Source organism: Magnolia sinica, chromosome 3, assembly GCF_029962835.1.
Source record: "Magnolia sinica isolate HGM2019 chromosome 3, MsV1, whole genome shotgun sequence".
Lineage (NCBI taxonomy): Eukaryota > Viridiplantae > Streptophyta > Magnoliopsida > Magnoliales > Magnoliaceae > Magnolia > Magnolia sinica.
In genome coordinates, this window is record NC_080575.1 from 7,025,240 (window position 1) to 7,097,328 (window position 72,089).

Genomic DNA, 72,089 nt, shown 5'->3' on the forward strand with positions numbered 1-72,089 from the left:
AAGAGAAAAATATGTGGAGCCTGTGAATATCCTAGAGGATTTGGAACCAGTATCGCAGGAGTTCAAGGGGGTTGTGCTCGATGAACTCCCTAATAAATTACCTCTCATAAGAGATATGCAAAATCACGTTGATCCCGTCGCAGGGGCAAGTCCGCCTAATTGCCCACATTATCAGAAAAAATATGAAATCTTGAAGACAGATGTGAAGGAATTAATCGATATTAGTCAAGTCAAGGAAAGCATGAGTATATATATCGTATCGGCTCAAAAGCTTAATGCCAAGTACAAAAAAAAAGTCTAATGAACATCGGCGTCAGAAGTTATCTCAGACTCATGTGCCAAGTCTCTTGCGTAACTCGAGGACGAGTTTTTTTCAAGTGGAGGGGTCTGATGTAGAACCTGTCACAAACACGTTCCTAGCATGGTTGAGCCAAAAGAAGATGGACCGTGAATTGACTATAACTTTTGATCCGGGTATCGTTACGGGACACACAACCTATCAATCTTTACTGAAATGGGCCATCCGAGGTGAATCGACCCACAAAGTGGGTCGCATCTGTCCGTTTCGTCAGAAAATGCGCGCTTTCAGCTCAAAAACAAATTTTTAGAAAAATTTTACTATTTTTAGTAATTCTAATTTTTTAAATATTTTTAGAGTTTTAGATTTTCTTTCCTTTTAGAAATAACTTTTAGTTATACTAGGACTCTTCTAGAGAAAGTTTATTTACAATTTTTATTTTTAGAAATTAGGCCTTAGAAGAGTTTTATTAGAATTAGGATTTTTATTAGCGTTAGAATTTTGCTATTTTTGGTAATTACGAATTTTAGTTTTTTTTTTTCCTATATTAATGGTGTAAGGAGACACATTAGGGAATTATCAATTATTCATCAATCAATTTCGAATTTATTAGAATTTATTTCTATTTTCTTCTTTCTTTCCTCGTGGATTCGAGAAGTCTCTGTGAGGAGTCCAGAGAAGTTCCGTGGATTCGGAATAGTTATCCTCTTGAGGAAGACGGTGACTGACGCAAGGGAGGACGTGAGGTCGAGCACCGTCTTCCTCAAGAGGATAACTATTCCGAATCCACGGAACTTCTCTGGACTCCTCACAGAGACTTCTCGAATCCACGAGGAAAGAAAGAAGAAAATAGAAATAAATTCAAAATTGATTGATGAATAATTGATAATTCTCTAATGTGTCTCCTTACACCATTAATATAGAAAAAAATAAAGTAAAATTCGTAATTATCAAAAATAGCAAAATTCTAACTCTAATAAAAATCCTAATTCTAATAAAACTCTTCTAAGGCCTAATTTCTAAAAATAAAAATTGCAAGTAAACTTTCTCTAGAAGAGTCCTAGTATAACTAAAAGCTATTTTTAAAAGGAAAGAAAATCTAAAACTCTAAAAATATTTAAAAAATCGGAATTACTAAAAATAGTAAGATTTTCCTAAAAATTCGTTTTTGAGCTGAAAGCGCGCATTTTCTGACGAAACGGACAGATGCGACCCACTTTGTGGGTCGATTCACCTCAGATGGCCCATTTCAGTAAAGATTGATAGGTTGTGCGTCTCGTAACGATACCCGGATCAAAAGTTATAGTCAATTCACGGTCCATCTTCTTTTGGCTCAACCATGCTAGGAACGTGTTTGTGACAGGTTCTACATCAGTAACCCAATTGATCGATGCACTCACAGAGCGAGTAGATCAACTCACACATTTGGTAGGCAATATCAATATGCAAGTGAAAGAGCTTGTGTGGGGGGAATCCAAAGACTGAAGTTGGAACAAGTGGAATCACAGGCGAAGGTCTCCACCAAGGTCCTAACTAAAAAATGAATGGCCTCGGCTTGTAAAGATACTTATGATCGAATCCTTTAATTGTTGGAATGTGACAAAGAGCTCAAATTTAAGGAAGAAATTTTAGAATTCCATGGTAGTTTCCCTATTGATGACTTCATCAATTGCCTAAGCAAGGTGGAAGAGGTGCTCAGGTATAACCGTACAAAGAAATCATGGACAAGTGGAAGGTTAAGTTAGTAGCTATAAAGTTTTTTCAGTCATGCAATAACATGTTTGGAATACTCTGCAAGCCAAACAAATCCATTGAGATATGGAGAAAGTAGTGGAACAGTCGTAAAGCCAAACAAATCCATCAAGGTAAGGAGAGTATATTTTTGAGAAAAGATGAAAAAGAAGCTAAAAAGAAAGTTCCTACCAATGATTTATGCATGTGACCTCTATGAGGTCACAGTCTTTATGAAGAGAATAAATCAGTAAATGAATATACTGAGGAGTTCCACACATTTACATTACGAGTTTCCTTAAGTATGAAGACCAAAAGATTTCAAGATATTTTAATGGTCTTAACCTTTATGCTAGAAATGAATTATCTTTTAAAGTTGTATCTAAAATATTCGATGCATACATTCTTGCATTAAAAGTTGAGGAGATAATTAATTAATGACTTGGGAGACGATTTGGTGCCCCATGAAGACCATCATTAATGATGGGGCGGCATGCTAACTTCCCAAGTAAGACAACCACGAGACTTCCCATAGGTCAAGAGTTGATGGGCCAAATCCAACAATGGAGTCAAGCCCCCAGCCTAGAGGAGGTGGTTATAGACAAGGCATTGGTGTGCCGAAGACCGGGCAAAATAACACTCCTTTCACTATCATGAACTTGAGTTCACAATTAAAGTGAATTTGGCCAAGGAAGGGGAATGCGGTGAAGATGCTCCTGACAACATGCAAATGAAAGTTGAAGACGACACAGAATATGAAAAACATGTGTTAATATATATGAGGATGGGCGAATGTTGAGAAAGATGCAGAAAATGTCTATGGTGATATGGGCAACTCGTTGGTTATCCAAAGGACCATGCTATGAACACCTCTGGTGATTAATGAAACGTGATGGTTGTGACATAATATCTTCCTCATCACTTACACTTCTAGTGGGAAGATATATACAATTTTGGTAGATGGGGAGAGCAATGAGAACTACCTCACAAGAAATAGTGAATAAATTTAAAACTCAGAGAACATTTTCAACTTTGTATTCTCTGATCGGTGAGAACGTTGTCAACTTTGTTCTTTTTTCCTGAAAGAATATAAGCATCCACGTCCAATACTAGATTTGTTGGTTCAAGAATAGGGGACAAGTTTCTGTTAACTCTAGGTGCTTATTTTAACTCCCCAGTGGATCTAAGTACACATATGACGTGTGGTATGACATGGTCCTCATGGATGCATGCAACATTTTGTTAAGGGACCATGGTTATGGGTCAAAGATATGGTGCATTCGACTCGGGCTAACACTTATTCATTCCTTAAGAATGGTGTTAATATCACATTGCACCAAATGAAACATCTTTTCAACATGTTTAAAAATTGTTCTGAGTGGAAAAGTTTGAAGATGAATGCAAAGAGACTAACATTATTTATTTATTTGATTGCTAAAAAAGACACAAAACCATGGTATGCCGTAAAGGCCGTTATAACGCCGTAAAGGTCATACCTTTACAGTGGCAATCGTTTAAGGGGTACTAATGGTCACAACAACCGCTATGGAAAAAAAAAAAAACCTATAACTATTGTTAACGGCCTATTATGCCCCCTATAAAGACTATAACAGCCCCGTAATGGTCTGTCATGAGGCAAATACATGTTTTTTTTTTTTTTCAATGTTAAGGGGCAGATACAGGTTTTTAGGTTTTTTTCAATAAAAAAAGAAATCGTTACATAATACCTTGCACAAAACGTTCAGATATTTTGCCTCCTATAAAAGAGCTCGTTCATGAATACAAGGACTTGGTGCTCAAAGGACTCCTAGTTGAACTTCCTCCTATGAGGAACATTCGACACCATATTTAGTGTTGGATTCGAGTCTATTGAATCTTGCGTACTACATGCCGAGCTCCACTGACATGTTGTTAAGAGCTTAATTCAGGAAAATATGTCACCATATTTTTTTTTACATAATTATCTTCTAAGAAGAATCTTTAAGGATGTGTGTGAATAGTCGTTTGATCAACCGAATTACTAAAGTAGTACCAGTATCCTATTCCCCGCTTGGAGGATATGTAGGACATGTTGCATGGAGCAAAGGTCTTTTTAAAGATTGACCTGAGGAGCGGATATCATTAGAGATTCATATCGGGCCCAAGGACGAGTAGAAGTGAATTCTATTTTTTTTTTTAATATAATAGTTTATGCAAGTATATTGCATCTCACTTCTAAGGGAAAAAAGGACTTTTAGTCATTTATCATCACCTAAAATTACAACATGGAAAATGGCTGGAAGAACATAAAGTTACTCTATTGTTGGCTAAATAACACATGGGATTATTATTTATGAGCCACAATACAGCTGCAAAGCCAATATGTTATGAACAATTTGCAGGTTTACCTCTAAAATCTAGTAAATGCCACAAAATAGACACGTGAAAATGCGAAAGCATGTGAGGTATGATACCGAGAGGTACACCACAAATGTAAAGCTATTAAAAAGAAATTTTAACATACATGAAGTTGGAATCGATAAATGGTAACAGAAAAATATATGAGAGCATTATAAGTAATTTCATGAAGAAATCATAACAGATCACCACACTGGAGTTGAAAACATCATGAAACAAATATGCAATTACATGCACATTATGTCTTGGTTAGACTCCATGATGGCTCTCAAATCCAACACTATAAACAATGTGCAGATGTCGTGATGAAACATCAGCCACAAGCATAACGCGTTCAAAAGATGCGATAACGACCAAAGCTAGCAACTAGATAATGCAGGGGCATTTTCACACTGGGCTCAAGTGAGGTCACTTGTGGGATGCAGGGGCACAGTTGGGGTAAGCAAGGCCCACGGGGGAGGTCTTGTGTTCAAGACTCCTCAACGGAGGTGATTAATGCGCATTTCACACTAGGCTCAAGTAGGGTATCCTGTGGGATGCGAGGACACAATCGGGGTGGACAGCCCGTGTGAGGCAGTACCCATGTGATTTGGCTACGCGGGTAACATAATAACTTTCATATGGACGACACCAAACTCACTGCAACTGATAAGCTTGTCATCTTCAGCTGGGCTAACTATCATGACCATCATTTGAAATGGTATAATCTCCTACTTCCAACGATTGTTATGTTAATTTGGTCATATTCGATGTTAACAGCATAATTAACATACCATAATTATTCCAAATTAACATAACATAATTAACATAGCGTCATTTTTTGAATAATTAACATAGCATAATTATTCCAAATTAACATAACATAATTAAAATAGCATCATTTTTTAAATAATTAACATAACATGATTATTCCAAAAATTATTAACATACTTAACACAGCATAATTAACATAACATAATTAACATAACAACATTTTTTGAATAATTAACATAGCATAATTAACATAAAATAATTGACATAGAATATTTAACATAACATAATTAACATATCATCATTAATTAACATAGAATAATTAATATAGAATAATTAACATAGCATCATTAATTAACATAGAATAATTAATATAGAATAATTAACATAGCATAATTAATTAACATAGCATGATTAACATAACATCATTAACATAGAATAATTAACATTGCATAATTAACATGACACGATTAACATAGCATAATTAATATAACATTATTAACATAGCATAATTAATAGAAGAATAATTAACATATCAAAATTAGTATATCATCATTTTTTGAATAATAAACATAGCAACTAAATTAAAAATAGCATGAATACATATGATGCCTAATATAATTTATGGTAGATTAGTTATATCTCAATCTCAAGTGGACCACATTACAGGAAACGCATGTTTAATGAATGCCGACCATTAAAAACTTTTTAGGCCATAAAAGTTTTGATGCAAGATTATCTTTGTTTTTTTCACTTCATCTGGGTCTATATGACATAATCAACATATTGGATCTCAAATAACAGTACAGTGGGTCTTAGGACTATTTTAATGGTGCATATCCAATCACTATTATTTCCCAGTGATGTGGTTAACCTGAGATCTATATCCCTCTAATTTTGGGGATCAAGTCAAAAAATGATGTTTAAAAATGGATGAATATTGCGGATGAAACACATAAATCATGATGGGACCCACATAGCACCGATCAACCATCAGGCTACGTCACAGAGTACAAATCTGTTTACACCTCACTATATTAACTCATTCTTTCACTTCACTATATAAGCTCATCCATTCACCTCAACATGCATTCCTTCTTCTTCTTTTTTTCAAAGTTCTAGAGCTGCTACCCGAATCCCTTTCTTTTCCAAAATCTCATTCTTTCTTCTTTTTTTTTACTAGAATCTCTCTCTCTCTCTCTCTCTCTCTCTCTCTCTCTCTCTCTCTCTGTAATGGATAATGTTGATATTAATATTGGAGAAGAACTGCTGCCGGTAGTTCATGTCGTACTTGCCGCAAATGGTAATGTTATTTTATTTGTATTACAGCTTTGTAGAATCGTCATTTTTGCTAATATAATAATTTTTTTTAAATGCAGTTTTGAAGTTTAGTATGGATCTTGTATGGAAGAGTGCTTTAGTATTTAGCTACGCGGGTAGCATAATAACTATCATATGTAATTTTTTTTAAATGCAGTTTTGAAGTTTCGTATGGATCTTGTATGGAAGAGTGCTTTAGTATTTAGCTACGCGGGTAGCATAATAACTATCATATGGACAACACTAGACTCACTCCAACTGACAGGCTTGTCATCTTTAGCTAGGCTAACCAATGTTGTCAAATAGCATATGCGATCCTATGCGATTGCATATGTGTGTGCGCATATGCGATCGCACAATCGCATATGTGGTCGCATATTTTTTTATTTTTTTATTTCGCATTTTTTTAAAAAAATTTTAAAAAAATCAAAAAAATCAAAAAAAAATTTAAAAAAAATCAAAAAAATCAAAAGAAATTATTATATGTCATTGGGACATGAAATACATTTAATTTAAGTAAAAATAATAATAATAATAAAGCCAACCAATTACATACATATGAATGTATGATAAATTGATAATGAATCAATGATACATCATACATTTACAATTTAGTGAATTTACAAATTACAATATAGTTAACTTCTTAAATCTTAACAATTAACATTTTAGTTACATTTAACAAATAACAATAACAAATATCAAATATCCATATTCAACATTCAACATTACATGTACATGATACAAATCCAAATCATACAATACATAATATATCAAGTTATCAACAATCAACAACATCAACACACTTAAACTTATTAGACAAGCATTAAACAAAATTAAGAAGTTATGTATTTATTATTTATCTAATCAATAATCATTAATCATGTACATTAATCAAGCATCCATTGTGGCACATCACCACCAGGTCCACCACCATCATCATTCGAGTCATCTCCTTCTTCCACATACACTTCTTCTTCTTTCGTTTCTTCATCATCTGTACGTATTAATACTTCAGCAACATCCAATGGTGGATGATCTTCAATTTGATCATCATTATCACTTTCTCCTTCTTCAATCTCCTCAATCTCATCAACGGGTTGACGGCTACTACTCGCCCCCCGGCTCCCCCCCGTCCTTCGCCTTCGAGTGGTACTACTACCTTCACCAGGTGTCAATTCATATGTTGCACCTTCAACTTGTGCCTATATCAGATCCTCTCCAGCAAATACTGGGTCCTCTGTCTTTACGAGCCACTCACTATCTGCATCCAACTCATCTAAGCAGATACGGTCAAAGAAGCCGGGCTTTTCTTTCCTACTTTAGAATCTTTCTTGTAATTTTTGATTGTATTGAACGAAAACTAAGCCGTTGAGCTTTTTTTGCTCAAGGTGATTCATTTTCTTAGTATGAATCTGCAAGAAAGAAAGATCATTTGGCATTAGCTATTTAGGTAATTAAGTTAGCTTGGAACACTAAAAAATTAGAGTTTACAAAAAAAAACAAAACAATTACTAAACAGTCTAACTTACCACCTCAAACGTGCTCCAATTACGCTCGCAACCACTGGCAGAACACGTGAGTCCAAGAATCTTCATAGCCAGCTTCTTTAGAGCTGGATCCTTCCTGTTCGGGTCCACTCCATAGGCAGCCCACTAGTCAGCTGAGAAAAACAGTTTAAGTATAGGTTAGACCGTTAGAGTCTTAGTCTCTTAAAGACACTTTGTAGAAAAACTATTTGTAAGAGTTCAGTACACAGTTGATAGTACACTTAGAAGTACTTACTGGGTAATTTCATTGTCCGATGTCTTATTACGATATCCCTTGAGAATATCCCTTCACTTTTTGTGTAGAAGTCCAGCAAAGTTGAGATCTTGTCATGTTCTCCTCTATCTGGAATCATTATTTCCAAGACATCAATAAATCCAACCATATGCATAGTTAGTGCTTCTGCTGGATTGACAGAAGCGAATAAACAAGCTGGGTTAAGGATGTAAGCAGCCGAATAAAATGGGAATGACATTTGGCTGCCCCATCTTCTATTTATAATATCTAAAATTGGCTTGTAATCACAGTCTCTATAGTTAAAATGGTCTATGATCTTATTTTTCACCATCTCCATCGCATCATATATGTAGCCCATTGTGGGCTTCTCATCCCTGTCCACCAATCGCAACACAGTGACTAAGGGCTCGGATGATTTTAGCGTCTTTACTACTTGAGTCCAAAAACTTTGAGAAAGAATTGTTTGTTAAACCTGTTTCCCTTCAACCTTCTTTGACCAAGGCCCACTTGCAAAATCGGCCGACACTACAAAGCTTCCAAGTTCTGATTTCTTTGCATGTAGCCTTTGTGGTGTTAAAAAGGCTGTAGCGAAACGAGTGACTGCTGGACGTAGCAAGTTACCCCCAATGTGTTTTCTCATTCGATTGAGAAGAAGGGCGTGTTTGTACATAAAGACCGTGATTCTTCTAGCCCTTGCAATCACATTTATAAATAATCTACCTATATCTTCTAACATAAGATCAATACAATGGGCTGCACAAGGGGGCCAAAATAAACGTCGCCTCTTCTCCATAAGAAGACGACCGGCCATTACATAAGAGGCTGCGTTATATGTAATTACTTGTATAACGTAGTCCTCACCTATTTCTTCAACTACACTATTTAGTAAGTTAAACAAATACTCCTGTGTGTGAATGGCCCGACGCATTCACTGACTTCAAGAACATTATCCCAGCTGAACAATTTACCAAAAAGTTAATGAGAGACCGACCTGATTTATCGGTCCATCCATCGGCCATTAGTGAACAACCATATATTTTTCATGATTTCCTATATTCGAGTGCATCCATTCTCCATGGGATTAGCTGGTGGCGAGGAAGGAATAGATACTAAATAAATCATTACAAGAAAAAAAAAAAAAAAAAACTTTGTAAAGTATTATTATTGTTTTACACTAGCTTGAGTTGCTGACCGAGCTGAGACAAGCTAGCCAGTCAAGCTTGAGGACCGAACCGAGCCAAGCTGTGCCAAGCTTGACTCAATTCGATTCGTGTACAGCTCTAAAAATCTCTATTGGCCCTAGGGGGCCAGCCATAATGTTTGTGTTTCATCCACACTGTCAGTCCGTTTTCCAAGCCTCTTTAAGGGCTTGGCTTGAGCTAAAAAACGAGTTCAATCCAAAGCTCAGGTGGACCACACCATAGGAAATGGAGGAGATTGAATGCATGGGGGTTAGGGAAGTTTTTCATTTTGATATTTGTGCCCTCCCTTCATCTAAGCTTACGTGACCTCCTCATCAGGTTCAATGGCAGCCAAACATCATGGTGGCCCCTAGGAAGGTTTCAACAGTGATGCCTACTGTTTCCTTGAGGTGGTCCACTTGAATTTTGAATTACCTCATTTTTAAGCTCATAGCCTAAAATGACTGGAAAACAAATGGACTATGTGGATAAAACATTTAATCCAGCGGGCACTCCATGTTAGCCACCCCTGCTAGGGACCGATACCAAAGACCTCAAGTGTTGAAACGAGGTATCTCCACGCAGTCTGCCAGTTGAGCTATGGATTTGGGTGTACTTCTCCTCGTGAGTTGCCTCTTTTCAACACTTGAGGTATTGGTATCGTTGAAACAGTACACACTACATAATGATAGGCCATATCGAGGTAGCCCCACATGATGGATGCTCTACATCAAAGATCCGAGCCTAATGATGAATCACCCACATCCAAGGCAAGCTCCGCGTGATGGGCATCCCACATTGAAGGTGGAGCCCACGCGATGGACAATAACATTGATAGTGGGCCCCACATGATGCTGATGGATGACTAATATCAAAACTGGGCCTTATGTAATGCATCAGTCCCTGGCGATGAATGACACACAAACAAGGCGAACCATGCATGATGGATGGCCCACATCAAAGGTGCGGTCCACACAATGAATAATCCACATCAAAGGTTGGCCCCACATGATGGATAGTGAATATAAGAGGCACTAGATGGAGATCTGCGATAATTATTTATAATGTTGGAAACTAAATATGTTTTTTTACTTTTTGAACCAGAAGTATGTTATTTATCAAGCATACTTATTTACTAATTAAGTAGAACCAAGTTAAGCTTACTTATGGCGTAAATAACTTATCTAAAGTAAGTTACTATAAAAACGCCCCCCTTACATTTCTTCTGCACGGGCATGACCAACTGGGAAACACATGATGATTAGAACCGCCTGATCTTTTAGACAGGGAATGTTCATGACGGGTTTCACATGATGAACTGCTTGGATCTCAAACAAATGATATCTAGGCAAGTTTGCTGCTGAAGGGTCTCCCATGATTTGGTTGGCAATTGGCCTCCAAACGCTTAAAACTAACAGCCTTAGCCGGACAGTCCAGACATACCACATCAGGCTCAAGTCCGACCAGAAAAGAAAATTGATTAAATCACTACTTCCCACTTTAATGTTACTATTCTATCCGTTGATCACGTGGGCCATGCGTGCACAAAGAAATAGACTAGGAATGGCATCTACAAGTAAGTTTGAGCATTCAGACATCAGGCTTTCAACATTCGGGCCCATTCTGATTGGGATGGACCTGGAATCGGGTCTCAATTCATGGGCTGGACTTGACATGCTACGACTCGGAGCCACTCGATGGACAGGTTGAATGTGATGCATACACCATGTGGGCCCCACATTTGCCCAGTACCACTGGAGCTCACCTCTTTGTATAGAAAACATTCTAGCCGTGAAAAACGTTGGTCACAAGACTCACAACATAAAATCTCCTGATGTCAAATTAGGGAGGTTCAAGCAAGACACACCGTTGGATATACTGAACAACCGATTGTATGAATCAATGTAGGTGTCTGGCCCACCTAATGAATGTATTGTACTGAAAAACCAACGGCTCAGATGGATGCTATTTTAAACCATGACCTCAACGGTTGGTGGTTTACCATTTATGTAGCAGAACAAACTTCAAGCATGAAGATGCTCTAGTGCTCATAGTTGCATTGGGACCCTTAGACAATCCAATCCTTTGATCTAGACCACTCATTAGGCGTAAGGATCATTTCACGGGCTATCATGCAACAATAGTACCAATCCAACAATATTAACCATCTGATCAATAGAATTTAATATTGACGACCAAGATCAATTACATAAAAATAGGTCCAATCATCAATTTGATCTATCTACTATTGGGTTTATCATGGATTGCTTATGATTATAGAGGATCACTTCTGCTAGGCAATCTTAACCATCCCATCCATGGCTTATAAAATGAATGGCTCAAAAAAAGGCCAAATCAACGAATGGATTGGATTGTCCAATCAGTGCGATGATAACATCATACCCTAGAATGTGTTCCGGACTTAATGGACGGTTTGGATTGATCAAGTGGACTGTCCAATTGACCCAATGCAATTGGGAGCACTATAACTTACACCAGCAATCAGCCTACCTAGTGTATGGTTTCTCACTGCGACATAAGAGGTGGAAAACGCGGAAGATTCACTGAGTTAAGTGCCGAGTTATATAGAAGCCCAGTATGTTTTGTTGTCGGTCGGAGTAAGACTCGGCCGGTTACCAAGTTAACTAGCTGAGATTTCAAACAATGGGAGGAATTATATAATGAGTTGCTCAGGTAATCTTTGCTTTTTCTTTCGGGCAACTGACTTCCATAACAAGTAGCGCCGGACCGGAATCGTCTACAACACCTGTATTACGCAGCTTCTAAACACGCCTAAGCTATGTAGGCCCCACCATGTTTATATGTAAATCCATTCCATCATTCAGGTTAGAACTATTGTTGTAACCGTACATATGAAATATCAGAACATTAAAAACTCTAATGGGTCACATTAATGGAACAATGTAGACTCTTAACATTTTGTAAGTTCATACGGTGCGGCCATATAACATTTGGATCAGTCTATTTTTGGTATTTTTTTTTTTTACTTCATTCTAGTGAGTTACACATGACCGAACGGGTTTGATGAAAGATATAAACCATCGTGGGCCCACACACAAACCTATGGTTGTTATACCATCTCTATCACTCCCTGTGGTTTGACCCAACTGAGCAGTATATCTTACATGGGTTTTTTCACTGTAACCGGATAGTACCTGATGGACGGAGTGGATTTTACATATACAACATGGTGGGCCTCAGAAGGCGCCTGCTTTAAAAATGTGTTGAAGAGTAGGATCCGGTCCAACAGCACCCATGGCTGGTAATTAGACCGATGGTTGGCTGCACCAAGACCCAGGAACCTTCCAAGATTAAAAAAAATCCAACCGGTCAAGCTGGGACCTTTTTCCATTGAACGTGGACGGGAACTTTCGAAATCCCGTGTATCAATAAAGCGGGCCGCGTACCATAATACGATCCTCTTTCGAAATAGCGTGCGGCGGACGCTGATTGCTTGCGACCCCCGACATCTGGAAGTTCCTGCCATCGGAAGCTATGTGGGGCCCACCGTTATGTCTGTGAAAAATCCACTCCGTTAATCCAATTTTACAGCTCATTTTAGGCACAAGACCAAAACTTAAGTAGATCCAAAACTCAATTGGGCCACGCTACAGGAAACGGTGGGGATTTTACGCCCACCGTTGAAACATTCCTGGGTCTGCAAAAGTTCTGTATCAGGCTAATATTATGGTCTTTTCAGCTCATCCCAGTGGGAATGACCTTAAGAAAGGTTTGGATGCCATACGGACATCAGGAAGGACATCGGAAAGTTTCGACCTGGCCATTTCCTTTAACCAATTTTTAATGCAGTGTCCTTTAGTTTTGGATACGCCTCAATTATTTTGGCTCACGAGCTCACATGAGCTGAAAAAAAAAAATGGATGAACGGAGTGGATTTCATACGAATACCACAATAGCCCACAGCTTTCGACTGTATGACACAGATTGTGTATTGACATCATCGGTAGTGAAGGTGAGCTCCGCATGATAAGTGTTTCATCGAAGTGATTTATCTATTTTTCGAAATCATTACTTTACCGATAACGATCTCATAAAAGAGGGATATCTAAATCTCGATTAAAAACTTCCAACCTGTAATGCTTATTTATTATTTGTCAATTCGATTAAAAGATTGCCTGCTATTAAAAACTTCCTAAAGCATACTGTAATGCTTATTTGTCATCCAACCTGTTGATTAGGTCACGCATACTTGAATAGTGAGTGTCCAATCACTGCTCTTTTCTATGATGTGGTATATATGAGATTTGGATATACCTCTTTTTTAAGCCTATGCATAGAAATAGCCTGAAAAAGGGATAGAAAGCACCGACGGAGCACTGTCAGTAGCCACATCGCTGTTGATGCTATCAGTACCAAATCTGCGTCCCCGACGATCTGGGTGGCTGGGAATCCGAGTCCGCCTGTGGGTGGGAGACGTGCACTCCGCCAACAGAAACTTCCTCTACCGGGGCCACAAGTAATTGACGCCTGGAGACTTGCATGATACATTTCCAAGTCGGTCGCGCATTTCAATTCATACAGGTGGGACCCACATTTCAGTAACCCAGGCGTAAAATCTCCCGGATTGGAAGATCCCAACCACTTATAGCACGACCCGTCTGTGGTTTTTTGTTTTTTGTTTGTTACTTTTTGGGGATATGGCTGTTGATTGACATAGTAGCTCTTTCATTCATCCAACCACCGTACACATTTGCTCCATGTATGAGCTTAACAACACTTATGCAGCTTATGTTAATTGTTACTGTTACAGTGGCTTTTCCACGTCCTACTGACTTAAAATTTATCATCACGTCATCTGCTGCTTTACTTAAACAATGTGTTTGGATGTCCTACTAGATGGAATCGCAATTAAGATACTTTTGTATTACTCCCAAAATGACTGTTTATGCAATCTTAAGGCCATTTTGTAGTAATTAGATCAGGGAATTAGAATTTGATCATCTGCTGCTTTACTTAAACAATGTGTTTAAATGCCACTTACATTCTTATTTAACATACAAGCTCACACATCACAATAGGTTGTCGAACCTATGACCCTGGTGTTGAAACTCTTGTGAGTCTACCACTAAGCCATGAGTAGGGACCCATTCCATCAAATTACCTTCATTTAAACTGAATTAATTCCCTATATTTACCTACAGTTACTCTCATCCAAATAGCTTCGGATACGTTACAACCCTCCAATATATAGAAATGTATTACAGTATACCTCTAGATTAAGACACTTATTATACATCTAATTTCCAGTTGTATAATTTGTATCTTGAAAACTAGATTGGTGAGCTTACTCCAAGTCAAGCAGGTCAGGTGCAATTTCCCACAACTCGGCCATTTGGATGGGAATAAATGGAGGTGAATAGGGGAAATGGGAGTAAGTGGAGGTAGATTACATTTGAAGTGTTTTTGGGTGGGAGTAAATGCATGTAGAAAAAAAATAAATTGGGAGTAAATGGGCTTGTAAATTAATTATAAGTATGATTTAAAAGTAAATGGGATGAAATCACGAGTAAAAAAAAAGTGTCATAATGTACATATCCGTCATACACTTGGCATGTTAATGATACTAAAAAACAATATACTTATTGGCTACGTCACTAAAATTACATCAATAAAATGATCCAAATCATACAAAGACTGATCATCTAAATGGACAGTCAAAAATTGTTAGCAAGTTGTTTATTTGTAATCCTCATGGTTGTGGCCCACCCAAGGCTCAAAATTTCATCTTTTTTTGCTAAGGTATGTCCTTCAATGGGCTTATTATAATAATTCTACTGCATATCACATATATACATTGATTTGTTATATTAAAGATGATTTGGGATTATCATAAAAGTTGCTGCTACAGTGGCATTTTTCTGATACAGGGGTTTCTTCCTACATCCTACTCACTTAAAATTTATCATAATGTCATCTGCTGCTTTACTTAAACAATGTGTAAGGATGTCCTATTAGATCGAATCGCAATTAAGATACTTTTGTATTACTCCCAAACTGTTAATGGTCTGTTATTTCCTCTCAACTGAAGCGATTTGCTGCGCAAATCAGCTTTCTATGTGGACTCGTTTCAAATATTAATTATTACTCACTGTGCAGATTGTGCGTGGACATTTGCTACCCGCATTTACAGTGTTCATATAACTGCCTCACTTAGGCTCAGGTATGTTCTAAACATGTCAAACTTGTACTTCATTTAATTGTATATGAGCCTCGCAAATCCATTATGCTGCCAGTTCAGTAAACGTACAAAACTGTTATGCGATGTGGTTTTACTCAACTAAGTGCTTGATTTGACTGGATTTGTCGGATTGAGTCACAACCCAAGAATCAAGTAGTATATGCATTTTAGTAATATGAAAGAATGTATCCACCGAATTACAGGAACTTTATTTTGGGTTTTCTGCTACAATAGGTAATTTTGTAGGTGGTAGCACATGTACTAGAAGGTACCAACTCCATCCACTACTTGTATCGACAATGTGATGGATGTGAGCAGGATACCTCGCAAGTAGGTCGATCCTACTATATTTTGTACACGTGGACCATGTAACGAATGAAGAGCATACCATCTGCCGTACTTAGAGCTCTACAATAGCATTTCCATGGAAGCACACTGTCATCGTAAATGAAATTGCATGATCAGGCCAGCAGTCTTTACGTTTCTTTCCAGAATGTGTCAATGAGATGCTAACTAGGCAGCAAATTACCGTAATCAGGAAGCTGTCCATGGACCAGCCCTTTGTAGCAGGACCTGTTATCCATTGTTGTTCTTTAGATAACAGGTCGCATATTTTGAACTTTTTTTATATGAATTTTCTGTTGTCAACTAGGGGCAAGAAACACTTGACGAGCATTCCAAGCCATGGGCAATGAATAGTCAAGCCATAGTTCAACAAGTAACTGGTCACTCCTTCCAAGATTTAGAAAATATCACAGTTAATCTGCTAGCAATTGAAATGGAACGTGTATGTAACTATTGATTTGCTAAGATTGCAAGCTGGAAAGGCATGCCGGTGCATAATCAACAGAAATCCATACAGAACATTTCTCACTTATTGTGAAGAATACGTGGTTCAAACAATGATGTCAACTTTCTCACATATTGTGAAGAAAAAAAGAAAAAGAAAAAAGAATGAAGAACATGGTAGAAACGTGCTATCAGTGAGGAAAAAGAGTTGGATGATAAACGGCTAAAAATGGCCTCTTAAAACAAAGATTTATCCACTGGCCCACTATTGAAATTTGTTTGTCTTTCGTGAGTTAAGAGATTTTATCTGCAAGTCGTGTGGATAGTCAATATTCATACCCAAAAAAGAGAGCATTTCCTCGTTATATTGTTAGCTTTTTAAGGTCGGTTAGACAGCGCTAATGTTAAAGTCATTTAATTTCACTTGTATACATAGGTGATAGATAGATGATGGAAGACGAAGATGAGGAAGAGATGGCCGATTCCATTGTTGTTCTTGCAATGGTTGCTTGTGTTGCAGCTGTAGGGGAATACTGTCGACACTACATGTTGAAAGAGTCGCCTCGAATAGGTGATGATGCGCGGGGTAGATTTATCAACTCCATTATCCGCACAGGTGATAGGGACTGCATTACTCAACTTAGGATGAAACAGGATGCATTTTTCTCTCTATGTGAAGTACTACGTGAGAAGACGAGCCTACGCGACACACATCATGTTAGTTTGGAGGAACACCAACAACTAGTCGTGTTCCTCCATACGATTGGACATAATGTGCGTAATCGCGTGATAGGACAAATTTTGTCGTTCAAGTGAAACTATAAGTAGTCACTTTCATTGAGTTCTAGATGCGGTTGTCTCTCTTTACGATGATTATGTTAAGCAAGTTAGCGCAGAAACCCCTAATGAGATTCAATCAAATATATATTTGGCCAGCTATTTTCAGGTACCATTATCGACCAACGGTTCATTCGTGAATCTAGGGTGTGTTTGGCTGGCCGGATTGAATGGGATTAGGTGGGATGGGATATCCTCATATTTTACCATCCCATTCCTTTTAGTCTCATTCAATCCGGCCGGTCAGACAGGTTTGGATCTCATATTTTGCATCATTCATACTAATCTTATGGGCTTGATAAATCCTCCACTATAGGATTGTATTAGTGCAATTGACGGGACACATATTCCTGCATATATACTAACTTTAGAACATGCAAGCTTTCGCAATCGAAAGGGTGTATTGTCTCAGAATGTACTTGCTGTTTGTTCGTTTTATATGAAAATATTATACGTGTTAGCCGGATGGGAAGGCTTAGCGTCGGATACAAGGGTCCTACATAATGCCTTGACGCGAAATGATGATTCTCTGATTGTGCCACATGGTAAATAATCTTCACCATCATTCGCTGCGTATTATCGTGTTGGTGCAAAACTAAAAGAACCATTCCTGCAATTATGTATCAAAGAATTATTTAACTATCGACATGCGCAATTGCAAAACGCAATTGAGCGATGTTTCGGTGTGATGAAGGGGAGATTTCCAATTTTGAAGATGGCTATGCAATATCCTTTCGAAACGCAGGTCAAAATTGTTGTTGCTTGTTGTGTACTACATAATTTCATACAAAAAGAAGATGAATCCGACCAAGATTTGTGTGATATTGGTGTACCTGTGGGTGATGATGAGACTAATACTACCCCAAATGAGGTATCATCAGTTGATGAAAGACAATAGCTAGTCCAAGTCACTCAATGAGAGAAAGATGAGTGGATCAAAACTCGTGGCAGGATTGCGGAGCGCATGTTGGCAGACGGCCAAAACAATAGTCGGATTTTATAGGCTTACTAATTTCTTATGTGTTATGCGATACATAATGGATATGTCGAAATACGTACAAGTTCTATATGCATATGTTTCGTATTTATATTCGAGTTTGATAAAATATCAGGAAACAGTATCTGTTGTTCGACTAACTCTCATTGACATATGAACTAATTGAATGGTTTACAACTCGCAACGTTTTCACTTGTAACTGCGTTCGCATGTATACATAGGTGAGATGTCAGACGTTTGGGGATATTCTACACTGACTCCAACGCAGTCACCTGTGAGGACCACGGCCATGCCGACGCTTTCTTCACCCCGTGAGAAGTCCGTCAAATCCCTTGTAGAGCCATCCTCTCGTGCTGCCAAAATCAAATGGACCAGTCGTATGGATCAAGTTTTGTTCGACACCTTGATTGAGCAGATTGCGTTAGGTCGAAAGGGTGATAATGGCTTCAAAAGAGAAGCCTATCTAGCAGCCGCCGACGAGGTGCATAAACAGACTCAAATCCTTGTCAATTGGCAAAATGTCCCGAACAGATTGAGGTATCACAAACGGGAGTACAACGATGTAAGGGACACGCTGACTGCGAGCGACTTCGGTTGGGACAGTGAGCGCATGGTCGTGACTGCACCGGACGAAGTGTGGGAGGAATATCTAAAGGTAAGAATCCCTCCAACTGTGATTTAAGAAACTTGATTGTCAAGTAGCACACCTATATTTATGATTTGAAACCATTGTGTCCAATCTAATGACCAAATTCTCCATTGGTTGTAGTCTCATTCGAGAGCTGAGAGGTTGTGTGGCAAGCGAATTGAACAGATGGATGATTTAGCGGTCATTGTAAGTTCTGACCAGGCTATGGGACGGTATGCACAAGGGAGTAGGAATATGGCGGCATCATCGTCTCGTGTTACTAGAGACTTGAACGAAGCGTGGATAGAGCTGGACGAGGATCCTGATGCTACCGTGGACATATCTGATGAAAATCTCCATGACTCGCCGGGGTTTTATAGCCATTCAACTGCAAGTCAATCAAGGGAAAATATGCCTTTTCAAAACACTCCCAGCCGTGGAACTGAATCCGATAGTACTCGTGGTGAGAGTGCGACAACAAAAAGGATGCGACCTGCTTGTCCCTGCGATGTCCTGGGCATGTCTCTCACAGGTGTAGCAGAGGCTATGCATAACTTCGGACTTGGGAAAGAGGTCAACCGAACAAGTAGGGTCTTAGACATACTTGAAGAGGTCAAGGGGCTAACCAACGCTTAGTTTATTGAGGTTGGTTAGGTCCTAAGTAGGGATGACAAGCTTGCATCCTTTTTTATTGCTCTACAACCGGAACGTCGTGTTGATTAGCTGAAAAAGACTCTTTCTGATTTGAAGGGTAGTGATGGTGCTGCTTCTAGTTGATGGAAGCGGATTCTAATGGTTTGGTTAGTTTGATACTTTTGTTCTTCTTTAGATAATATTTGGGGTGACGTTAGGATTTGGATGATGAACTTTATTTCTTTTGATGAATTATTCTATGAACATGTAATAAACATTTTTCTCTCTTTATGGTTTTAATTTTTTGGATTACTCATATTTGATATACAGTGTTATCCACTGGCCGTAGATTGCTCCTATAAGGACTTTTGGTTATGTACTATCTTAATTTCATGTCGATCAAATGCTTTTTATATGCACGTTTTAACAGATACTACCACACACTTCGAATGGAGAAAGGGTACGTATTCAGAACTTTTTCATTACGTTTCTTCAAATACAAGTTCATTTTTTTGTCGTTTCGATATGCCGCATGATTTTTAAATCCATTTCGCACCAAATATGATAGTATACATTCTAATGATGGACATTTCTTTGCAGATGGCCAAAAAAAAATACTACGTTGAATTGGCTACAGCTTGTTGGGATAGTTATTTTGGTCTTACCAGTGCACCAATGGGACATGGTCGGGCGTCTCATTCAGGATATGTGGCAGCATCAGTGGACGAGGTTGATATCCATCATGCATCAACTTTATCTATCCAACAGACGACCCGGACCATGGTTTCTCGTGCCACGTGCACTGATGATCCCGCCCCGTCTCTAGGAGAGAGATTGTTGGCACTGATAATTGTCATTCTGGTTGTTTTTTTTCTTTATATATTATTTTTAAATTCTAGATATTATTGGTTCTGTATGGGGGAATACTTACTATAAATTGCTTCATAGTCTTGTAATGATTTCACGATGTAGGTATCATTGATAGGAGGTGCTACACTACTACGTCTGCCTCACCTTGACTAGTCCATTGAGCTGATGATAAGTCAGTTGATGTGGTCCAGCCGTCCACTTGATAAGTCGATGTGGTCCACTGCTTCACCCCAAGCACCATTTTGAACATATGCAGCTGGATTTACGTAGGCTTGCACGTGAATACCATTCATGTATCGTGGACTTAAATCCATCTGAACCGTTCAATTCGTAGGATAGATCATGTGATTGAATAATAATATTCTACAATGGTCTGGAAAGATGAACGTGTTCCAAAATGGATAATGCGCCGTTCATTTACATTACACGTGTGGATAATCCAATAGATTTGATACTGGTTTGGATGTTAATACAGAGAGGTCCGTAGATATTGCACGGTGGGATTTGTATTGTAGGATACCCACACGTGTAATCACCATGTGTGCAGCATGTAGACTTGACCGTCCGTACGAACCACAGATAGGATGACAAGGTATCTTGCGAGCAGCTTCCAATCCCCGATTACTTAATCCCGGGCGCTAAACGGTCAGCGTATCATAATCCAGTGAATTGAGTTAATCTCATGGCACATCCAAACACCGTACCAGATGAAATTCTGGGATTTCTTTTTTCCATCCAAACAGCCCAAGGATAATGTCCCGGGATATAGCAAAACTCAGGAACCCCACTCCATCCACTGACATCATCATCATTACCTTATAAGCAATCCCATCCCTCTTAACTCCATGGGATCGGTCCGGCCAAACAGGCCATGAAAGACACTAACACTGAAACCAAACACTAGTAAAAGAGAATGACATTCAAGCAGCCAGTTATCACTGTATTACAATTTTTTAAAGTTCTGAACCTTTAACTTCCTGCTTTTTCGGTGCCGATTTCTGTCCAGATGTCGAGCTAGAAGCATTTTCATTCGACCTTGGAGCTTGTTCCGTACTAGAAGGCACCACAGTCCGAACTCTATCCCGCTCTTCAGCGGCACCTACTTCTTCATTATCAAGACGGTTGCCACCAGTCGGCGTCGGATTAACAGGATAATTTAGATTGCCACCAGCCGGCCCCAGATTATTAGGATGGTCTATATTGCCACCAATCGGCGCTGGATTATCAGGATGGTTTAGATTGCCACCAATAGGGCGATTTTTTGCATAAAAATCGAATAACAACGAGAAAATTGTCATGATTGATGCGATGATAAACGAAACAATTCCTTCCCATTTGTATTTCTTAGCTATCAAAAAACTATTACGCTTGAAGCAATGGTGAATGTAACACTGACCTTGTTGGCAACATCAATCATTCTTGCATTTTCAAAAAGAAAAATATGATTATTAAATATACATATAAAAAAAAGATAATGACATTTACATTTCTTACATTTTGCAAAAGTGATGGCTTCGTCGCCGAATGAGGGAGGGCGACTTCTTCCATTTCTGAAGCAAGCCCCAGCAAGAGAAGCCGCTCAGAGCTTTCTCATAAGGGTTTTTCGCTCAAAGCTTTCTCCGATTTTTTAGGATTTTGGTCCTTTTGGAAAAGGAAGAAATACTGTATATATATATATATATATGCGATTTGCGATTTATAAGACATAAATACCCTGTACACGTGGCGTTTTTTGGTTTTTGGTGGGGTAAGATCACAAATAAACATCACCATCACCGTGGGCCATAGGAAGGTTTCAACGGTGGATCTTATTGTCACCACTGCTTTCTACGGTGTGGTTCAATACATAGATTATAGTGGGCCCCACAGAGCCTTTCCTGTGATAAACGGATTGGCTACTCCCCCTGACACCAGCCCCGTGGCTGGTGGTCGGTGCTTTGTGGGCCCCACCATGATGTATGTGTTTCATCCATTCCGTTCATCCATTTTTAAAGATCATTTTATTACTTGATTCCAAAAATGACAGGTATATAAATCTCAAGTGCACCACACCACATGAAAACAATAGTGATTGGATATCCATTATTAAAATCCTCCTAAGGCGCACTGTATTGTTTATTTGACATCCAATATGTTGATTAGGTCATACAGGCCCAGATGAGGGGAAAAACAAAAATCATCATAATCCAAAACTTTTATGGCACCAAAATGTTTTTTAATGGTCGATACTCATTTAACATTGTTTCCTATAATGTGGTCCACTTAAGATTGGTATATACCTCCTTTTTTGTCTCATAACCTAAAATGATCTTTAAAAATATATGGACGGCATGGATGAAACAAATACATCATGGTGGGGCCCACAAAGCACCAACCACCAGCTATTGGCTGGTGTCAGGAGGAGTAGTTAATCCGTTTCCTTTCATGTTATCACTGTATTACACTAAACACTAGTAAAAGAGAATGACATTCAACTAGCCAGTTATCACTGTATTACAATTTCCTCAAGTTCTGAACCTTTAACTTCCCGCTTTTTCGGTATCGATTTCTGTTCAGATGTTGAGCCAGAAGCATTTTCTTCGACCTTGGAGCATGTTCCGTACAAGAAGGTACCACAGTCAGATCTCTATCCCGCTCTGCAGTGGTACCTACTTCTTAATTATCAGGACGGTCGCCACAAGCCGGCACCGGATTACATGATGGTTTGGATTGGCACCAGCCGGCGCACTAGCCAGCACCGGATTATCAGGATGGTCTGTATTGCCACCAGCCAGCGCACCAGCCGGCGTCGGATTATCATGATGGTCTAGATTGCCACAAGCAGGCCGATTTTTTGAATAAAAATCGAATAACAACCAGAAAATTGTCATGATTGCTGCGATGATAAACGAAACAATTCCTTCCCATTTGTATTTCTTAGCTATCAAAAAACTATTTACGCCTGAAGCAATGATGAATGTAACACTGACTTTACTGGTAACATCAATCATCCCTGCATTTTAAAAAAGAAAAATATGATTATTAAATTTCTTTTTTTTAAAAGATAATGACATTAACATTTCTTACATTTTGCAAAAGTAATGGCTCCGTCGGCGAATGAGGTGGGGGGGCGACTTCTGCCATTTCTGGAGCAGGCCCCAACATGAGAAGCTACTCAGAGTTCATCCATTCCGTTCATCCATTTTTAAAGATCATTTTATTACTTGATTCCAAAAATGACAAGTATATAAATCTCAGGTGCACCACACCACATGAAAACAATAGTGATTGGATATCCATTATTAAAATCCTCCCAAGGCCCACTGTACTGTTTATTTGACATCCAATATGTTGATTAGGTCATGCATGCCCAGATGAAGGGAAAAAACAAAAATTATCTTGATCCAAAACTTTTATGGCCCCAAAATATTTTTTTAATGATCGATACTCATTTAACATTGTTTCCTGTAATGTGGTCCACTTAAGATTGGTATATACCTCATTTTTGGTCTCATAACATAAAATGATCTTTAAAAATATGTGGACGGCATGGATGAAACAAATACATCATGGTTGGGCCCACAGAGCAGGGACCACCAGCCATTGGCTTGTGTTATGAGGAGTAGCCAATCCGTTTCCTTTCCTGTTATCACTGTATTACACCAAACACTAGTAAAAGAGAATGACATTCAAGCAGCCAGTTATCACTGTATTACAATTTTCTCAAGTTTTGAACCTTTAACTTTCCACTTTTTCGATGCCGATTTTTGTCCATATGTCGAGCCAGAAGCATTTTCATTCGACCTTGGAGCCTGTTCTGGACCAGAAGGTACCACAGTTAGATTTTTATCCCACTCTGCAACGGTACCTGCTTCTTCACTATCATGATGGTCGCCACCAGCCGGCACCGAAATAAAAGGATAGTTTGGATTGCCACCAGCCGGCGGTGGATTATTAGGATGGTATGCATTACCACCAGTCGGCGCCGGATTATCAAAATAGTTTGGATTGCCACCAGCAGGGTGATTTTTTGCATAAAAATCGAATAACAACCAGAAAATTGTCATGAATGCTGCGATGATAAACGAAACAATTCATTCCCATTTGTATTTCTTATCTATCAAAAAATTATATACGCCTGAAGCGATGATGAATGTAAGACTGACCTTGCTGACAACATCAATCATCCCTGCGTTTTCAAAAAGAAAAATATAATTATTAAATTAAAAAAAGATAATGCCATTTACATTTCTTACATGTTGCAAAAGTGATGGTTTCGTCGGCAAATGAGAGGGGAGGCGACTTTTGCCATTTTTGGAGTAGGCCCCAGTAGGAGAAGCCGCTCAGAGCTTTCTCATAAGGGTTTTTCACTCAGACCTTTCTCCAGGTTTTTAGGATTTTGTCCTTTTGGATAGGGAAGAAATACAGTATATATATGCGGTTTTTGATTTACGATTTGTAAGACATAAATACCCTATACATGTGGCGTTTTTTAATTTTTGGCTGGGGCAGGATTGCAAAAAAATATCACCGTCACCATGGGCCATAGGAAGGTTTCAACGGTGGATCTTATTGTCAACACCGCTTCCTACAGTGTTGTTCAATACATATATTATAGTGGGCCCCACAAATCCTTTCCTGTAGGAAACGGATTGGCTACTCCCCATGACACTAGCCCCGTGGCTAATGGTCGGTGCTCTGTGGGCCCCACAATGATGTATGTGTTTCATCCATTCCGTTCATCCATTTTTAAAGATCATTTTATTACTTGATCCCAAAAATGACAGGTATATAAATCTCAGGTGCACCACACCACATGAAAACAATAGTGATTGGATATCCATTATTAAAATCCTCCTAAGGCCCACTATACTGTTTATTTGACATCCAATATGTTGATTAGGTCATACAGGCCCAGATGAAGGGAAAAAACAAAAATCATCTTGATCCAAAACTTTTATGGCCCCGAAATGTTTTTTAATGATCGATACTCATTTAACACTGTTTCCTGTAATGTGGCCCACTTAAGATTGATATATACCTCATTTTTGGTCTCATAACCTAAAGTGATCTTTAAAAATATATGGACAGCATGGATGAAACAAATACATCATGGTGGGGGCCACAAAGCACCGACCACCAGCCATTGGCTGGTGTAAGGAGTAACCAATCTGTTTCCTTTCCTATTATCAATATGTTACACCAAACACTAGTAAAAGAGAAAGACATTCAAGCAGCTAGTTATCACTGTATTATAATTTTCTCAAGTTCTGAACATTTAACTTTTCACTTTTTCGGTGTCGATTTCTATCCAGATGTCGAGCTAGAAGCATTTCATTCGACCTTAGAGCCTGTTCCGTACCAGATGGTACTATAGTCAGATCTCTATCCCGCTCTGCAGTATCACCAGCTTCTTCATTATCAGGACGGTCACCACCAGCCGGTGCCGGATTAACAGGATGGTTTGGATTATCACCAGCCAGCGCACTAGCCGGCGACGGGTTATCAAGATGGTCTGTATTGCCACCAGCCGGCGCCGGATTATCAGGATAGTCTGGTTTGCCACCAGCAGGGCCTTTTTTTACATAAAAATCGAATAACAACCAGAAAATATTCATGATTGCTGAGATGATAAACAAAATAATTCCTTCCCTTTTGTATTTCTTAACTATTAAAAAGTTATCTACGCCTAAAGTAGGGGTGAATGTAACACTAACGTTATTGGCAACATTAACCATCCCTGTATTTTCAAAAAGAAAAATATAATAATTATTTTTAAAAAAAAGATAATGACATTTACATTTCTTACATTTTGTAAAAGTAATGACTCCATCGGCAAATGAGGGGGGGCGACTTTTGTCATTTCTGGAGCAGGCCCCAGTAGGAGAAGCCGCTCAGAGCTTTCTCATATGGGTTTTTCACTCAAAACTTTTTTCAGTTTTTCAGGAGTTTTGGTCCTTTTGGATAGGGAAGAAATACAGTATATATTTGCGATTTGCAATTTGTAAGACGTAAATACCCTGTACACGTGGCGTTTTTTAGTTTTTGGCGGGGACGAGATCGAAAATAAACATCACCGTCACCGTGGGTCATAGGAAGGTTTCAACAGTGGATCTTCTTGTCACCACCGCTTCCTACGATGTGGTACAATACATAGATTATAGTGGGCACCACAGAGCCTTTTCTGTGAAAAACGGATTGGCTACTCCCCCTGACACTAGCCCCGTGGCTGGTGGTTGGTACTCTGTGGGCGCCACTATGATGTATGTGTTTCATCCATTCCGTTCATCCATTTTTAAAGATCATTTTATTACTTGATCCCAAAAATGACAGGTATATAAATATCAGGTGCACCACACCACATGAAAACAATAGTGATTGGATATCCATTATTAAAATCCTCCTAAGGCCCACTATACTGTTTATTTGACATCCAATGACGGCATAGATGAAACAAATTAATCATGGTAGGGCCCACAAAGCACCGACCACCATCCATTGGCTAGTGTAAGGAGTAGTCAATCCGTTTCCTTTCCTATTATCAATGTGTTACACCAAAAACTAGTAAAAGAGAATTTCGTTCAAGCAGTCAGTTATCACTGTATTATAATTTTCTCATATTCTGAACCTTTTACTTTCCACTTTTTCGGTGCCGATTTCTGTCCAGATGTCGAGTCAGAAGCATTTCATTCAACCTTGGATCCTATTCCGTATCAGAAGGTACCACAGTCAGATCTTTATCTAGCTCTGCAGCATTACCTACTTCTTCATTATTAGTACGGTCGCCACCAGCCGGCGCCGGATTAACACGATGGTTTGGATTGCCACCAGCCGGCGCCGGATTAACAGGATGGTCTGCATTGCAACCAGCCAGCGCCGGATTATCAGGATGATCTGGTTGCCACTAGCAGGACGATTTTTTGCAGAAGAATCAAATAACAAATAGAAAATTGTCATGGTTAATGTAATGATAAACGAAACAATTCCTTCCTATTTATATTTTTTAGCTATTAAAAAACTATCTACGACTGAAATAATGGTGAATGTAACACTGACCTTTCTGGTAACATCAATCATCCCTGCATTTTCAAAAAGAAAAATATGATTATTAAATTTTTTTAAAGATAATGACATTTATATTTCTTACATTTTGCAAAAGTGATGGCTCTGTCCGCGAATTAGGGGGGCGACTTCTGCCATTTCTGGAGCAGGCCCCAACAGGAGAAGCCACTTAGACCTTTCTCATATGGGTTTTTCGCTCAAAGCTTTCTCCGGTTTTTTAGTGTTTTGGTCCTTTTGGATAAGGAAGAAATACAGTATTTATATGCAATTTGCGATTTGTAAGACGTAAATACCCTATACATATGACATTTTTTAATTTTTGGAGGGGGCAGGATCCCAATTAAACATCACCGTCACCGTGGGGCATAGGAAGGTTTCAATGGTGGATCTTATTGTCACCACCGCTTCCTACGGTGTGGTTCAATACGTAGATTATAATGGGATCCATAGAGCCTTTCCTGTGGGAAACGGATTGGTTACTCCCCCTGACACCAGCCTCGTGGCTGGTGGTCAGTTCTCTGTGGGCCCCACCTTGATGTATGTGTTTCATCCATTCCATTCATCCATTTTTAAATATCATTTTATTACTTGATCCCAAAAATAACAGGTATATAAATCTTAAGTGCACCACACCACATGAAAACAATAGTGATTGGATATCCATTATTAAAATCCTCCTAAGGCCCATTGTATTGTTTATTTGACATACAATATGTTGATTAGGTCATACAGGCATAGATGAAGGGAAAAAACAAAAATCAACTTGATCCAAAACTTTTATGGCCCCAAAATATTTTTTAATGGTCGATACTCATTTAACACTGTTTCCAATAATTTGGTCCAGTTAAGATTGGTATATACCTCATTTTTGGTCTCATAACCTAAAATGATCTTTAAAAATATATGGACGGACTGGATGAAAGAAATACAACATGGTGGGGCTGACAGATCAACAACCACTAGCTATTGGCTAGTGTCAGGAGGAGTAGCCAATCCGTTTCCTTTCCTGTTATCATTGTATTACACCAAACACTAATAAAAAAAATTACATTCAAGCAGTCAGTTATCAATGTATTACAATTTCCTCAAGCTATGAACATTTAACTTCTCGCTTTTTCGGTGCCGATTTCTGTCCAGATGTCAACCCAGAAGCATTTTCATTCGACCTTGGAGCATTTTCCTACCAGAAGGTACCACAATTAGATCTCTATCTCGCTCTACAACGGCACCGGCTTTACAACGGCACCGACTTCTTCATTATCAGGATGGTCACCACCAGCTGGTGCCGGATTAACAGGATGGTTTGGATTGTCACCAGCTAGAGCACTAGCCGGCGCTGAATTATCAAGATGGTCTGTATTGACACCAGCCTGCGCCAGATTGACACCAGCCGGCACCGGATTATCCGGATGGTCTGATTTGCCACTAGCAGGGCTTTTTTTGCATAAAAATCGAACAACAAACAGAAAATATTCATGATTGCTGCAATGATAAACGAAACAATTCCTTCCCTTTTGTATTTCTTAGCTATTAAAAAGTTATTTACGCCTAAAGCAATGGTGCATGTAACACTAACCTTACTGGAAATATTAATCATCCCTACATTTTCAAAAAGAAAAATATAATTATTAATTTTTTAAAAAAAAAGAGATAATGACATTTACATTTCTTACATTTTGTAAAAGTAATAACTCCGTCGGCGAATGAGGGGGGGCGACTTCTGCCATTTCTAGAGCAGGCCCCAGCAGAAGAAGCCACTCAAAGCTTTCTCATATGCGTTTTTCGCCCAAAACCTTCTCCAGTTTTTTAGGGGTTTTGGTCCTTTTGGATAGGGAAGAAATACAATATATATTTACGTTTTGTGATTTTTAAGACGTAAATACCCTGTACACGTGGCGTTTTTTTATTTTTGGCGGGGATGGGATTGCAAATAAACATCACCGCCACCGTGGGTCATAGGAAGGTTTCAACGGTGGATCTTATTGTCACCACCGCTTCCTACGGTGTGGTTCAATACATAGATTATAATGGGCACCACAGAGCCTTTCCTGTGGGAAACGGATTGGCTACTCCCCCTAACACCAGCCCCGTGGCTGGTGGTCGGTGCTCTGTGGGCGCCACTAAGATGTATGTCTTTCATCCATTCCGTTCATCCATTTTTAAAGATCATTTTATTACTTTATCCCAAAAATGACAGGTATATAAATCTCAGGTGCACCGCACCACATGAAAACAATAGTGATTGGATATCCATTATTAAAATCAGCCTAAGGCCCACTATACTGTTTATTTGACATCCAATATGTTGATTAGGTCATACAAGCCCAGATGAAGGGGAAAAAAAAATCATGTTGATCTAAAACTTTTATGGCCCTAAAATATTTTTTAATGGTCGATACTCATTTAACACTATTTCAAGTAATGTGGTCCACTTAAGATTGGTATATACCTCATTTTTGGTCTCATAACCTAAAGTGATCTTTAAAAATATATGGACGGCATGGATGAAACAAATACATCATGGTGGGGCCCACAGAGCACCGACCACCAGCCATTGGCTGGTGTAAGGAGTAACCAATCCGTTTCCTTTCCTATTATCAATGTGTTACACCAAACACTAGTAAAAGAGAAAGACATTCAAGCAGCCAGTTATCACTGTATTATAATTTTCTCAGGTTCTGAACCTTTAACTTTTCAATTTTTCGGTGCCGATTTCTGTCCAGATGTCGAGTCAGAAGCATTTTATTCGACCTTGGAGCCTGTTTCGTACCAGAAGATACCACAGTCAGATCTCTATCCCGCTCAGCAGGACCACCTGCTTCTTCATTATCAGTACGGTCGCCACCGACGGGCGCCGGATTAACATGATGGTTTGGATTGCCACCAGTCGACGCTAGATTATCAGGATGGTCTGCATTGCCATCAACTGACGCCGGATTATCAGAATGATCTAGATTGCCACCAACAGGGCGATTTTTTGCATAAGAATCAAATAACAACCGGAAAATTTTCATGATTGCTGCGATGATAAACGAAACAATTCATTCTCATTTGTATTTTTTAGCTATCAAAAAACTATCTATGACTGAAGCAATGATGAATGTAACACTGACCTTGCTGGTAACATCAATCGTCCCTGCATTTTCAAAAAGAAAAATATGGTTATTAAATTAAAAAAAATAATGACATTTATATTTTTTACATTTTGCAAAAGTGATGGCTCCGTCCTCGAATTAGGGGGGGTAACTTCTGCCATTTCTTGAGCAGGCCCCATCAGGAGAAGCCGCTCAGAGCTTTCTCATATGGGTTTTTCGCTCAGAGCTTTCTCCGATTTTTTAGTGTTTTGGTCCATTTGGATAGGGAAGAAATACAGTATTTATATGCGATTTGCGATTTCTAAGACGTAAATACCCTATACACGTAGCGTTTTTTGGTTTTTGGCGAGGGCAGGATCACAAATAAACATCACCGTCACCGTGAGCCATAGGAAGGTTTCAACGGTGGATCTTATTGTCACCACCGCTTACTACGGTGTTGTTCAATACATAGATTATAGTGGGCCCCACAGAGCCTTTCCTGTGGGAAATGGATTGGCTACTCCCCCACACACCAGCCTCGTGGCTGGTGGTCGGTTCTCTGTGGGCTCCACCATGATGTATGTGTTTCATCCATTCCGTTCATCCATTTTTAAAGATCATTTTATTACTTCATCCCAAAAATGACAGGTATATAAATCTCAAGTGCACCACACCACATGAAAACAATAGTGATTGGATATCCATTATTAAAATCCTCCTAAGGCCCACTATACTGTTTATTTAAAATCCAATATATTGATTAGGTCATACAGGCCCAGATGAAGGGAAAAAATAAAAACCATGTTGATCTAAAACTTTTATGGCCCTAAAATGTTTTTTAATGGTCGATACTCATTTAACACTATTTCAGGTAATGTAGTCCACTTAAGATTGGTATATACCTCATTTTTGGTCTCATAACCTAAAGTGATCTTTAAAAATTTATGGATGGCATGGATGAAACATATACATCATGGTGAGGCCCACAGAGCACCGACCACCAGCCATTGGCTAGTGTAAGGAGTATCCAATCTGTTTCCTTTTTTGTTATCAATGTGTTACACCAAACACTAGTAAAAGAGAAAAACATTCAAGCAGCCAATTATCACTATATTATAATTTCCTCAACTTCTGAACCTTTAACTTTTTACTTTTTCGGTGTCGATTTCTGTGTAGATGTCGAGCCAGAAGCATTTCATTCGACCTTGGAGCCTGTTCCGTACCAGAAGGTACAACAGCCAGATCTTTATCCCGCTCTGCAGCGTCACCTGCTTCTTCATTATCAGTACGGTCACCACCAACCGGTGTCGGATTAACACGATGGTTTGAATTGCCACCAGCCGGTGCCGAATTATCAGGATGGTCTGCATTGCCACCAGCCGGCGCCGGATTATCAGGATGATTTGGATTGCCACCAGCAGGGCAATTTTTTGCATAAGAATCGAATAACAACCAGAAAATTGTCATGATTGTTACGATGATAAACGAAACAATTACTTCCCATTTGTATTTTTTAGCTATCAAAAAACTATATACGACTGAAGCAATGGTGAATGTAACACTGACCTTACTGATAACATCAATCATCCCAGTATTTTTAAAAAGAAAAATATGATTATTAATTTTTTTTAAAAAGATAATGACATTTATATTTCTTACAGTTTGCAAAAGTGATAGCTCCGTCCGTGAATTAGGGGGGCGACTTCTGCCATTTCTAGAGCAGGCCCCAGCAAGAGAAGCCGCTCAGAGCTTTCTCATATGGGTTTTTCGCTCAGAGCTTTCTCCGATTTTTTTGAGTTTTGGTCCTTTTGGATAGGGAAGAAAGGAGATATTTATATGCGATTTGTAAGACGTAAATACCCTATACACGTGGCATTTTTTGGTTTTAAGGGGGGGCAGGATCATAAATAAACATCACCGTCACCGTGGACCATAGGAAGGTTTCAACGGTGGATCTTATTGTCACCACTGCTTCCTACGGTGTGGTTCAATACATAGATTATAGTGGACCACACAGAGCCTTTCCTGTGGGAAACGGATTGGCTACTCTCCCTGACACCAGCCCCGTGGCTGGTGGTCGGTTCTATGTGGGCCCCACCATGATGTATGTGTTTCATCCATTCCATTCATCCATTTTTAAATATCATTTTATTTCTTGATCATAAAAATGATAGGTATATAAATCTCAGGTGCACCACACCACATGAAAATAATAGCGATTGGATATCCATTATTAAAATCCTCCTAAGGCCCACTGTACTGTTTATTTGACATCCAATATGTTGATTAGGTCATACAGGCCGAGATGAAGGGAAAAAATAAAAACCATGTTGATTTAAAACTTTTATGGCCCCAAAATATTTTTTAATGGTCGATACTCATTTAACATCGTTTCACATAATGTGGTCCACTTAAGATTGGTATATACCTCATTTTTGGTCTCATAACCTAAAGTGATCTTTAAAAATATATGGACGGCATGGATGAAACAAATTAATCATGGTGGGGCCCACAAAGCACCGACCACCAGCCATTGGCTGGTGTAAGGAGTAGTCAATCCGTTTCCTTTCCTATTATAAATGTGTTACACCAAAAACTAATAAAAGAGAATGACATTCAAGCAGCCAGTTATCGCTGTATTATAATTTTTTCATGTTCTGAACCTTTAACTTTCCGCTTTTTCGTTGCCGATTTCTGTCCAGATGTCAAGTCAGAAGCATTTCATTCGACCTTGGAGCCTGTTCCTTACCAGAAGGTACCACAGTCAGATCTTTATCCCGTTCTGCAGCGTCACCTGCTTCTTCATTATTAGTACGGTGGCCACCAGCCGGCGCCGGATTAACACGATGGTCTGAATTGCCACCAGCCGACGCCGGATTATCAGGATGGTTTGCATTGCTACCAGCCGGCGCTGGATTATCTGGATGATCTGGATTGCCACCAGTAGGGCGATTTTTTGCATAAGAATCGAATAACAACCAGAAAATTGTTATGATTGATGCGATGATAAACGAAACAATTCCTTCTCATTTTTATTTTTTAGCTATTAAAAAACTATATACGACTGAAGCAATGATGAATGTAACACTGACCTTGCTGGTAGCATCAATCATCCCAGTATTTTCAAAAAGAAAAATATGATTATTAAATTTTTTTTAAAAGATAATGATATTTATATTTCTTATAGTTTGCAAAAGTGATGGCTCCGTCCGCGAATTAGGGGGCGACTCCTGCCATTTCTAGAGCAGGCCCCAGCAGGAGAAGCCGCTCAGAGTTTTCTCATATGGGTTTTTCGCTCAGAGCTTTCTCCGATTTTTTAGTGTTTTGGTCCTTTTGGATAGGGAAGAAAGGAGATATTTATATGCGATTTGCGATTTGTAAGACGTAAATACCTTGTACATATGGCGTTTTTTGGTTTTTGGGGGGGCAGGATCACAAATAAACATCACCGTCACCGTGGACCATAGGAAGGTTTCAATGGTGGATCTTATTGTCACCACCGCTTCCTAAGGTGTGGTTCAATACATATATTATAGTGGGCCCCACAAAGCCTTTCCTATGGGAAACGGATTGGCTACTCCCCCTGACACCAGCCCCGTGGCTGGTGGTCAATTCTATGTGGGCCCCACCATGATGTATGTGTTTCATCCATTCCGTTCATCCATTTTTAAATATCATTTTATTTCTTGATCACAAAAATGATAGGTATATAAATCTCAGGTGCACCACACCACATGAAAACAACAGTAATTGGATATCCATTATTAAAATCCTCCTAAGGCCCACTGTACTATTTATTTGACATCCAATATGTTGATTAGGTCATACAGGCCGAGATGAAGGGAAAAAACAAAAATCATGTTGATCCAAAACTTTTATGGCCCCAAAATGTTTTTTAATGGTCGATACTCATTTAACATTGTTTTATGTAACGTGGTCCACTTAAGATTGGTATATACCTCATTTTTGGTCTCATAACCTAAAGTGATCTTCAAAAATATATGGACGGCATGGATGAAACAAATTAATCATGGTGGGGCCCACAGAGCACCGACCACCAGCCATTGGCTGGTGTAAGGAGTAGCCAATCCGTTTCCTTTCCTGTTATCAATGTGTTGCACCAAAAACTAATAAAAGAAAATGACATTCAAGCAGCCAGTTATCGCTGAATTATAATTTCTTCATGTTCTGAACCTTTAACTTTCCGCTTTTTCGTTGCCAATTTCTGTTCAGATGTCGAGCCAGAAATATTTCATTCGACCTGGGAGCCTGTTCCATACCAGAAGGTACCACAGTCAGATCTCTATCCCGCTCTGCAGCGTCATCTGCTTCTTCATTATCAGTACGGTCGCCACCAGCCGACGCCGGATTAACACGATGGTTTGGATTGCCACCGGCCGGCGCCGGATTATCAGGATGGTCTGCATTGCCACCAGCCGGCGCTGGATTATCAAGATAATCTGGATTGCCACCAGCAGGGCGATTTTTTGCATAAGAATCGAATAACAAACAGAAAATTGTCATGATTGCTGCGATGATAAACGAAACAATTCCTTCCTATTTCAATTTTTTAGCTATCAAAAAACTATCTACGACTGAAGCAATGGTGAATGTAACCCTGACCTTGCTGGTAACATCAATCATCCCTGCATTTTCAAAAAGAAAAATATGATTATCAAAATTTAAAAAAAAAGATAATGACATTTATATTTCTTACATTTTGTAAAAGTGATGGCTCTGTCCGCGAATTGGGGGGGGCGACTTCTGCCATTTCTAGAGCAGGCCCCAGCAGGAGAAGCCGCTCAGAGCTTTCTCATATGGGTTTTTCGATCAGAGCTTTCTTCAGCTGTTTAGAGTTTTGGTCCTTTTGGATAGGGAAGAAATACAGTATTTATATGCGATTTGCGATTTGTAAGACGTAAATACCTTGTATACGTGGCATTTTTTAGTTTTTTACGAAGGCAGGATCACAAATAAACACCACCGTCACCGTGGGCCATAGGAAGGTTTCAACGGTGGATCTTATTGTCACCACCGCTTCCTACGGTGTGGTTTAATACATAAATTATAGTGGGCCTCATAGAGCCTTTCCTATGGGAAACGGATTGGCTACTCCCCCTGACACCAGCCCTGTGGCTGGTGGTCGGTGCTCTGTGGGCGCTTCCATGATGTATGTGTTTCATCCATTCTGTTCACCCATTTTTAAAGATCATTTTATTACTTCATCCCAAAAATGACAGGTATATAAATCTCAGGTGCACCACACCACATGAAAACAATAATGATTGGATATCCATTATTAAAATCCTCCTAAGGCCCACTGTACTGTTCATTTGACATCTAATATGTTGATTAGGTCATACAGGCCGAGATGAAGGGAAAAAACAAAAATCATAAGATTGGTATATACCTCATTTTTGGTCTTATAACCTAAAGTGATCTTTAAAAATATATGGACGGCATGGATGAAACAAATTAATCATGGTGGGGCCTATAGAGCACCGACCACCAGCCATTGGCTTGTGTAAGGAGTAGCCAATCCGTTTCCTTTCCTATTATCAATGCGTTATACCAAAAACTAGTAAAAGAGAATGACATTCAAGCAGCCAGTTATCACTGTATTATAATTTTCTCATGTTCTGAAACTTTAACTTTCCGTTTTTTCAGTGCCAATTTCTGTCCAGATGTCGAGTCAGAATCATTTCATTCGACCTTGGAGCTTGTTCCGTACCAAAATGTAACACAGTCAGATCTCTATCCCGCTCTGCAGCGTCACTTGCTTCTTCATTATCAGTACGGTTGCCACCAGCCGTCGCCGGATTAACACGATGGTTTGAATTGCCACCAGCCGGCGCCGGATTATCAGGATGATCTGAATTGCCACCAGCAGGGCGATTTTTTACATAAGAATCAAATAACAACTAGAAAATTTTCATGATTGCTACGATGATAAATGGAACAATTCCTTCCCATTTGTATTTCTTAGCTATCAAAAAATTATCTACGCTTGAAGCAATGGTGAATATTACACTGACCTTGCTGGCAACATTAATCATCCCTGCATTTTCAAAAAGAAAAATATGATTATTAATTTTTAAAAAAAAATAATGACATTTACATGTCTTACATTTTGCAAAAGTGATGGCACCATCGGCGAATGAGGGCGGGGGGCGACTTCTACCATTTCTGGAGCAAACCCTAGCAAGAGAAGCCGCTCAGAGCTTTCTCATATGGGTTTTTCGCTCAGAGCTTTCTCCAATTTTTTAAAGTTTTGGTCCTTTTAGATAGGGAAGAAATACAGTATATATATGCAATTTGCGATTTGCAATTTGTAAGACGTAAATACCCTGTAGATGTGGCATTTTTTAGTTTTTGGAGGGGGCAGGATTGCAAATAAACATCATCGTCACCGTGGGCCATAGGAAGGTTTCAACAGTAGATCTTATTGTCACCATCGCTTCCTACAGTGTAGTTCAATACATAGATTGTAGTGGGCCCCACAGAGCCTTTCCTATGGGAAATGGATTGGCTACTCCCCTTGACACTAGCCCCGTGGCTGGTGGTCGGTGCTCTGTGGGCCTCACCATGATGTATGTGTTTCATCTATTTTTAAAGATCATTTTATTACTTCATTTTAAAAATGACAGGTATATAAATCTCAGGTGCACCACAACACATGAAAACAATAGTGATTGGATATCCATTATTAAAATCCTCCTAAGGCCCACTGTACTGTTTATTTGACATCCAATATGTTGATTAGGTCATACAGGCCCAGATGAAGGGAAAAAATAAAAATCGTGTTGATCCAAAACTTTTATAGCCCCAAAATGTTTTTTAATGGTCAATACTCATTTAACACTGTTTCATGTAATGATGTCCACTTAAGATTGGTATATACCTCATTTTTGGTCTCATAACCTAAAGTGATCTTTAAAAATATATGGACGGCATGGATGAAACAAATTAATCATGGTGGGGCCCACAAAGCACCGACCACCAGCGATTGGCTGGTGTCAGGAGTAGTAGCCAATCCGTTTCTTTTCCTATTATCACTGTATTACACCAAACACTAGTAAAAGAGAATGACATTTAAGCAGCCAATTATCACTATATTACAATTTCCTTAAGTTCTGAACTTTTAACTTCCCGCTTTTTCGGTGACGATTTCTGTCCAGATGTCGAGCCAGAAGCATTTCATTCGACCTTGGAGCTTGTTCCGTATCAGAAGGTACCACAATCAGATCTCTATCCCGCCCTGCAGCGGCACCTGCTTCTTCATTATCAGGATGGTCGCCACCAGCCGACGCCGGATTAATAGGATGGTTTGGATTACTACCAGTCGGCGCCGGATTATCAAGATGGTCTGCATTGTCACTAGCCGGTGCCGGATTATCAGAATGGTCTGGATTGCACCAGCAAGGCAATTTTTTGCATAAAAATCGAATAACAACCAAAAAATTGTCATGATTGCTGCGATGATAAACGAAACAATTCCTTCCCATTTGTATTTCTTAGCTCTCAAAAAACTATCTACGCTTGAAGCAATGGTGAATGTAACACTGACTTTACTCGTAACATCAATCATCCCGACATTTTCAAAAAGAAAAATATGATTATTAAATTTTTTTAAAAAATAATGACATTTACATTTCTTACATTTTGCAAAAGTGATGGCTCCGTCGGCGAATGAGTGGGGGGGGCGACTTCTACCATTTCTGGAGCAAGCCCCAGCAGGAGAAGTCGCTCAGAGCTTTCTCCGATTTTTTAGGATTTTGGTCCTTTTGGATAGGGAAGAAATACAGTGTGTGTGTGTATGTGCGTATGTGTGTGTGTGATTTGCGATTTGCGATTTGTAAGACGTAAATACCCTGTACAAGTGGCATTTTTTGATTTTTTGCGAGGGCAAGATCACAAATAAACATCACCGTCACCGTGGGCCATAGGAAGGTTTCAACGGTGGATCTTATTGTCACCACCGCTTCCTACGGTGTGGTTCAATACATAGATTCTAGTGGGCCCCACAGAGCCTTTCCTGTGGGAAACGGATTGGCTACTCCCCCGGACACCAACCCCGTGGTTGGTGGTCGGTGCTCTGTGGGCCCCACCATGATGTATTTGTTTCATCCATTCCATTCATCCATTTTTAAAGATCATTTTATTACTTGATCACAAAAATGACAGGTATATAAATCTCAGGTGCACCACACCACATGAAAACAATGGTGATTGTATATCCATTATTAAAATCCTCCTAAGGCCCACTGTACTGCTTATGTGACATCCAATATGTTGATTAGGTCATACAGGCCTAGATGAAGGGAAAAAACAAAAATCATGTTGATCCAAAACTTTTATGGCCCCAAAATATTTTTTAATGGTCGATACTCATTTAACACTGTTTCCTGTAATGCGGTCCACTTGAGATTGGTATATACCTCATTTTTGGTGTCATAACCTAAAATAATCTTTAAAAATATATGGACGGCATGGATGAAACAAATACATCATGGTGGGGCCCACATAGCACTGACCACCAGCCATTGGCTGGTGTCAAGAGGAGTAGCCAATCCATTTCCTTTCCTGTGGCGACCAATAGGGACGCGGATTTCCTGCGAAAGGCGTTCGCAGGAAGTTCCTACGTAAGGATACTGGGTGGGTCCCTCCGAGATGTTTGTGAGAAATCCACATCGTCCGTCCGTTTTGAGAGATCATTTTAGGACGTATGTCCAAAACTGAGGTGGATACAAAACTCAAATGGGACACAGGAGAAGAAACAGTGGCAATTCAGTGAGAACTGTTGAAGCATTCTTATGGCTATAAAAGGTTTGTATCAGGCTATCATTTTGGTATTTTCACTTCATCCCATTGGGAATGACCTTATAAATGGTTTGGATAGCATATAAACATCAAGGTGGAGCTCAGGAAGATTTCAACGGTAGGAATTTCTTTCCCCAATTTTCCCTTTTGTGTGACCCATTTGAGTTTTGTTTCCACCTCAATTTTAGACACACATCCTAAAATGATCTCTGAAAACGAACGGACGGGGTGGGTTTCTCAAAAACATATTAGTGGCCCCACCCAGCATCCATGCGCAGGAACTTCCTGCGAAAGGCTTTCACAGGAAATCCGCGTCCGACCAGTAGTACCCAATCCGCGCCCAACTCCACGTGTCCTTTGGAGATGGCCACTAATATCTCCGAATTCTGTAAGGCCTATGCAAAACTGATGAAAGGCGTGGATAAAACACATGCAGTGTGCCTTACAGCACTAACACGTCAACACCACCCAATCCGCTGCCAAATGGGAGGGGTTATGGGTTATCTGAACCATTCATAGCCTAGGTTTATCTGAACCATTTGTTTAGTTGAGCCATTAGAAATTGTGAATGGGATATCCAACGCCCTCTTTTATGGGTTTTTGCCTTTTTGTTTCCTTAGTTTCAGTCTCTTTGGGTTTTCATTTTTACAAACAGTGGAGCTTAAGGTGAAAATGGTGTTGGGATATGGAGTTTGAAAAACTATTTAGATAAAATAAAATTAAATTAAAATAAAAAAATAGAAAACTTATCGGTTTACAGAAGTCAAGGCGTGACGTGAGTCACTCAGCTTGAAATCAAATTTGCTCCCCTTAGACAGCATCTCAAGTGCAACAAGTTTCGGAGTAATCAACTTCTAGGATACAACGACTATGACCTGGTCTCACCGGTGCACTCACTGTACATGGGCTCAAACCACTTGTAGTCTTAACTTAAACTAGAAAATACTTAAATACAAATTTTTAAAGAGGAAACCAATTTTCTAATCCATACTAAAAACCAAAAAGTAAAAGTCTATTTATAGACTTTGAGAAGACACCCTTAAGGGTGTAGAGACACCCTTTCACAAAAGGGTTGTGACTATTGGGTTTAAACTCAATTGGTGTGACCCTGAAGCTTCAAAAGACAACTTTTTAAAACAAAAATTGAAAGAATGCAACCTTTTAGACTTAAGTGAAAAGACACATCCGTAGGGCACATGCGCACCTATGGCCACGGCCATGGCCCGTCCCAACGGATATTTTGAAACACTAAATTATTTTAAAATAATTTAAAATACAACAATCCCCCACAAAATTTTTGACATTTCAGGTTAAGATGGAAGAGTTGTGCAATGGTGCCGGTATCACCATATACTTGAACCAACATTAGAGTAAGCATGACAGGTCTACAGAAATCAGGTGACACCATAGTCTTGAACCTGATTCATTTTGGTCTATTATTAAAAACTCAAACAGAATAGGTGGAATTTAATTTAAGGTGGAAAGCAAAAATAATTAATGACTGAAATTGAATAGACCCATGGTTGAGATTATTCTTCTAATAAGGTTTTTTAAATATGGGCCACCCCTCATCAGATCCCAATCTTATTAGGGATAATCATTCTCAGGTCAGTGGGGAGTATGGCCCCTAAAAAGTACAAGCCCAATATTTTATGCAATGTTGTTGATGTATAGGATTTTATGCATGTGGGACCATAATTCCATGATCAACACCATTGCTCTTGGCTCTCACTTATAATAGGTGGTTGTCCAAAACCAACTAAGGTTATCAGTGTTAGATTTTGTTATTGGTTGGATGACCCACACTTGAAACACAAAGCTCATTATGATGTCGTTTCTTGAAGATAATTTATGCCTCTTAAACCGTGCAACTAAGCTCTTGCGTATTGTCCCTAGGATTTAATAGAGCCCAAACCCTCATAAAATCTATATCTCTTCTCGGTACCAGAATAGTACCTGTCATTGATTTGGAGAGGTGTACACAAGTTGAATCGAGTTGAGCTTGGCATAGCTCGACTCAGCTTGGCCGCTAGCTGACCCCAACTTGAACTCGGCTTGGCTCAGTTCGGTCAACAGCTCGGGCCAATTCGAGCCGAGTTCAAGCTACGATCAAGCCGAATTCACATGTGCATCATTTTTACAAACACATAGAGTGCACCTTCAATTTCTTACTGCATGTAAAACAACAATGAATTATCATCAAACACTCAGTAGACAACATCAAAATCAAGACACAAGGGTATTTGTTTCATATCCATACCTTCCTCGCCACCAGTCGACACTTGGTTAAGTCATTTCATCAAACACTTGATGAGCAACATCAATATCGAAATAACCGAGTCATCGAATTAGTTCGATCCGAGTTCGATTCGAGTTGGGGTTCGATCTAAGTTGAGTCCAGCTTGGGCAAGCTTGAGCTTGTTCAAAAAATCAGCTCGACTCAGCTCGAACTCATTTTCGAACCGAGTTGAATCGAGCGTTTTCGAGTCAAGCTGAGCGAACTAATCGAGCCAACTCGGTTCGGGTACAACCCTATTGATTTGCACTACAAAGAAGACAAATTATTGTCTTTTTAACCTTGCTCTAAATTTTTATTTTATATATATATATATATATAAGAGAGAACTTGATGAATGAACACATGGTGGATCCACACACAAACCTATGGTTGTTATACCATATCTATCACTCCCTGTGGTTTGACCGAACCGAGCAGTAAATCTTAGAGGGATTTTTTCCCTGTAACCGGATAGTACCTGATGGACGGAGTGGATTTTACATATACAACATGGTGGGCCTCACAAGGGGTGTTGTATGCGCTACTTTAAAAAGGTGTTGAAGAGTAGGATCCGGTCCAGCAGCTGCCATGGCTGGTAATTAGACCGATGGTTGGCTGCATCCAGACCCAGGAACCTTCCGAGATTAAAAAAATCCAACCGGTCAAGCTGGGACCTTTTTCCTTTGAACGTGGACGGGTACTTTCGAAAACCCGCGTATCAATAAAGCGGGCCGCGTATGATAACACGATCCTCTTTCGAAATAGCGTGCGGCGGACGCTTGATTGCTTGCGACCCCCGACTTCTGAAAGTTCCTGCGGTCGGAAGCTAAGTGGGGACCACCGTTATGTCTGAGAAAAATCCACCCCGTCAATCCAATTTTTCAGCTCATTTTAGAGCACAAAACCAAAAATTAGGCAGATCCAAAACTCAATCGGGCTATGCTACAGGAAACGGTGGGGATTATACAACCACCGTTGAAACATTCCGTATCAGGCTAATATTATCGTCTTCTCAGCTCATCCCAGTGGGAATGACCTCATGAAAGGTTTTGGATGCCATACAGACATCAGAAAGGACCTCGGGAAGTTTTGACCCGGCCATTTCCTTTACCAATTTTTCATGTAGTGTAGTCTTTGAGTTTTGGATACGCCTTACTTACGAATACCACGGTGGCCCACAGCTTCCGACTGTGGGACACAGATTGTGTATTGAATCATCAGTAGTGAAGGTGGGCTCCGCATGATATATGTGTTTTATCGAAGTGATTTATCTATTTTTCTAAATCATTACCCATAACGATCTCATGAAAGAGGGATATCTAGATCTCGATTAAAAACTTCCAACTTTTAATGCTTATTTGTTATTGGTCATCTCAAAACTTCCCAGGGCTTACCGTAATGCTTATTTGTCATCGAACTTATTGATTAGGTCATACATACGTGAATGGTGAGTGTTCAATTACTACTCTTTTCTATGATGTGGTCCATGTGAGATTTGGATACACCTCTTTTTTGAGCCCAGGCCGTGGAATAGTCTGAAAAATGGATGGAAAGCGCCCACGGAGCACTGTCAGTAGCCACATCGCTACTGACGCTATCAGTACCCAATCCGCGTCCCCGACGATCTGGGTGGCTGGGAATCCTGGTCCGCCTGCGGGTGGGAGACGTGCACTCCGCCAACAGAAAGTTCCTCCACCGGGGGACAAGCAATTGACGCCCGGAGACTTGCATGATACGTTTCCTAATCGGTATTCATACAGGTGGGACCGAGGCGTAAAATCTCCCGGATTGGAAGATCCCAGCCACTAATAGCACGACCCGTCTGTTGGACCCAAATCGAGAGTCTATATTCTCCTACAGAGGCAAAATTTGCAGATACAGCCAATCCACATTAGAACAAAACAGATCAACGGTATGGATTACAGAACCGCGGGCCCACTTAGCGCAATAATAAATAAATAAATAAATAAATCCGCGATGAAAATGCAGACGGCGCTTTCGCTTGAAAAACACACGTTGAAAACGGAAATCGCGTTGTCGCTTCCTATATTTATATCTCGGTTCCAAGACTTTACAATAGAAAGAAAGAAAGCAAAACTTCTATCGAGCAAAAACCATGTCAGCCAATCTCTCTCTCTCAAAACCCTTCTTCCCTCCTTCCAAAACCCATCATCTTCATCCCTTCTCTTCTTCCTGTTCTTCTTCTAGAATCAATCTCAGCCCTCCATCAAAGGCCCCACAACTGTCTTTGGCACCACCTCCTCCTTACCCAAGACAAAACCTCCTCTCCTTTCCCTTATTCCCTAATGATATTCTCATCAAATCAAAACCCCCACAAAACCCTTCTTCTTCTTCTTCTTCGGATTTCAGCTTCAGCCCCGACACAGACGACTGCGTGACCCACCATCACAAACTCGCTGAACAAGCATCCGACCTCCCGTCATCAGAGCCGTTCACTCCTCAACCCCATCACGCACCACCATCTTAGCCGCTACCCCGCCACAGCCCAGGCACCACCATCTTAGCCGCTCCTCCGCCACAGCCCAGTATTCTGAATTAGGATTCTTCTTAAACAATAATTAGGAAGTTTGTTAGGATGTTTTGTGACGCTTGAAAAACACACGTTGAAAACGGAAATCGCGTTGTCGCTTCCTATATTTATATCTCGGTTCCAAGACTTTACAATAGAAAGAAAGAAAGCAAAACTTCTATCGAGGGCCCTGAGGATGGACGGTCAATCATGAAACAATCTCGTATTTTTGGGTCCATATGAAGATCTCTGAGCAAAGAATTTCTTCAAGACTTGGTGGGATTGGCAACGGTCCTGGTCCGAGCTGGGTCAGGCTCAGACGAACATAGGTCCATGGCTCATGTGCAATTTTTTTTCCTCAAATGTACTTATGTCCGCATTAAATTGGAATGGAGTAATTCTAAGGAGATTCTGAGATCCACGCGATGAATGGCCCAGATCTCTCTCGGGCAACACCACGCCTCACTTTTACAGAAGGCTCCCTTTTGGCTTATATATAAGCTCCTTCATACCTCTGACCTGTGACATGCAGCGTAATAAAATCCTGAGTTAATTGTGTTCAGGTGACTCATGGCTTCAATGATTCAGGCCATTGTTACATGGGCCAACTGCAGATGATCACACACCGAAAATCCAGTTTATAGTACAACCTAGAAATCTCATTTTTCAACTTATTAATGATGGAGAGAAACATGGTGAACTGATTTGGCAACTGCTATTTCCCAATCTAGAAAGGGCTTCCAAGGTGCGGCCCAACAGACAATCGCCTAGATCACTGCACCACGGTATGTTGTATTGCTGATAAAAACAAATTTAAGTAAATGCTTAGCTTTAAAAATGGTAGAAGAAAAACAAATCCGTGGAAATCAGAGCGTCCTCTGCAAGATTTCAGCCCCTGTACACCCAAATTCAGACAAACCTCAGTACTGATAATCAAAGTCCTCGAATAAGCAAAACCCTAGAAAACCAACAAACCGGACACTTCCACAACTGCAACACATCCATTCACTGGAGGTAAGAGAAACTATAGGCTGCTGATCCATCGGGTCCTGAATAGTGTCCCGATGCGCCAGTCAGTACAAACACATGCAACATAACTTACAGCATCCTACCACCAAAACGTTCAAGCCCAATCCAACCAGACCATCCTATCGATGATTTCCGTTCGTGCTGCTGCCGCTGCCAATCCTATCCGATTCCCCAGCCTCTGCTGCCATCGCAAGGACATCAGGCGATATTTCCCAGCTCCCACTTCTTCTGCCCCAACTGGAACGCCTTGGGTGATGAACCCCAGCCCGCCCCTCCATGCCCTCTGTTGGGAGGGCCTGGCTCAAATCCGGGGAAGCCTCACCAATGAACCCACCATCCTTGTTCTCCAAACCATCGTGGCTGAAGCCTGCTTCAAGATCAGCCGTCCCTTCTCTTGCCTCTCCCCATGTCGCCTTTCTACCCACTTCCAGATCCCCAACAGCTTTCCCCATGTTTGGACTCATAAACCCTCCACCCACTGAACGTAGTTGCATCCCCAGGTCCTGTGGTACTCTTGCCCTGAACTTATTCTTTGACGGAGGAATGCTCGTAAAGAACACCTCTTTGAAGTTCTTCACCACCCCTTGATTATATGGGTTAGCCCGCTGATCATATCGATATCTGAAGTTCTCGTAGGTTGTCTGCAAACAGAATCCAAAAGAATGACAATACATCAATCAAAGAATATATGTTGAAGACCTCCGTGCTCTTTTCACAGGGGTCAGACTTGAGAACATGGTGAGAAACGTGATGGCTACTTGCGAAGAAGTGTCAATGTGGCACGCCTGAGACCCACATCATTCATCAGAGGTGCCCACCATGCATGAACTGTGGCCCAATGCTGGTTTGCTAATCAGGCGGGCTGCTTTAGAATGAGAAAATTGGACAGTTAAAAGAATTGACTATGTATACGTGTTGCCCACCTAATGACAGGACTGGCCTGAATTTTGGGCCACAGCACATGCATGGCAACAGCCTCCTCCTGAGGAGCCTAGATCTCATACACACTTGCTACATTGGAAGTTGGAACATGTGGGAGAGTGGGATATGTAATCTGACTCTTGCAAATACCCATGGGAGTACTTAAAAGTGGTTAGTTTACCTGGTTCGTGCTGATGAGATACAAGTGGAAGACAGTGAGGCCACCAACAAACCAAACTGATATGAAAGTGTAAATTATGAGCACAATGGAGGCGGGAGTCTTGGTCATTGCCTTCCAGATTGTGATGTGTTCAGCATCCATGATTCTCTTGATGTACACCCAGCAAAACCCGAATACATATATACACAGCAGAGTTGTGGAAAAGACAAACATGAAGAAGAACCGGTAGTTGCGCTGCAACCAGAAGTGAAATAGATAAGAGATTGGTGCAAATATCTACAAAATGGAGTAACAAAGAAACACACGCTAGCTGCTGCTTTTTCTGTCTTCTATTTTTTGGATTCTCCATCCTTCCCTCTCCTTTTAAATTCCCAAACCTCCCCTCTCCTTTTAAATTCCCAAACCTCCCTCTTTTTTTCCATAAATTCAGCAGGCACATAATATATCTGGTTGGGAATGCTAATTTAACACTGCAAAAATATCACATGCAAATCTCACTACAGCCCGAGTTGAAATGTGGTGTGTCTGAAATCTAAAGTCATTTTTGTCGGGCCCCATCATGGATAGGCTAGAGCCCAATAATTACATCCTCCGAAATCATTAGTGCTTAGATAGAAGACCTGTCCATTAGACGTGATCCACTAGTCCATTTTTTAATCATCCATTTTCTTCCTAAACAAGTCATCCAATAGAATGGTTAGCACTATCCAACCAGTGCAATTTCAGGTCCATGGGTGATTCAGATGGGGGCACGTGCGTATGACAGTTGAATGTGATTTAGTATGGTTAGTATATCAATAACATAGCGCATGCTTGATAGAAATTATAGACATTTGGGTGCCTCACCAACCCAATACACTGCCCTACCCAAGGGCAGTGGTGATCGAAACGTTCCACACAGTTGTTACAGATGGAACAGTGGGAGCAGCGAGGGGGCCGATACAGCATGCAGGTATCACAGTATTTGATCTTCACAGTGATCCCATTGACAACAACATCCTTCATGCGAGGTAGGCGCAACTGCTGCGGAGTTTGGCCACCTCCAACTTCCATGCTCCCATCATGGCCTTCTGGCTCTGGCGGATGTAAATTAGGTGGTATAATACCAGGATCTCTTCCGGAGGTGAACAGGAGAAGAGATAAAACCTGAGTAACCAGAAGCCTTGGTCAGTTTGAGATTTTGAAATTCAGGGCAAGAACAGCGAGCACGTGTATGGTCAAGTCAGAGAGAAGCAATAAGAAACAAATACAGAATGTTCATGATCCCACATATGCATATATATACTAATTACGGCAACCATTGCCAGATCTGTTTGTATAATGGTTCTTACTTCAAATGTAATAAAGGACGCCGAGAGCTTATTATACGATGCTAGTATCTTGACCAAAGTTATGGTCAGTTATAATAGGACTCTTCCAGTCATGATAGGAAGCCTCTAATATCATGATTGATATGCTCATGACCCGCCTGAGTATGTGTATGTTTTAAGAACTGATCAATAGGTAGGCATTTTTACACCATCAGCATGATGATGCATTACTTCTTTTCTAGGTATGTTTCAATCGCCTACAAATAGAAATTTTGAAACAGCATCTAAATTTCTAGTGATATAGTTGTGATCCATCAACCAGGTGATAAGAAATTGAAATACACCTCTTGATGTATTAAAGTGTAAATTTTCAGTATGACCATGAGTCTTCCAATAGGTATATTTCAATTTATTACCTGTTTGATGCAATTTTTTCCACTGAGTATTAAAACAGCACCAATCATAGAGCCTCCAACTCAATAGTTCAGTTGGTTAATGAACATAGATCCTGAGGCATGACCATTCCCCTGAGAACAGTTTCTGAGTTTTGGCGTGGCTGTGGCCCCAAAACTCTACCCAAGAAATAAAGGCCTTGTGACCTTCTTACCTGGGCAAAACTTAAAATAAAAAAGAAAAAAGTAAAAAAGCAGCACCGGATCAGAGAAAATGAAAACCTTTATGTTGCATAGTAAACTGAATCAATCTTTTCTGTTTTTCTTTTTCTGCAGGTTTTATTCAACCTTCTGGAAAAGAGAATTCGGGTGGAGTAGCACACCTGCTAATTTTAGTTCCATACAAACAGGAGACAGTAGAAAAGAAGCCTCTTAATTGAACCCTGGCCATTTTTCCACTCTTGCATGGTTCAGTGACATTTGAAAGAGAGACAGATATGAAAATGTAGACCCAGACAAGGGAAAGCTACAAGAGGAGAAACAATAATTTGCCACAAACATTTAAAGAGCTAACCTGCAAAGTGTTCAAAACAGCTCGGCCTTGCAGCCATACTATGGCTCCTAAATAATAAACCGTGTTATTCAACTAACATAGACTAACTTTATGTTCTTCCAGTTGTTTTTCAAGTTATAACTTTAGGCAATCATAAATGATTAAAGTCTTTTTTTTCCCAAAAAAACGTGAAATATAATATAAACAAATTTTCATGAATTATTATAAAAATAAATAAATAAATTGCATGAACCATTCTGTCATTGTGGTATACAGTTTAACTCTTTGAGTACTTCCTAGAGCCAACCGATTCCTACTTGGAAAGTATCACCTGGCAAGCTATTAAGTTTGCTGCTACTCATGCCATTTCTAGTATGTCCACAATGTAAATGAGTTGCCATGCAACATTCATTGTTGAAGAATGTGATATGGTCTGTACAGGATATGAAGCTCTCAAATCCATAGAAGGGTTCCTTTTCACTGTGCATATGCATGGACAGGAGAAGATATATATGGTGCTAGTGGTGACATATAATGTAATATTGCGGCTTAACAAACATTTTGATAGGCAGTGGACTGGACATGGTTTTGGTTTTCTAGCTACCAATCTCTGTTTTGAGTTAGGAATTCCACATTTTCTATGTTGTGAATTTCCTTAAGTATTGTAAAAGAAGAAGTTTGAATATCAAAAAAGTTATTTCTTCTCTTTGCTTAAACATTTCTTGTGGCTTTTCTCCTGTCCATTCTCTACGATTCAAGTGTTTGAGATCTCATTGACTCGATGACCAAGTTCCACCATTTTGGTATCAAAGCGGGTCATCTTCAAGGATTTTCGACTCTTATCGTCTCTTAATGGCTTCAAAAGGAGTGATACAGGAAGAGTTTGCGCAAGTAACCCAATTGATCTACGCACTCACAGAGCGAGTAGATCAACTCACACATTTGGTAGGCAATATCAATATGCAAGTGAGAGAGCTCTAGTGTGGAGGGAATCCAAAGACTGAAGTTGGAACAAGTGGAATCGTGGGGGAAGGTCCCCACCAAGGTCCTAACTAAAAAAAAAATGGCCTCAGCTTGTAAAGATACCAATGATCGAATCCTTTGATTGTTGGAATGTGACAGAGAGCTCAAAATTAAGGCAGAAATTCTAGAATTCCATGGTCGTTTCCCTGTTGATGACTTCACCGATTGGCTAAGCAAGGTGGAATAGGTGTTCAGGTACAATCGTACAAAGAAATCGTGGACAATTGGAAGGTTAAGTTAGTAGCTATAAAGTTTTTTCAGTCATGCGATAACATGTTTGGAATACTCTCCAAGCCAAACAAATCCGTTGAGGTATGGAGAAAGTAGTGGACCAATCATAAAGCCAAACAAATCCGTCAAGGTAAGGAGAGTATATTTTTGGGAAAATATGAAAAAGACGCTAAAAAGAAAGTTCCTACCAGAGATTTATGCATGTGACCTCTATTAGGTCACAATCTATATGAAGAGAATAAATCGATAAATGAATATACTGAGGAGTTCCACACATTGACATTACAAGCAAGGTTTCGTTAAGTATGAAGACCAAAAGATTTCAAGATATTTTAATGGTCTTAACCTGGATGCTAGAAATGAATTGTCTTTTAAAGTAGTATCTAAAATGTTCAATGCATGCATTCTTGCGTTAAAAGTTGAGGAGATAATTAATTAATGACTTGGGAGACGATTTGGTGCCCCATGAAGGCCATCATTAATGATGGGGCAGCACGCTAACTTCCCAGGTAAGACAACCATGAGACTTCCCATAGGTCAAGAGTTGATGGGCCAAATCCAACAATGGAGCCAAGCCCCCAACCTAGAGGAGGTGGTTATGGACAAGGTATTGGTGTGCCAAAGACGAGGCAAAATAACACTCCTTTCACTATCATGAACCTGAGTTCACAATTAAAGTGAATTTGGCCAAGGAAGGGGAATGTGGTGAAGATGCTCCTGACAACATGCATATGAAAGTTGAAGACGACCCAAAATATGAAAAACATATGTTAATACACATGAGGATGGGGCGCATGTTGAGAAAGATGTGGCAAATGTCTATGGTGATATGGGCAACTCATTGGTTATCCAAAGGACCATGCTATCAACACCTCTGGTGATTAATGACAGGTGATGGTTGCAACATAATATCTTCCTCATAACTTTCACTTCTAATGGGAAGATATATACGATTTTAGAAGATGGGGAGAGCAATGAGAACTACCTCACAAGAAATGGTGAATAAATTTAAAACTCAAAGAACACTTTCAACTTTGTATTCTCTGATTGGTGAGAACATTGTCAACTTTGTTCCTTTTCTCTGAAAGAATATAAGCATCCACGCCCAATACCAAATTTGTTGGTTCAAGAAGGGGGGAGAAGTTTCTATTAACTCTAGGTGCTTATTTTAACTCCCCAATGGATCTAAGTACACATATGACATGTGGTATGACACGGTCCTCATGGATGCATGCGACATTTTGTAAAGGGACCATGGTTATGGGTCAAAGATATGGTGCATTTGACTCGGGCTAACACTTATTCCTTCCTTAAGAATGGTGTTAATATCACATTACACCAGATGAAACATCTTTTCAACATGTTTAAAAATTGTTGTGAGTGGAAAAGTTTGAAGATGAACGCAAGGAGACTAACATTATTTATTTATTTGATTGCCAAAAAAGACACAAAACCATGGTATGCCGTAAAGGCCATACCTTTATTGTGGCAATCGTTTACGGGGTCGTAATGGTCGTAACAACCATTATGGATAAAAAATGACCTATAACTACTGTTAACGGCCCGTTACGCCCCCTGTAAAGGCTGTAACATCCCCGTAATGGTCTGTCATGGGCCAAATACATGTTTTTTGAATTATGAGATCGTTACATAATACCTTGCACAAAACAGTCAGATATTCTGCCTCCTATAAAAGAGCTCATTCATGAATACGAAGACTTGGTGCTCGAAGGACTCCTAGTCGAACTTCCTCCTATAAGGAACATTCGACACCATATTTAGTGTTGGGTTCAAGTCTATCGAATCTTGCGTACTACATGTCAAGCTCCACTGACATGTTTATTCCTTCCTTAAGAATGGTGTTAATATCACATTGCACCAAATGAAACATCTTTTCAACATGTTTAAAAATTGTTGTGAGTGGAAAACTTTGAAGATGAACACAAGGAGACTAACATTATTTATTTATTTGATTGCTAAAAAAGACAAAACCGTGGTATGCCGTAAAGGCCGTTACAACGTCGTAAAGGCCATACCTTTACGGTAGCAATCGTTTATGGGGTCGTAATGGTCGTAACAACTGTTATGAAAAAAATTACCTATAACTACTGTTAACGGCCCGTTACGCCCCCTGTAGAGGTTGTAATAGCCCCGTAATGATCTGTGATGGGGCAAATACATGTTTTTTGAAAAAAAAAAATCAATGTTAAGGGGTAGATACAGGTTTTTAGGGTTTTTTCAATTTAGAGAGAGAGAGAGAGAGAGAGATCGTTACATAATACCTTGCACAAAACATTCTGATATTCTGCCTCCTATAAAAGAGCTCATTCATGAATACGAAGACTTGGTGCTCGAAGGACTCCTAGTCGAACTTCCTCCTATGAGGACATTCGACACCACATTTAGTGTTGGGTTCAAGTCTATCGAATCTTGCGTACTACATGTCGAGCTCCACTAAAATGTTGTTGAGGTTCTATAAAAGAGCTTAATTCAGGAAAATATGTCACCATATTTTTTTTTTACATAATTATCTTCTAAGAAGAATCTTTGAGGATGTGTGTGAATAGTCATTTGATCAGCTGAACTACTAAAGTACCGGTATCCTATTCCCCGCTTGGATGATATGTAAGACATGCTGCATGGAGCAAAGGTCTTTTCAAAGATTGACATTAGGAGCGGATATCATTAGAGATTCATATCAAGCCTAAGGACGAGAAGAAGGGAATACTATTATTTTTTTAATATAATAGTTCATACAACTTTATTCATATTACATCTCACTTCTAAGGGAAAAAGGGACTTTTAGTCATTTATCATCACCTAAAATTACAACATGGAAAATGGCTGGAAGAACATAAAGTTACTCTATTGTTGGCTAAATAACATATGGGATTATTATTTATGAGCCACAATACGGCTGCAAAGCCAATATGTTATGAACAATTTGCAGGTTTACCTCTAAAATCTATTAAATGCCACAACATAGATACGTAAAAGTGTGAAAGCATGTGAGGTGAAAGCATGTGAGGTATGATACGGAGAGGTACACCACAAATGTAAAGCTATTAAAAAAGAAATTTTAACATACATGAAGTTGGAATCGACAAATGGTAATAGAAAAATATGAGAGCATTATAAGTAATTTCATGAAGAAATCATAACAGATCACCACACTGGAGTTGAAAACATCGTGAAACAAAGAATGCAATTACATGCACATTATGTCCTGGTTAGACTCCGTGATGGTTCTCAAATCCAACACTATAAACAATGTGCAGGATGTCGTGATGAAACATCAGCCACAAGCATAACGTGTTCAAAAGATGCGATAACAACCATAGCTAGCAACTAGAGTTCCAAAGACAGAATATGTTGAGTCATCATAATATCCAGCAGTCAACCACCACAAAGCAAAATAACATTTTTCACAAGAAAAAAACAAATGTAAAACTATCTAGCTTGCAAAGAAAAAACAAACATTAAGCCATCAAAAATCTAAGAGGTATGCCACGGTGATCCGTGTGAACTGTTCATTAGGAGCTATTTGTGCCTCCGTTGAAACACATGCACCACGAATCTTTTTCAGAGAACAAGCATTGGATCCATGCAGATGTGAGTACTGCAAAGAGTCCTGCAACAAAAAGCTATGTGGGGCGACCATCATGTACATATTAAATCCACTCTGTCCATCTGTTGAGGTAGATCATCTTACGACATCGTCCTAAAAAAATGGTAGATCCAACAATCATGCGGGCCATGCCACAAAAAACACTAGGGATGGGGACACCCATCATTAAAAAACCTGCTTCGCTCGCACACACCGAAGTTTTTTATCAAGATGATATTTTTTTTTCTTTTTCCACTTCGTCCTGGTGGGATTCCCCTTATGAAAAGGTTAGATGAAAATAAAAATCATGGTGGACACCACGAAGGTAAATGGTGGATGTCCTCATCCCCACTATTTCCTGTGGTGACTGGTGTGGCCCACTTAGGTTTTATTCTTGGCCTGATTTTTTTACTCACTACCTAAAATGATCTGCATCAACTGACGGACGGAGAGGACTACACATAGATATCACAGTGGGCCCCTCCAATTTTTTGTTGCACAATCTCTTTACAATTCTCTCACATCCAGATGCAAACAGGTGTTTCTTCCTGGAAGCCATTTCTGGAATACGTCTTCCAATGAGAATGCAAATTGCCTAACATGGGCTATTCAAGCAAATCAGTTTAGCATTTCTCAACATCTACGTTAGGATGCTATGACATGAGCATTAGCAAAGATCATTGCAAATTTACCACTAATCCAATGTCAGTGAGAAGGTAAACATAGAGATTGCAAAGAAAACAGACTGGGCAACTTGAGCCTAGTCATATAGAGTAAGATATTCGGACAAAGATGATACTCACGTATAATGTGAATGCAACAGCGACCACCATTATTGATATCCCCAGATGGTGAGGAAAATCATCCATTAGTTTTCTAGCAACAAATACACAGAATATTGCGGAAGGAGCAGCAATGAGAAATATGGTCAGCGCCAAAGATCTCACATCGGGTCCAAATATAATCCGCCCTTGAAGGAAAAATATCTGCATAAGATATGAACAACCACGTGAATGATGATATTTCTTAAAATAATTGTATGGTGATATCCTCTGTGGCATTGCAAGAGAAATAAATACTCTTAGCTTCGAAAGTGTAGATAAAGTGACCCTCTCACCACTCCAACTTTAATAATGGAATCATGAAACAAAGATAAGAAGCCCAGTATACATCAGCTAAGAGAATAGAAAGATCGAATATAAATGTAACTCCCAGTCCAAAGATCTTGAATCAATTAAATTTGAAAGATTTCATTGCAGAATCCACAATGAAGTGCCTATAAAAGAAAATAAAAAATAAAAAATAAAAAAGGATGATGTGATAAGATGGAATGGACTTGGTGAAGGGGATGCAGACATTTGATTTTATAGAACTAACAAATTTTCACCTGCAGCTCACATGAAAATGGAGATCGCATCATATATAACCAAATTGAGCTCTATATCTAAGACTGACAAAAACATTTGAGCTATCTACATCAAGTGTTAAAGGTTGCACTTAGACAGGAGGAAAAAAAAAAAAAGATGGAAGAATGTATATAATGGAGAATTTCCGAACTAGCCTAGACTAAATTAAAAATCCCCAATACATTCTAAAAATGGAGTTGTGTGTAAATCCGCAGTGCCAACATACTCTAAGGCACAAGCACAGCATATGGGAGTAGGGCTGTTGGACAAAAGAGCAACTTCAGGTTGGATTCTTAACTAGCTACAGAAACATCTCAGTGCCTAAAGCAGTGACTGGTCTATCATCAAGCGGCTATTTTGTGCACCACAGTTATCTTTTCACCTTCTAGTCTTGGCGAACCGTCAATGCGTCTACATAATTTGTAAACAAAATGGTCCTTATTTTCGTTTCAACCTTGTTCTTTCAGCCTTTTTTTTAATTCAAGAACATTGTGTCTTACCAAACTTGAAGTTAAAGGTAACTGAAATGTAGAAGGCCAACATGCAAAATATTGTGTCGGTCCATATAGGTAAACGTTAATGAATTATCATATACACAATGAGATGGAATCACTTCACTGAAGTTACACCATGATTCCTATATTCTAGGTGACCAAGATAACAGCATCCAGGAGCTCATAGTGAATATAGTCTAACACGCATTCAACATGAAATACATGAACTCATTATATTGCCTAGGGAATGTCCTATGTTCTGATTTTAAGCTCCTCTGTTCATGCATTATTTACGTTCTAATCCTGCATAAATGAAAAAATAAAACCAGGCATCTTGTATTATGTTAAAACCAGACAAAATACATGCAAGAGAAGAACTAGTCGCCATTTTCTACTTGAACAAATTAAGAAATATGATTTAATAATGAACACAAACATTTAAAAAAATAGTGGGAGATAATGATCCAAATTCTACATGGATCTCAAACATCTTAATTGCATTAAGAAAATAAGCAAATCCCGCACTGAAGCATCCAAAGCCAAGAGTTCAGAAGTTGAGACTTACATAATTTCATTCAATTAGTATTTTTTTTCCTTTTTGAGAAATATAATTTCACTCATGCAGTTAGTGAATTGAAGAATAAAAGCGCAAATAGAATCTCTTGCTAGGCCTTGCTCTTTTATAATATAAACAACGAACCTCACTCTCACAACCCAAAAAAGTACATAACTCTTGCAATAAACACTATTTATTGAACAAAACCACAACATGGCTAAGACATGTATTGAGACTACTGTGAGTTGGTCATGCACAGGCACAATAACTCATCCTACTGTGTTGGTTGGCTCAGTGACTCTAATTCAGTTGTGTAAGTTGTATGAAACTGAAAGGTTTGGGTTCAACTTTCAAGTCACCAAATGAGTAAGTATTTACCCTGAAATAGGATGATCTATTCACTAAGTCCAGTTTGCTCAAAGTTTTCTGCATAAGTAACATAATCTATAGACTGACTTGTCTCAGGCTTCAGTAGGGTTGAGTGACAACTTGTCAAATCAAATCAAATTGTGTTGAATTTTCAAAACTATCCAAGGTATTATTATAAAAGAAAATGGGAGAAATGTAAATGCTTCTTGCAAGAGTAGCCACCCAAATCGTACCTCTGAAAGTGTGTGAGATCTAGGTCATTCATCTGGTGGGCCCCACCAACAGCTGCATTTCATGTGGCCCTAAAATGGGCCAATCTGGCATCGGGTGGATCACATGTGGGCAGAAAAGTGGACAGTTAAAAAAGACCTGACCAACAGTATGCAAACAAATCACTCTTGGGGCCCACCACACACTTGACAGCTGTACCAGCCTGATTTTTCGGGCCACCATGCATTCTGGGTGGGGCCCACCGGATGAACAGCCACAACATTTGGCGATAGTTGAGTGTATGGAATTATCAAGAGTAACCACTCCACCGCCTCGTGAGATAAGAACAGGTATGAGCGTTGCTTTCCTGTTCTCATCTCACTAACGATTTGCAGTGGAGAAGGCAGGAAAAAATAATTCGACTTAATATGGGTTTCATTACTCGTATCAACCCAAACGCCAATCATCTGAAGTAAGCCAACGAGGGTCCAGTGATACGCCCAAACACAACCTAACGATTCAAATGCCTACATTTCAAGCCAAGCTACAAAAAGATAGTTTTAAGATAATGATATTTATGCCCATTCCTTCCTATTTTTTATTTTTATTTTTTTAACGCCCCTTCCTTTCGATACCTGCACCCCTTCACCATTACACAGATTGCAAGGAATGGGGTGTCTGTGGAAAAGGGGGTGTAAATATCAACCCCTGACGATCAAAACTGGTTCTTTTTTCAGTTATTCAATTCATCCGTCATACACCGCAGCCGAAATCCAGTCCGGAATCGAAATCGGTCACAGACGATTCTAGCGACAGTCTAAAACCCTAATTTCAGGCAGACGATGAATCAAGAAGGGGAAATCGAAGCCAAAACCCTAGAAGCAGAAAAGGGATTTCTACTTACATTGCTGCCTTTCCAGGTTTCGTAAGTCCGCGGCGCCACGGCGTCCGGTGCTCCCGCGGCGCTCCGGTCGGAACCCTGAGGCGGAGGGACTACGTACATCTCTCGACGGACAGAGGAAATCGAGATCGAGGAATTGCAGAGAGAGAGGAGGGAGAGAGGGAGAGAGAGAGAGAGAGAGAGAGAGAAGGAGGGAGGCTTTTCTAGGGTTTTGAATCTCCGGGCATGTGGGTCAGATCCGGGTTGTCAGATTCCGGGAATCCCCGGCGTCGTGAGACCGGGCGGCAACTGCCATGGTCCGTACGGGTGGGAATTTTACTTCTCTTTTCTCTCCAGCGACGAGACATGGGAAAAAGTGAGAGGATTTTTTGAGAGCGGTGCTCTCCTTTCAGCCGTCTTGCCTTTACACAGGCTACTCGCGCGAGTATCGTTGAAGTAGGAATCCAAGTGCACGCGGATTGCGTCCTACCCCCGCCGGACGGTAATCCGTCCGAGCAGGGCTCTTTGGGGCCCACATTGATGTAAGTGTTTTATCCTCGCCGTTTATCAGGTCATTTTAAGGTATGGTGAAAAATATTAGGCAGGAAAAAATCTTAAGTGGACCACAAAGTGGGGATTGAACGTCCATCGTTAAAAAGTTTTTGGGAACTGAAGTAGCTTCGGATCAAGCTTATATTTGTGTTTACACTCAATCCACGTCTACATTACCTTATTTATAGGTTGGATGGGAAAAAAACATCACAGTGGCCCTCATAAGGGCCTGTTTGGCCGGCTGGATTAGATGGGCTTAGGTGGGATGGAATTGCATCTGGTCCTGTGCTAATTTCACTCTATGTTTGGGAAGAGTGGAAAAGCTTGTAAGTAGGCTAGATGGAATCGTATCGGGTCTGTGCTAATATCACTAAATGTTAGCAAGTTGTGTAGATCCCACCATGATGTGTGGGCTATATCCACACCGTCCACCCATTTTTTGAGATTATTTTAGAGCATTGATCAAAAAATCAGGTAATTCTAAAGCTCAAGTGAACCCCACCATAGAAAGCAATGGGGGTTGAACACTTGCCGTTGAAAACTTCTTTGGGGCACATAAGTTTTGGATCTACTTCATTTTTAGGCCCATGCCATAAAATGAGGTTACAAAACAAATAAACTGTTTAGATATAACACATTTATGTTATTGTCAATAGTTTCAAATGATAGTAGGTACAACCTTTCAATATACCACCATGTTACAAACAAAAAAGGGAATTACGCTTATCCCATGGTAACAGGAACAGTCCCTGCCACGGGTAATGATGATGTTTTTTGAATCCCATCCACCTAATACCGTGGGATCGGTCCGGCCAAATAGGCCCTAAGGGCCCGTTTGGCCGGGTGGATTGGAAGGGATTGAATGGTATTAGGGTGGATGGCATGGATTTCTAGGTAATAATGGTGTTGTCAGTGGATTGTCTGGAGATCCATGGGATTGATATATCCCTGGATTGCTATATCCAGTCTGTTTGGCGCGCCCGGCCAATCCCGGTATTAAACTTTCTCATCCCTTCTAATCCCTCAAACCAAACACGTCCCAGGCAAATTTGAAGGATTAGGGTGGATTTGATGGGATTTAAATGTAATGATGGTGTTTTCAGCGGATTGTCTTGAGATACATGGGATTGGGATCAGATCACCGACTCTGTTTGGCACGCCAGGCCAATCCCGGGATTTGACTTCCAATCCCTTCCAATACCATCCAATCCCTTCCAATCCGACCGGCCAAACGGGCCCTAAAGGTTTCAACGGTGAGTGTCATTATCACCGGCGTGGATAAAATACTTACATCACTTTGGGCCCCACAGAGGGTAGGACGCAATCCGCGTCCAATCCAAGTCGTTCGTACACTTGCCACACACACGTGTGAGATAGCCCTCGGTTGCGGGACGCAGTTTGCATGCTGACCCTGCCTAGCCACGTCGCTTCTGAACGGTGCTCTTCGGGCCCACCATGATGTATGTGTTTCGTCGACACCGTCCATCCACTTTGGATCATTATTTTAAGGAGGAGCTCAACAATGATGATGATCAAGATCTCAGGTGAACTGCACACATTAAAGAAAAAACAAAGGTGACGGGACATCGGCCATTAAAAACTTCTAAAAGGCTTGTTTAGGAGCGTGGATTTGGATCCTAATTGGGAACCGGAATACTCCTGCTGTGTTTGGCACCCTGATTTAGAATCTCAGCATTACCTGTCATCCAAAAATAATTATGCATAATACATTTAAAAGGTTTGAATTTAATTATTAATTCAACTTTAATATCTATAATTAATGTAGGTACCCAATATTTGACATAGTTGTTGTAATAAGTCCATCAAAGTATATATTTTGCCCAAAAATGATAAAATTTCAAGCTCATATGAACCACAAGCACAAAATCACATTCAAGTAACTATCCAACAATTTTTAACCGTTGATTTACATGGACAATGTTTGGACACAGCGGATTACCGTATTAAATTAATTATAAAGGTGTAATTGATAATCTAAATTATTGTGGGATATCATTAGTAGGCCATGTGCCCAATAGATTAATAGCCTAGTGACGCACATGATATGCATGCAACTCTTCAAAGAAGTTTAGATGTAATTCGAGCTTTAGCTCTAGATTTAAAATTCTAAAAAGGGATTTGAAACCACTTATTTTGCGGTGCCAAACCTACCAAGAGATTTGAAATCCCATCAAACCCCTCAAAATCCATTATACCAAACAATTCCTATGACTCGTTGTAATATTTATTTGCCATCCAACTTAGTGACAAGGCCACACAAACCCAAATGAAGGGAAACACAAATACTAGCCTAATCCAAAGCTTTCACACCCACAAGAAAATTTTAATGATAGGCATTCAATCACCACTGCTTCTTACATTGTGGTCCACTTGAGATTTGGATTTGCCTCATTTTAGGCTCATACTGTAAAATGATCTAACAAAATTGATAGATAGAACAAATGAAACATAGATATCATTGCGGGGCTTATAGAAGCATTAACTACCATTTGTCACTACATCTTGAGTGGTGGATATTTAGAAAAAAAAAAATGCTAGTTGCCTCACCTCTAACATCAGCAAGTGGCTCAATTAAATATGGAAATCATGCAATTGAGTCCCTCTCAAAGGGATAGGTTTGGCGATAGTAAGCTATCAACAGTTGATTCGAGATGCAGTGAAAATTAAAATCATTATGTTTTGAAATATCTTATCCTAATTAATGGGATGCAAGCATTCTCCTCCTTCATTCCACTCTATCTTAGCTATCAGGCCTTTTTGGGTTACATTTACTTGTGCTTTTTCAAACTTTATCCTTCCCTTTTTAAAATATTTAACTTGTCATAATCCATTTAATATAGAGGTGTATTAATTTTTTTGGTTATTTATTGAACATGACCAAACCATTTCTATCAACTTTCCCTCACCTTATTATCATCATTCTTATAAACTCTCTAAAACATATTTATTTTTAATTCTATTTTTATAATGCCATTCATCCATCTCAATATCTTCAATTCAATTAGATTCAACAAATGAGCATGTTGTTGCTTAATTGGCTAACATCTTATTCCATAAATTGCTTTGGTTTTATAACCATCACATAGAATTTCCATTTTCAATTTGAGCGGTACATTAAAAATTATAAATTCCTACTATAAAAAAAAAATATATATATATATATATATATATATATATATATATTTTAAAAAAAAGGTTCAATGTATGTGGTATACAAATATTGAATAAAGAAATTGAATAATCAAGTAATTGGATGTCTACTTGGTATCAAAAAAAATATTAAAATTTAAAAATTAGGTGCCGAATAAAATTAAAGGAAGAAAAAAACAAAAAAAAAAAGGCAAAAAAAAAAAAAAAAAAAAAAAAAACAATCACTTCACCACCAATGAACATCTAATAAATTAGTAAAAAATAACAATTTCAATAATATAATTATTTATTTCAAATTACATATTTTATAGCATTTAAATAGTTACTTATAAACTATGACGAAAAATAAAGTCAACCATATCAGCTAATGCTATAGACTTTAATATATCATACATTAGTTTAAAATATTATTAGTTGGGTGAGGTATGAAAAGGCTCCTGCGTAGTAAGAAAGACATGGATATTTTATTCAATGTACTTAAAAGTCAATTAATTGGATAATCGGGTGAGAAGTTTTAATTGGATAAAAATCCAATATTTGCATCTGATCATCTTGAATTGGATTTATTAGGTAATCGGGCCACATTTAAAAGTCCAATACTCAAGCTTCACATATTCCATAGGAATTTTCTTTCATATATCCCAAAACGTACGGGTGTTATTCTTTGCTGTTACTGTTTCTTCTACGAAGGCGTGTGTGATGAATGCCCTCCTCGGGTAAAGCCCACCCGACAAGGTGATGTGTGAGGCTCACCATGACATATTCATAACATCTAATCCATCCACCATGTGTGTCCCCTCATGTTATCCCTGGTGCCCAAGAATTATACCGATCCAAGAAACAATTGAGCCACACCAAGTAAAATCATGTCTAAGATATGTAAAGCAGGGTACGGTTCACCTGGGTTTTGAAACGGCTTGATATTTTGGTGGCCATGTAGAGATACTACATCTAAAGGTGTAATTAATCCAGGTATGGCATATCTTTTTAATGAGTTGGATATCATATACAAAATAGAGCGGGACCCAACCACATTTTTAAAGATTTCTGACGGTGGGTGTCCCCTTCCTGACTTTTCACTATGGTATGGCCCACCTGAGTTTTGAATCGGCCTGATTTTTTTTTTGCTAAGGCGAACGTGAGTGTACACACGAGATGGATGGGAATTAGATGTTATGCACACATCACGGTGGGCCCGCGTTGCAGAGGACCTCAGCTTCGATATCGGATCCCCTTCTAGTCGGGGTGCGGATTGGATACTGACGAGGTCTGTCTACTGAAGTGACGTCACCAAGATTTGTGGACCCCACCATGATGCATGTGTTGTATCCGTACCATCCAACCATTTTTAGAGATCGTTTTATGGCATTATAAAGATAATGACATAGATCTAAAGTTCAAGTGGACCCCGCCATATAAAATAGTGGGGATAGTGACATCTCAAAACTTCTTAGGAGCCACAGTAGTTTCCCATGAAGCTGATATATTTTTTTTTTCACTTCATCTATCTCTAAGTTAACTTATGAATAGGATGGATCTCAAAAATACATCACCGTGGGCCCTATAAATGCTTCAACGGTGGGTATGACGGTTCCCACGGATTTCTGTGGTGGGTCCACTTGAAATTTAGATCTATCTCATTCTCTTTGTAATGCCATAAAATGATCTCTGCAGATAGTTGGACGGTATGGATACAACACATGCATCATGGTGAGGTCCACAAAGATTGGTGACGTCACTTCAGTAGCCATTTGGCTACTGACCTTGTCATTATCCAATCCGCGCCCTTCTAGTCGGCAGGTTAGGCCAGTGGACCTACACGGCTGGCTATGCATGATGAACAAAGCGGAAGCGGATTGCTTCTTGACCCCGCCCGTCTCTGGCCACGAACGGGCAGTTCTGTGGGCCGGCCCACTGTAATATATCAGTTTTTCCATGCCGTCCATACCTATTCTAGGATCATTTTAATTTATAAAAATAAAAATGAGGTAGATCCAGCTCTCAAGTGGACCACACCATAGATGACTGCTGCATTTAATGCAACTGGCATTAATGCTTTGTACATTAAATACAACTAAGTTTATTATTTGGTGTGGTCCACTTGAGTGTTTGATCTTTCTCATTTTTGTGCATAGAACTTAAGATGTTCCGAGTGGAGAGATGGACGACGTGGATAAACCGATACATCACAGTGGGCCCACCCACAAAACCGCCCGTTCGTGGCTAGAAACGGGCCGGGGTAGGATGCAATCCGCGTCCGAACAAAGCAGGGACGTAGGCCACATGGCGACCTACTTCCGCGAGCATCTAATCCCACTTTTACCAGGTGGGATCTTAATCCTACTCGCTCCTGCAGCTTTCCATTTCCCGCTCAGTGTCGTAATGATGCCCTATGGAAAGCGGACGTGACTGGCGGCAGTTCCATTTAAAGGGGCCCGCACCTGGGCGCGGATTGGCTGCTACTCAGGTTAGGACCTAGCTAGAGACATACTGTCTACCAGGGATTGTGTAGGTCCCACCGTAGGACCGTAAACGTACACGGAGTGGAATTAATAAAATTAATTACAAGAACACGAAAAAAAAAAAAGAAGAGGAAGAGAGAATCATTCGAATTTTACGTGAACATTTTAACGTGAATATTTTTTATTTAACAAAGCAATAATTAATGCATTATAAAATTAATATTAGAAGAGATAAATAATCTTAGGGCATGTTTGGGCAGTGGGATTAGAAGGGATTAGGTGGGATGGGGTTATCTGGTCCCATGCCAATTCTACTCCTTTTTTTCTTTTTTGTTTTTGGAAGAATGGAAAAGCTTGGATGGAATTGCGTTGGGTCCCCTGCCAATTTCACTCAATATTAGCAAGTTGGGTAGGTCCCACCATGATGTGTGGGCTATATCCATACCGTCCACCCACTTTTCGAGAATATTTTAGAGCATGGGCCAAAAATTAGGTAAATCTAAAGCTCAGGTGGACCCCACTATAGAAAGCAACTGGGATTGAATACTTACCATTGAAAACTTCCTTGGGGCCACATAAGTTTTGGATCTACCTCATTTTTAGGCACAACCATAAAATGAGGTTACAAAACAAATAAACGGTTTAGATATAATACATGTGTGTTATTTTCAATAATTTCAAATGATGGTGGGCATATCCATTCAATGTACCACCGTGTTCCAACAAAGCACAGCATTAATCTGATCCCATGGCAATAGGGGACAACGCCGGTGGGATTAGAAGGGATTAGATGGGATGGGAATAAGATTAATGTCATGCTATGTTGGTAATAAGGTGGTACATTGAATGGATATACCCACCATCATTTGAAATTATTGAGAATAACACACATGTGTTATATCCAAACCGTTCATTTATTTTGTACTAAAAATGAGGTAGATCCAAAACTTATGTGGGCCCAGAGAAGTTTTCAATGGTAAGTATTCAATCCCCGTTGCTTTCTATGGTCGGGTCCGCTTGAGCTTTAGATTTACTTAATTTTTTGGCCCATGCTATAAAATAATCTCGAAAAACGGGTGGACGGTGTGGATATAGCCCACACATCATGGTGGGACCTACACAACTCGCCAACATTGAGTGAAATTGGCACGAGACCCAATGCAATTCCATCTAAACTAATTCCAAGCTTTTCCATTCTTCCTAAACATGGAGTGGAATAAGAACGGGACCAGATGAATCCCATCTCACCTAATCCCTTCTAATCCCACTGCCCAAACACATCCTTAATGATTCAAACAACACCTTGAATCTCCTTTTAACTTGCAATTATGACCTTGAAGCCTTAGGAATGTATTAAAAAGCCCCAACTCCGATTACACCCAATATATATACTATCACAACCGGAATATGAAACAGATCGCACACTTACATAATTTCGTGCATGTCGTAAAACAAAGTGTTAAGCGTTCGAAACTGATCGAGCAACTGAACTAGCCAAAAATTATCTAGAGAATAAACAGGGATATTCTGAATATTCTCAATCGATCGATCTAGAGGCTCAAGCGATCGACCATGGTTGTCTAATTCCGGAGAGGTTCGATTGATTGAGCATGCTCTCGATCGATCGAAGTCCCCTGATTTTGCATAGATTGAAGACATACATTCAACAATCTTCACCATTGATTCAATCTTCATGCTACATTGCTCCGCCGCCATCACCATCTCTAATTGCCTTCTATCATTGCTTCCCCTACACACTCCACCTTCATTGAGCCTTTGTCAAGTCCAGAGAAGTTGCACATAACTTAAACTTTTCTGTGGGAACTACATTAGTAAGCATGTCAGTTAGATTCACGCTTATGTGAATCTTCTATTGAGTCACGACGTCTTCCTCAAGCACTTGTTGGATAAAATGATGACGAACATCGATATATTTTGTACGAGAATGGTAAACCGAGTTCTTAGCAAAATTAATCGCACTTTCACTACCACAATTAACTGACACTGCCTCCTACTAAAGCCTGGGCTTATTTGTCATTCATCTTAACCAGGGGTGAACACAAACTGAGCTAGCTCGGTTAGCTCACTCGACTCGACTCGAAAAGGTTTGATTCGACTTGGTTCAAAGCTGCGTTCGAGCCGAGTCGAGCTGATTTTTTAAGCTCGAAAATGAGTTCGAGTTGGGCCCAACTTGACTTGACTTGAATCGAACCAGTTCGGTGACTCGATTACTTTGATATTGATGTTGCTCACCAAGTGTTTGATGAAATGACTCAACGCAGTGTGGTCGGTGGCAAGGAAGGTATGTATATGAAACAAATATCTTTTTTTCTTAGTTCTTATGTTGCTTAAAAGGTGTTTGATAAAATACCTATAAAATCATTGCCACTGTTTTACATATAGTGAGATTTTAAAGATGCAATTCATGTGTTTGTGAAAATGCTGCACAAGCGAACTTGGCTCGAACTCGGCTCAAACTAACCCGAGCTGCTGACCAAACCGAGCCAAGCTGGTCGGTTAGGCTCGAAGGCCAAGTCAGGCCAAGTTCGAGCTGGGGTCAACTAGTGGTCGAGCCGAGTTGAGCTGAGGTCAGCTCAACTCGATTCGACTCGATGTACACCCCTAATCTTAACAAAACACCTTCTTTGAAAGCCTTTGTCGCCACCATATACTCGGCTTCAATTGTGTAAAGAGTCATCACATACTGAAACTTTGACATTCAACCGATCACTCCATTCATCAACATAAACGTGTAACCGGAAGTCGACCTTCTGATATCCATGCTACCTACGTAATCTGAATCCATATAACCTGCTAACTTGTCCACTGATTTTTCAAATGTCAAGACGCGATCTTACGTACCTTAAACATATCGAAGCAACCATTTCAGTGCTTATTAATATTGCGTGTTAAAGTTAGACACACACACACACACACACACACACATATATATACAAATCATGATATACATCAAACTTACAACCACATTCGAATAAGGCACAAGAGACATTGCCTATTTTTCTTCACTTATTTAAGGACATTGTTTAAAAGAAAGCCTAAAATGAAACATGTGAGGAATGATGACCAGCTTTGCATTATACATCCCATACTTCACTGATACCTTCTCATGGAATTCTTCCTAAGATAGCCATATCTTGCTCATCTTCTTATCTATCTGAATGTCAATGCAGATACTCTCTTTGCAGCTCCCAAATATTTCATCTCAAATGTCCATGATAGTTGAGCCTTCAGTATGTCGATCTCAGACATGTTATGACTGACGATAAATATGTCATCAACATACAATACCGAGATAATGAACTTTGTCATCACTCATTGTCTTAAAATAGACATAATGATCATACTCACTCTTGATAAATTTTCGATTCATCATGAAATAATCAAATTTCTTATACCCCAGCCTGGGCGACTGTTTAAGGTAGTATAGCAATTTCTTCAACCTGCAAACCTTGTTATATACCCCTTATGTTCTGAATCATTCTGATTGCTTCATGTAAATCTACTCATCCAATTTTCCGTGTAGGAAACCAATCTTCATATCCATTTGTTTCAGCTCGAGGTTGTATTGGGCAACCAACACTAATACAAATATGATAAATACTTATTTCACCACATGTACGAATATCTTAGTGAAGTTAACACCTTTTCTCTGAGCATATCCCATTCGCTACCAGCCTTACCTTATTTATATCCTGTTTATTCTTAAAGATCCATTTACACCTGAGCTTTATGACCGACGAAAAACTGCATTAGCTCCACCAACTCTCACAACTTATTCTTGTATATGGAGTCCATCTTGTCATGTATCATTGCTTTCTACTTTTCGGTATTTACATCATTAAGAGCTTCCAAAAAAGTAGATAAATATCCCTATTCCATAATGGAGGCAAATGTAGCATTCAAGTCATCCATGTATCTTACCGGTAACCTATAATTTCTTGATGGATTCCTTCTTACATGTGATTGTTCCACCTGCTCATGTACTTTTATTTGCATCTCAGTATCAGCCCATGTCTCGTCTTTATATATTTGAACATCCACAACCGACTTTTCTGCGTCCTTGTGCTCATCCCTATGGAACAAGGATTATTCGTCGAATTGGACGTCACAACTAATGATAATTTTTCATGCGACCTAGTCATATAGCATGTACCCCTTCACAGAATTACCATAGCCAACAAATATATACTTTTTAATAATTTGGTTTAGCTTATCTCCTGAGTAACGTTACATAGGAGTAAGCATTACAACCAAATACATGTGATCCCGATTAGTCTACCTGCTGACCACTCCATACTTTATTTGGAATTTTACAATCAATAGCCATATAAGGGGATCGATTTACCAAGTAACAAGTCATGTTAACGGATTCAATTCACATTTCCTTGCTCAACCCATCATTACTCATCATACACTGCCCCCTTTCTAAAGAAGTGTAATTCATCCGCTCAGCAACACCATTATGCTTTAATGTGTAGTACATTGTGTTGTGCCTCACAATCCCTTAATCATTACAAAGCTGATTGAATTTCTCATGAGTGAATTATAAACCGTTATCTGTCCTTAACAGTTTCGCATTTCACCTTGTATGCTTTTCCACCGTAGCTTTTCACTGTTTGAAGTTGCTAAAAACCTCAAATTTACTTTTCAAAAAATAAATCCACACCTTTGTGGAATAGTTATCAATGAATGTGACAAATCATTATGACCCTCCACCAGAAACTATGGGCGAAGGCCCTTGTACATCAAAATGCATATAATCTAAAGCCTCCTTACAAACATGTTTCCTGGACTTAAAAGATAACATTGACTGTTTACCATGTATATAATACTCACATATGCTAAAATCAAGGCTTTTAAAATCTGGAATGAAACAACGATTAGAAAGTAACTTCATGCCTCACTCGCTCATGTAGCCTAGGCATGCATGCCAACTCTTATGGGGGTCATGTGATATGAAACCCCCATATCCGACATCCATTCATTATCGAAGTGGTTGGATTTTGATGCGGTTGACACATCACTACCAATCGTCTCCTCACTGGATTCCGCAATGTTGGCCTCTCTGAAATAATTATCTGATTTATCCTTCTTAGACTTAGGATTCTTACAATCCTTCTTCGTGTGTCTTGTTATGCTACAATTTCAAAACTTCAACTAACATTTGCCATTGCCCTTTGATTTGAATCTCGATTGTGAAGATCTATTGTCTCGCTCAAAATTTCTTCCTGTTATAACTAGTGCATGTATAGAAGTACCCACGTAAACGCTTTTATTTCTCGTTGCCTTCAACTGAAGTGCTGAGATAGCGATTTTAATGCTAACGATTATCTTACTAGTGCAAAAAGAGTCTTTAGATGACTTATACGATTATGGAAGAGAATTCAGTATAATACATGCTTAATTTGCATTTTTCATCATCTCATCCACATCCAATAACTTGCAAACTAGGCTATTTAACTTACTGATGTGGGCCTCAACGTCCACCCCCTCTGTCATATTCAGATTGAACAATTGTAGCTTTATATACAAATGATTCTCAAGAGACTTTATTCGTATAGATGTTCTTTAACTTCGCCCATGTATCCGTTGTAGTTTTCTATCTCATAACATTACAAATGACCTCATCTATTAGACACAACTAGATTAATATATTGGTATTTTGATATAACTTGTTACATTCTTATTCTTTCAAGATTTTCGGCCGCTCTGCAAAGAGTGCATCTTCCAAACTTTGTTAAACCAAGATGTCATTCATCTTAACTTTCTATAGTTCAAAATTAGTTTTGTCAGAGTACTTCTCTACATCAAACTTCATGCTAGATACCATTGATACCCTGCTTCCAGATTCGATATGCTTCCTAATATTAGTTCTAACATCACTTGTTGGTACCCGCGGAAGCACAGAGAATGGAATTAAGCAAAGTAATCACAATCGCACAAGTAAACCTAAATAGAGAATAATCCAAATTTTACATGGAAAACCCCTTGCGGGAAGAAAACTAGGCACAAAGTGACAAGTAATACACCATTAAAGTAATATTATAAGAGATAGATGATCTTACAAATTCGAACAACACCTCAAATATCCTTTGAACCCCCTAATTACACTCTTTAACCTTTGGAAACGTATTAGAAACCCCTACTCGTTGCCTTAATCCTGATTACACCTAATTATATACTATCACAATTGAAATAAGAAACAAATCGTGCACTCATGCATTTTTAAGTGCGTCGTCGATCATAGTGTCAAGCGATCGACACTGATTGAGCACACTTCGATCGCTCAATTAGACTAAGGCTCGAGAGGTCAGATTATACAAATTTTGTGCACAAAATGAATAAGGATATTTTGAATATTCTAAACCCATCACTCTAGAAATTTAAGGTGATAAAATGATGGACCCCCTGAATAAAACAAATACATCATGGTGAGGACACATATCTTTGACACGGGGAACTTGTTGGGTCACAAGCCAAACCACGTCAAGCTTGAGATATGCAACTCGCATGATCATCGACACAAGACATGTCCTGGGCCCTGCCTGATAAGAGGCTTAAATATCTCGCATGTGTGTCATATTGACTAGAGGTGGGCATTTCTGACCCAATTCGACAGATCTGGCTCGTTCCGAATAGAACCGACGGCCAAGATCGGGCCTGATCGGGTTGGGATTTCCAGATCCGTTCTTTTTCGGGTCGGGTCCGGATAGACCTCTATCTGGATCGATCCGACCCAGATACCCAAACCGAATGGACCTGCACCGAACCAATCAGACCCGGACTGAGCGCGTAAGCAGGTAGTATAATTTTATTTTATTTTTAAATCCTAACTTTCTCTTTCCCCTCTTTTCTTACCCTATTCGTTTTTACACCGATTCTCCCTTTTCCCTCTTTTTTTACCCTAAACCAACCCGAACGACGGACGAGCGCTGCCATCTTTTGAGAATATTGTATCTGAGCATGGAGAGAAAGCGCCCAATGTTGTTTATAGAAGGACGCTTGATGTTGATAGGAAGATTGCTGTCAAGAGATTTAACCGATCGGCGTGGCCTGATTCTCGACAATTCTTGGGTTTTTTTTTCTTCTCTCTCCTTATTTTCAATCTTCTGGTTATTGGGTTTTTCTTATTTTTTGGTTTTCTGATCTAGGTTTTTGTATTTTTGAAAAAAGAAAAAAAAATGAACTTGATCTGGCTTTTTTTTTTCTTTTTTCTGATCTGGGTCTTTGTTGGATTTCAGGAAGAGGCGAGGTTGGTCGGGCAACTTCGGAACGAGAGGCTAGCGAATCTGATTGGTTGTTGCTGCTGCAAGGGTGAAGAGAGATTGCTGGTAGCAGAGTTCATGCCGAATGGGACTCTTGTGAAGCATCTTTTCCATTGTAAGCTTGCTGCCATTCGAGATCTTAATTAATGGTGTTCACATTTCATCAATAGATTTCTCTTCTGATTTGATTCTAAATTTTTGGGTGTCCGAGAGAGTGCTGATGATAGAGTAATGCAATGCAACTTATCTAGAATATGGTGATAGATTAAAGCAACATCTATGATCTTTTTTATATAATGGAGCTGAAATCCTTTCTTTGGGAAATGGGAATTAACAAAATGGATTTTGGGGTTTGGACATACCAATAAACATTTAGTTGGCAATAGAGCTACTTGAACTTCATGTTCTATATTAAGGGGTTGACCCCAAAATTGCGTGAGGCCCAAATTGATGTATTTGTTGTATATCAATATCGTCCATCTTTTTTTCCATATCATTTTAGGACAAGATACCAAAATTTAAGAAGATTCAAATATCAGGTGAACAATTTCACTGAAAACAGTGATGAATGACCGTTAAAAACTATTTGTAGGCCACAAAAGTTTTGGTACAGAAGGAAAACAACCGATCTGAACATGACCCAATCCGATCCGACTTGGTTTTCCTGAACGAGTCGGACTCGGATCGGTCTAGGACAGTACGTGTTAGGATCGAATCGAGTCTGATGACCCGGACTTGGTCTCGGATCAGACCGAGTTCGGGTCAGCCCATGCAGAACTCGGACCATGTCGAGTTGGACCCAATCCGATTGGACTCGGTCCGATGCCCAACTCCATTTGACTCGAGTGATCTGGTAGATCCTTTAGGATCGCTTGGCTTGCATCTTGCAACAGTTCGCACGCGTTTTAGATACGAGGCTATAGTTCGGTAATCCATATAGTTGAAATGTTGTTTAGCACATTTGATTGCCCATTTGTTAAAACCTATAATCCAAAGGATAATCGTAACCGTTGGATCCATTGATACAGATGTCAGTTAAGGAAAATCAACTACTGTTCGGATTCAAGTGGAAAAGGTCCTAATACATGTTGTTGGGATTTTCAGATATGAAATTTATTTAACATATGATAATCCAACAAACGGATCAACAAACCAACGGTCTGGATTACGAAATCATGGCCCCCGGCTATCATAGTTCCGCACCAAGGTATACTGTGCAAATGCGCGCCTCGTATTGGCATCACATAAATCCCTCTGGAAACGACGTGGCGGAA

At 39.5% G+C, this 72,089-nt stretch overlaps 2 protein-coding genes and 1 long non-coding RNA gene across 4 annotated transcripts; 1 reads left to right on the top strand and 2 right to left on the bottom strand.

Annotated features, from left to right (window-relative positions):
- Positions 1-7,776: 7,776 nt before the first annotated feature.
- Positions 7,777-8,518, bottom strand: LOC131241407 (uncharacterized). The gene is made up of 3 exons (XR_009169011.1): positions 8,282-8,518; positions 8,029-8,159; positions 7,777-7,911 (listed from the first exon to the last, which is right to left on the bottom strand). It is a non-coding gene; the product is annotated as an uncharacterized LOC131241407 (long non-coding RNA).
- Positions 8,519-43,194: 34,676 nt separating this feature from the next.
- Positions 43,195-44,140, top strand: LOC131238785 (uncharacterized). The gene is made up of 2 exons (XM_058236385.1): positions 43,195-43,400; positions 43,861-44,140. The coding sequence occupies exons 1-2, from the start codon at positions 43,195-43,197 to the stop codon at positions 44,138-44,140; spliced, it is 486 nt and encodes a 161-aa protein (XP_058092368.1).
- An 898-nt stretch (positions 44,141-45,038) lies between these two features.
- LOC131239410 (probable protein S-acyltransferase 7) lies at positions 45,039-57,765 on the bottom strand. Of its 2 annotated transcripts, XM_058237101.1 has the most exons (5): positions 57,369-57,764; positions 54,233-54,415; positions 47,160-47,459; positions 46,314-46,547; positions 45,039-45,852 (listed from the first exon to the last, which is right to left on the bottom strand). In XM_058237101.1, exons 1-5 carry the CDS (start codon positions 57,465-57,467, stop codon positions 45,331-45,333), a joined length of 1,338 nt encoding a protein of 445 aa, XP_058093084.1. In that variant the 5' UTR covers positions 57,468-57,764; the 3' UTR covers positions 45,039-45,330. The 2 variants fall into 2 exon arrangements, with proteins under 2 accessions (XP_058093084.1, XP_058093085.1); XM_058237102.1 differs by lacking the exon at positions 54,233-54,415 and having other exon boundaries at positions 57,369-57,765.
- Between the last annotated feature and the right edge of the window lie 14,324 nt (positions 57,766-72,089).

Coding starts and splice junctions, on each gene's coding strand:
- LOC131239410 (XM_058237101.1), bottom strand. CDS start 57,467: ATGTACGTAGTCCCTCCGCCTCAGGGTTCCGACCGGAGCGCCGCGGGA. Junction 46,548..47,159: donor TAGGGCAGTGTATTGGGTTG/GTGAGGCACCCA, acceptor TTCTGGTTGCAG/CGCAACTACCGGTTCTTCTT. Junction 45,853..46,313: donor ATCTCATCAGCACGAACCAG/GTAAACTAACCA, acceptor TTCTGTTTGCAG/ACAACCTACGAGAACTTCAG.
- LOC131238785 (XM_058236385.1), top strand. CDS start 43,195: ATGGATGGAAAGCGCCCACGGAGCACTGTCAGTAGCCACATCGCTACT. Junction 43,401..43,860: donor CATGATACGTTTCCTAATCG/GTATTCATACAG, acceptor TTCTTCTTCTAG/AATCAATCTCAGCCCTCCAT.